The sequence below is a fragment of the Primulina eburnea genome, chromosome 13 (genome assembly GCF_022965805.1).
Source record: "Primulina eburnea isolate SZY01 chromosome 13, ASM2296580v1, whole genome shotgun sequence".
Taxonomy (NCBI): Eukaryota; Viridiplantae; Streptophyta; class Magnoliopsida; order Lamiales; family Gesneriaceae; genus Primulina; species Primulina eburnea.
This window is the reverse complement of record NC_133113.1, coordinates 3,830,167-3,902,255: the sequence shown is the minus strand read 5'-3', so window position 1 is coordinate 3,902,255 and position 72,089 is coordinate 3,830,167. Positions and strand designations below refer to the sequence as shown.

At 34.8% G+C, this 72,089-nt stretch overlaps 3 protein-coding genes across 24 annotated transcripts in view; all 3 read left to right on the top strand.

Moving 5' to 3' along the window:
- The window catches only part of LOC140808595 (F-box/LRR-repeat protein At4g14103-like), a 32,141-nt gene extending 9,464 nt beyond the window's left edge, over positions 1–22,677 (top strand). Inside the window, exons 1-5 of one of the 11 annotated variants that reach the window (XM_073165701.1) lie at positions 20,023–20,155; positions 20,483–21,191; positions 21,390–21,455; positions 21,988–22,131; positions 22,350–22,677. In XM_073165701.1, coding sequence (XP_073021802.1) covers positions 20,499–21,191; positions 21,390–21,455; positions 21,988–22,131; positions 22,350–22,673 — 1,227 coding nt within the window. In that variant the 5' untranslated portion in view covers positions 20,023–20,155; positions 20,483–20,498 and the 3' untranslated portion in view covers positions 22,674–22,677. The other 10 variants (XM_073165702.1, XM_073165695.1, XM_073165706.1 and 7 more) reach the window with 10 other exon arrangements.
- Positions 22,678–25,918: 3,241 nt separating this feature from the next.
- On the top strand, positions 25,919–46,901 carry LOC140808592 (F-box/LRR-repeat protein At4g14103-like). 10 transcript variants are annotated; one of them, XM_073165683.1, is made up of 4 exons: positions 44,363–44,423; positions 45,052–46,000; positions 46,084–46,227; positions 46,449–46,889. In XM_073165683.1, the coding sequence occupies exons 2-4, from the start codon at positions 45,068–45,070 to the stop codon at positions 46,773–46,775; spliced, it is 1,404 nt and encodes a 467-aa protein (XP_073021784.1). In that variant the 5' UTR covers positions 44,363–44,423; positions 45,052–45,067; the 3' UTR covers positions 46,776–46,889. The 10 variants fall into 10 exon arrangements, with proteins under 10 accessions (XP_073021780.1, XP_073021784.1, XP_073021782.1 ...); XM_073165681.1 differs by having other exon boundaries at positions 45,044–46,000; XM_073165684.1 differs by lacking the exon at positions 44,363–44,423 and adding an exon at positions 44,603–44,658.
- Positions 46,902–55,895: 8,994 nt separating this feature from the next.
- On the top strand, positions 55,896–70,132 carry LOC140808597 (F-box/LRR-repeat protein At4g14103-like). 3 transcript variants are annotated; one of them, XM_073165710.1, is made up of 4 exons: positions 67,466–67,523; positions 67,914–68,625; positions 69,351–69,494; positions 69,716–70,131. In XM_073165710.1, exons 2-4 carry the CDS (start codon positions 67,930–67,932, stop codon positions 70,028–70,030), a joined length of 1,155 nt encoding a protein of 384 aa, XP_073021811.1. In that variant the 5' UTR covers positions 67,466–67,523; positions 67,914–67,929; the 3' UTR covers positions 70,031–70,131. The 3 variants fall into 3 exon arrangements, with proteins under 3 accessions (XP_073021808.1, XP_073021811.1, XP_073021809.1); XM_073165708.1 differs by having other exon boundaries at positions 67,486–67,523; positions 67,906–68,625; XM_073165707.1 differs by lacking the exons at positions 67,466–67,523; positions 67,914–68,625 and adding an exon at positions 55,896–56,943 and having other exon boundaries at positions 69,716–70,132.
- Positions 70,133–72,089: the final 1,957 nt, after the last annotated feature.

Sequence of the window (72,089 nt, the reverse complement as noted above, 5' to 3'; positions counted from 1 at the left end):
TCGCACCCAAGACGCAGCGGAAGTTAAAAAATATTTTGTTCTTGGGCGTCGTGTGTTTAAAATGAGTTTCATGATCTTACGTTGCGACGTATGGTACCTATTGTATATTCAAGGGCTTTATCTATGCAGCTTGCATGAGTATGCAGATAAAGTATAATGTCATAATCGAATATAATCGTAAATATTATTAAAATAAAGATTGTTTTACATTAGATTCAATAAAGCCCGAGCCACAAGTTGGTTTGCCGGGCACCTACTTTAACAAGTAGCGACTGGACTAAAGTTCGAATGGTGTTTAGAACTTGACATGCCCAAAATTGAGTGGGAGCTTAATCATAACATGCATGCATATTGCATGTGCTCTTCTAAGACAACCATACAAGGAGGATGACAAACGGTTCCCTATTTCGTCATTGAACCATTTGTCATTGTCTGAGCCCTCACATTTTTTGCTCCATTCGGAACTCTGGACTGTGTCATGAGGTGTAATCTTGATGACGCTACTTAGCATGTATTCAATGAGCCTGTCGGAGCATATCTAGGAAAGTTGTCAAGTCCAAACTAATTGACATGTGGGCCGAGGAAAAGTTTAGTTGGTAACGTACTGATATAATAGGGCTCATAGGCATGCCGACTAAGTCGAAAATAAATGATTTGATGGTCATGAACATATTTATGTATATATAATCTCGAGAGAGTCAAACATGCTCTAAGATTTATGGATCAAAGATGCTCGGTTATGTGAAGCTACATAACTTGGGTTTGATTGATCAGAGATGCTTGATTAAGTGAAGCTACGTAACTTGGGTTACACAGCGAGTTCTTGAGTCGAGGACTTATGTTAGTTTGGTGATGACTTACTATTACTCTCCTCAAAGGTTTTTTTTGTTGCTCGGTCACATTCTTTATTCTTTGAATGAAAGAATGTGTTATAATGCTAGATAATATGTTGAAGCGAGTGGTTTCACTTACTCAATTGTGTATGAGTGAGAGATATTGGATATATATTTGAGATATTTTATGTGTTTGATATTTTAGATAAAACATAATTAAAAATATAGATTTATCTAATAGAATCCCAAAATTTCATTGAGAAATGTAGTCTTTACGTCCATCTGAAATAATTCCTAATCTAGTTGGGCGAGTATTGCCAAAATGAGGCAATATCAAGAATGTCTCTTCATAATATTTACCTTTTTATTGGGTATATCCCTTCGCCACAAGTCGAACTTCGTATTATTCAGTTGATCCATCAGCTCTACATTTGACCTTTAGAACCCACATGTTCCCATCTATCTTATGTCCTGGAGGTAGATCAACTAGCTCCCAGACATGATTCTTAGCCATTGAGCTAATTTCATCGTTCATACCAGCTATCCACTCTTACGAATTTGTTGAAGTAATTACCTCTTTATATTTGGCTGGCTCATCATCATCTATAGAAGCTCACGTGTAGTAGCCCGAATGCCGAATTGGGTAATTAACGGATTAATGGTGATTAATCATGATCGGAAGGTCCGAAGATGGTTCGGAAGCACCGAAGAGTTCGGAAGGTCCGAAGTGAGTTCGGTGGATCCGATCATTAGGTGTCAAGAGTTGATCGACACGTGGGAGTTCGGACGTTCCGAAGTGTAGGTTCGGTGGATCCGATCATGAGGTGTCAAGAGCAGCTGGACACGTGCATGATCGGACGGTCCGAAGTGTATGATCGGAGGATCCGATCATGAGCTGTCAAGAGCCGATGGACACGTAGGAGTTCGGACGTTCCGAAGAGGGTTCGGACGATCCGAACATGGCCTATAAATAGTGCTCGGATTTCCTCATTTTTACTTGCCAATTTCTTGAGTTTTCTCTCATTTTGGAGAGTTTGGAAGGTTTCTAGGAATTAATTGTTGGTCGAGCGATAGCCGGGAGCTGCCAGGAGTGGTACCATAGCGACGCCTGAGTTTCGAGGCAATCGACATCAAAGGGCTGTCGACGGACGAAGGTAAACCCTAAACCTTTGGTAGTACTAGGGAGTACTGGTTTTGCTAGCCGAGCATGGTAGTATTGTTCATTGGGTATGCTTTTGATGAATAGGCTTGGATTAGACCTGTTGTCTGGTTGTTCCAGTGGATTAGGATTGCAGTGATAGAGGTACGAAAGTACTATCCGAGATATCCTGGTTGAGTATACATTCATATATGTGTTGCATGAGTATGTGGTGCATTGATATATGTCATATGATGCATGCTATTATGTCACGTTTATTACTGCACGTTGCATTTCATGTTGAGCCGTATCTTCTTCGAGATAGCCTTTACTGTTGAGCTGTATCTCTTTCGAGATAAGCTATATCTTGGGGCCGCTCAGCCCTGTCTTGTGGACGCATGGACACCGAGAGTACACAGTGGCCGACGGGTCGGGAGGGCTTCGGTGGTCCGGGACATTTTAGGTCCACGTCTGTCTTGTAGTGGATGCAGTGACCCAGAGGTTGGACCGCGCGGCACTATCCACTTGGCGCCTCTAGACTGAGCATTGTTGAGATCCTTTTGTGACTCCTGTTTCTTGACTACCCTGGTATCATGATCATAGCATGTGCATTTCATATAGGTCTGTATACTCATACTTTTGTACTGGGCGTTCTTATCGCTCACGTCCTCGGTTTTGTTTATCTTGGACACCCCATTCCCACGGGGCAGGTCTCAGGTTGGATGGTTCCGGAGGAGCAGGAGGAGGACGTTGAGTAGCCGGTTGGTTTAGTTTCGGTATCATTTGATTCGATATGGTTGTACCAGATATTCTTTACCTTATTTTGAGTTGTTCTAGAGTTCGTTTGGGTTGTATAACTATCATTTGTTAGTTGTTTCCGCTATTATCTCTGATTAGTAATTATTAAGTTAATTGCATGCTTAGTTTTCAATTAGTAGGTGATTCTGGAACGGGTCACTACATTTATGGTATCAGAGCATGCGTATGATTTTGGGATATAGATTCTGTTTTGGGATTTCCGTTGACCATTTTCCCTATTCTATCTTGTAGCGATGGCTGACCATTTTGATGACGGGAGTAGTCAGGGGAGTGTAGGTCGATGGGGTGACCAGGATGATCATAGGCGTCACCATGAGCATCGTCATCGTCGGGATGGTCCTAGGCGTTTCGATATGCATCGTTTCATGCAGATGGGGCCTAAGCCTTTAGTTGGCGGTGAGACTCCCGATGATGCGGAGGATTGGTTAGAGCGCATGGAGAGTTGTTTCCGCGCATTCCAGTGCACCGATGAGCAGAAGATGGAGACCCTTAGTTTTCTTCTTGAGGGCCGTGCTCGCAGGTGGTGGCGATCGACTTCTGCGCCGATAGTTCAGTCTCAGGGTAGAGCGACTTGGGCCGATTTCCGTGCAGCGTTCATGCAGCTGTACTTTCCTCCAGCCCTTCGCCAGGCCAAGACGATTGAGCTCTTGAACCTGAAGCAGGGGAGTATGTCTGTTGATGAGTATCAGCAGAAATTCTTTGAGTTATTACCCTTCGCTCCTCATATCAGTGGCAGTTCTGAGGCCAAGTATGATCATTTCCTCCAGGGCCTTAATCAGGAGATCTTTGATCGAGTCACTGTCTGTGATAATCCTACTTCTTATGATGGGTTAGTGAACCGGTGTCGCCAGGCAGAGATCAGTCTCCAGCGTGGTAGGGCTATTCTTTCTTCTAGACCTCCGAGTACTTTGAGGCCTCGATCTCAGTCGTTCAAGAAATCTGGTTCGTCTTCTTCTGGATCTAGATCTCGATCTAGCGGTGTTTTCCGCTTTGGTAAGAAGAAGGAGTCTTGTGCGCATTGTGGGAAGAACCATCCATCGGAGCAATGCCGAGTAGCCGCAGGAGCTTGTTATCAGTGCGGAGAGATGGGGCATATTAAGAAGAATTGTCCTCAGTTGCGAGGTGGAGCAGGATCTGGTTCTGGATCTCAGACGACTGTTCAGCAGAGGAGGCAGGGTCAGGTAGTGGGTAGTTCGAATCTTCGACCTCGTGCCCAAGGTCAAGTTTTTGCGTTGAACCAGGATCAGGCTGCAGACGAGACCGAGAGAGTCATAGCAGGTACTTTTTGTTTATGCGGTATTCCTGCTTTTGTTCTTATAGATACCGGAGCATCTCATTCATTCATTTCTGCACGATTCGTTAAACGTCATAAGTTACCGTATGTTTCTCTAGACGTCATTCTTTCTGTTTCTACCCCGATGGGTCATTCGGTTTTAGCCAAGCGTCTAGTGATGGGTTGTCCTTTAGATTTTGAGGGTAACGAGTTGACTGCGAATCTTATGATTTTGGAGATGGAAGATTTTGATTGTATTTTGGGTATAGACATTTTGACTACCTACCGAGCTACTGTGGATTGTTACCAGAAGCTTGTTCAGTTTCGTACGACTGAGAGCTCTAGTTGGTTTTTCTATGGTGAGGGAGCGCGACCTCCGATGCCAGTAGTATCTGCTCTGAAAGCCTGTCGTGCTTTAGAGGCGGGCGGGGAAGGCTACCTCATCTATGCAATTGATACGTCCACAGGTAGTGTTGGTATAGAGGATATTCCAGTGGTTTGTGAATTTCCTGATGTATTTCCAGAAGAGATTCCTGGTTTTCCTCCGGTTAGAGAGGTAGAGTTTGGCATTGAGTTAATGCCAGGGACTGCACCGATTTCTCGTGCCCCCTATCGTCTGGCTCCGTCAGAGATGAGAGAGCTGAAGCAGCAATTGCAGGATCTTCTTGATAAGGGTTATATTCGCCCGAGTGTTTCGCCTTGGGGAGCTCCAGTCTTGTTTGTCAAGAAGAAGGATGGATCGATGCGGTTGTGCATTGATTATCGCCAGCTGAATCGGGTGACGATCAAAAACAAGTACCCATTACCCCGTATTGATGACTTGTTCGATCAGCTTCAGGGTACTTCTGTTTACTCCAAGATCGACTTGCGATCAGGTTATCATCAGATGAGAGTCAGAGATGATGATATTTCCAAGACTGCATTTCGTACTCGTTATGGGCATTACGAGTTTCTAGTTATGCCATTCGGATTGACGAATGCGCCAGCGGTGTTCATGAATCTGATGAACCGAGTCTTCCGAGATTTTCTGGATCAGTTTGTGGTGGTTTTCATTGACGATATCTTGATCTATTCTCATAGTGTGGAAGAGCATGTCCAGCACTTGAGGATTGTGTTGCAGATTCTTCGCGAGAAGCAATTGTATGCTAAGCTGAGTAAGTGCGAGTTCTGGATTGATCGTGTAGTATTCCTTGGTCATGTGATTTCCAAGGAAGGAATTTCTGTGGATCCCAGCAAGATTGAGGCAGTGCTAAATTGGTCACGACCTACGACGGTGGCTGAGATCCGTAGTTTTCTAGGTCTAGCAGGGTATTATCGTCGCTTCATCGTGAATTTCTCCCAGGTAGCTAGACCTTTGACGCAACTTACTCGGAAGGATGTTCCATTTGAGTGGTCATCTGAGTGCGAAGATAGTTTCAGAGAGCTTCGTCGACTTCTGACTTCTGCACCTGTTTTGGCGTTACCGTCAGGATCTGATGGTTTCAGTGTTTACACCGATGCCTCTTCTCAAGGCTTAGGGTGTGTGTTGACGCAAAACGGTCATGTGATTGCTTATGCTTCCAGACAGCTGAAATCTCACGAGGAGAAGTATCCTACTCATGATCTAGAGTTGGCAGCTATTGTGTTCGCGCTGAAGATTTGGCGTCATTACTTGTACGGGGTTAAGTTTGAAATCTTTACTGATCATAAGAGTCTGAAATATCTGTTCACTCAGGCTGAGTTGAACATGAGGCAACGTCGTTGGATGGATTTGCTGAAAGATTATGACTGCGAGATCAAGTACCATCCAGGATCTGCAAATCTCACAGCTGATGCTCTTAGTCGCAAAGTGAGAGTTTCTGCACTTCAGACCAGTGCTATGATTAGTACTATTCAGGATTGTTGTTCGTTGGGATTTAATTTCAAACATCGGAAAGGTATGGAGAGCATTCGTGTTGCTACCATTTTATCTGAGCCAGCCTTGTTCGCTCGGATTCGAGATGCTCAGATGTCTGATCTCAAGACTCAGAGATTAGCTCGGTTAGCGGGTGGAGATAGCGGTTTCCATTATCAGTCTAATGGTCTTCTGTGTTTGTCTAATCGAGTTGTAGTACCAGAAGATGATAATTTGAGGGAGGAGATCTTATCTCATGCTCATCGAAGTAAGTTGAGTATTCATCCAGGAAGTAATAAGATGTATAAAGACTTGAGGACACGATTTTGGTGGAAAGGGATGAAGCGCAGTGTTTATCAGTTTGTTTCCAAGTGTCTTGTTTGTCAACAGGTTAAGGCAGAGCACCGTCGACCTGGAGGATTATTGTTGAATCTACCTATTCCTGAATGGAAGTGGGAGCATATCGCGATGGATTTCATTACTCACTTGCCATTATCGTCGAGGAATAGTGACGCTAATTGGGTAGTGGTGGATCGACTCACCAAGTCTGCTCATTTTCTGTCTTATAACCGGGATTTCACTTTCGATCGTATGGCTCGATTGTACATTCAGGAGATTGTACGTTTGCATGGAGTGCCTGTCAGTATTGTCAGTGACAGAGATCCTCGTTTTACCTCACGGTTTTGGGGTAGTTTCCAGTCAGTTTTGGGTACTACACTGAGTCTGAGTACTGCTTATCATCCGGAGACTGACGGTCAGTCAGAGAGGACTATCCGTACGCTTGAGGATATGTTGCGAGCCTGTGTTATGGATTTCGGACCCGCTTGGCAGGATCATTTGCCTTTGATTGAGTTCGCGTACAACAACAGCTACCATCGTAGTATTGGTATGGCACCATTTGAGGCGTTGTATGGGCGACGTTGTCGTACTCCTTTATTCTGGGACGAAGTTGGTGAACGACATGTTGAGGGACCGGAGTTAGTCCAGCAGGCTATTGATAAAGTTGCAGTAATCAAGAAGAGGATTAAGATTGCCCAGGATCGACAGGCTAGTTATGCGAACACCAAGCGGCGACCTCTTTATTTTCAGCCAGGTGAGAAAGTGTTTCTCCGAGTTTCGCCTTTTCGCAGGATTTTGAGATTTGGTCTCAAGGGTAAGCTATCTCCGAGATTCATTGGTCCTTTTGAGATTCTAGAATGTGTGGGAGATTTAGCTTACAGGTTAGCATTACCTCCGTATTTGTCCGGTATTCATGATGTGTTCCACGTATCTTTGTTGAGACGATACGTAGCAGATGAGTCTCACATCTTGCATCCCTCTGAAGTTCAACTTGAATCAGATTTGTCTTACGTGGAGCGACCAGTTCAGATTCTCGATCGCAAAGACAAGGTGTTGCGGAATAAGATCATTCCTCTTGTCTTAGTACAGTGGCAGCGCAGAGGCACTGAAGAAGCCACTTGGGAGTTAGAGAGTCGTATGCGTTCAGAACATCCAGAGCTCTTTTGAGTTGTGCTTTGTATATGTTTGTGTTTTTCAATTGTAATCGAGATATCAGTTGTATTCAACAACAATTGAGATATAATAACGATGTTGTTATTTCGTTTTGTTCATTCTCTAAGCCTGATTTCGAGGACGAAATCTTTTAAGGGGGGGAGAATGTAGTAGCCCGAATGCCGAATTGGGTAATTAACGGATTAATGGTGATTAATCATGATCGGAAGGTCCGAAGATGGTTCGGAAGCACCGAAGAGTTCGGAAGGTCCGAAGTGAGTTCGGTGGATCCGATCATTAGGTGTCAAGAGTTGATCGACACGTGGGAGTTCGGACGTTCCGAAGAGGGTTCGGACGATCCGAACATGGCCTATAAATAGTGCTCGGATTTCCTCATTTTTACTTGCCAATTTCTTGAGTTTTCTCTCATTTTGGAGAGTTTGGAAGGTTTCTAGGAATTAATTGTTGGTCGAGCGATAGCCGGGAGCTGCCAGGAGTGGTACCATAGCGACGCCTGAGTTTCGAGGCAATCGACATCAAAGGGCTGTCGACGGACGAAGGTAAACCCTAAACCTTTGGTAGTACTAGGGAGTACTGGTTTTGCTAGCCGAGCATGGTAGTATTGTTCATTGGGTATGCTTTTGATGAATAGGCTTGGATTAGACCTGTTGTCTGGTTGTTCCAGTGGATTAGGATTGCAGTGATAGAGGTACGAAAGTACTATCCGAGATATCCTGGTTGAGTATACATTCATATATGTGTTGCATGAGTATGTGGTGCATTGATATATGTCATATGATGCATGCTATTATGTCACGTTTATTACTGCACGTTGCATTTCATGTTGAGCCGTATCTTCTTCGAGATAGCCTTTACTGTTGAGCTGTATCTCTTTCGAGATAAGCTATATCTTGGGGCCGCTCAGCCCTGTCTTGTGGACGCATGGACACCGAGAGTACACAGTGGCCGACGGGTCGGGAGGGCTTCGGTGGTCCGGGACATTTTAGGTCCACGTCTGTCTTGTAGTGGATGCAGTGACCCAGAGGTTGGACCGCGCGGCACTATCCACTTGGCGCCTCTAGACTGAGCATTGTTGAGATCCTTTTGTGACTCCTGTTTCTTGACTACCCTGGTATCATGATCATAGCATGTGCATTTCATATAGGTCTGTATACTCATACTTTTGTACTGGGCGTTCTTATCGCTCACGTCCTCGGTTTTGTTTATCTTGGACACCCCATTCCCACGGGGCAGGTCTCAGGTTGGATGGTTCCGGAGGAGCAGGAGGAGGACGTTGAGTAGCCGGTTGGTTTAGTTTCGGTATCATTTGATTCGATATGGTTGTACCAGATATTCTTTACCTTATTTTGAGTTGTTCTAGAGTTCGTTTGGGTTGTATAACTATCATTTGTTAGTTGTTTCCGCTATTATCTCTGATTAGTAATTATTAAGTTAATTGCATGCTTAGTTTTCAATTAGTAGGTGATTCTGGAACGGGTCACTACATCACGTGAAAGATTCCCCATCGATTTCAAAACTACGATAGGGTATGAGTTAATGTCTTCTACTTCAAATTTACGTATTAAAGTTATTTATCAATTTTTCCTTTGTTGATATGATTCTGAATATTTAATTATGGTTTTGTCTTTCTAGATAATGTGATAATTAATATGATAATTATGTTAAGATTTTTGTGATATAGTATCTTTTTTTAAAAAAGAGTTTTTTTCTAGTAAAACTCTTGCTTTCCATATTGTGTAGGTTTCCTTGTTGATAAAACTCTTAATTTGCACGGTATAATATCAATTATTTTATATAAATAAAAAATTTGATTTTCTAAAAATAATTTGAATCATTTTGTTATTTATCTGGCTTAATTTTTTATCATATTAAATGATTTATAATAACTTATATAACTTACTTTCAAAATTGTTTCCTAAATTAAAATTCAAGCTGTTGATTTTATGTTATATAATAAATTGTAATGAACATAATATATAGAACAAAATGAATTGAAACAATTTTTTTAAAAAAATTATATATTTAAACACCACGTATAAAGCATAATAACCTAAAAATTAACCAAATTATGGATTTTATCAATGTATAAATCATAATCTAGAAAAGTGAAGCACACTAAAGATAAATAATTATCAATTTAAAATCAATGTGACTAACTCATAAAAACAATATTAAAACAAATGAAATAGTAATTTTGATAGTAAAATATAACTAATAATATTTAAGTTAGCCTTCTAAATAATTTTTTTACGTTTTATTTTTACAATTCTATATCATGGCTAATAAATTCTATATATCGATCTTTCATAGACTAACATTGATGACTATTAATTTTCTTGTTAAATAAGTTTTAAAATAATAAATAAATTTAGCATATGTGAAGAAATACACATTCAAATAAGATTACATAGTCAATATCAAATAAACTCATATAATAATTATTAAATATAGATTTTAAACTATTGGTATGATTTTTACCATTAAAATTTGAAATATAACAAAAGAAATAAACTTTTATATATCTTTTTGTGATACTATAATTTATTACTTAATTAAAAATTACACTAAAAATATAATTACAAAATTACAATAAAATCAATGGAAAAAAATGTAGAGAGAAAATTAAAAGGATAAAACATTTAAATGTAGTATAAAGATGAGTTATTTGATAAAATTAATATAGGAGTTACATTCTAGTTTTGAAGTATATATAGAAGGTTAATTTTGTCATTGCACAATTGGAAAACAATACCATTTATCCACACTTTTATAGGTATATAGATATAGATTAACTTAACAGAATAAATTAATGGTTTTGGAATTCAAAAATTTGAACATTTAAAAATTTAAAAGTTTTAAAAGAATAATCATCGGCTGTTCAAAATGTTGATTTAATGAAAATAAATCAATCTAAGGCAAAAACTTGTGTGAGACGGTCTCACGGGTCGTATTTGTGAGACGGATCTCTTATTTGGGTCATCCATGAAAAAGTATTACTTTTATGCTAAGAGTATTACTTTTTATTGTGATATGGGTAGGGTTGACCCGTCTCACAGATTAAGATCCGTGATACGGTCTCACATGAGATCTACTCTCAATCTAATTACACTATGTAATAAGGGCTACTAGATGGAGAAATGATGAAGTTCAGAAGATATCTCATTTCAGTTGACCACTATGTTTTATCAGTGTAATAAGTAAAGCATTATAATGCAAAACTATGTTAAACACACAAACGTGATTCCCCCTAAAAACATACATACATTCCAAAAAACAATCAAGATAAATTAATTAATCCCAAAATATTTGTGAAATAGGGAAACTTTGCTTCGAATAGTAGTTTGGTGAAGATATCAACAACTTGCTGTTAAGTATACATATTCCAATTTGATATATTTCTTCGTAATATGATATATGATAAAGTGATATCTAATGTCAATATGCTTGGTTCTTGAATGCAATATTAGATTGAATGTGATCGTAATAGAAATTTTTTATCGGAGAAGATGACGTTTCAGAATCTTGGATTCCATAGTCCTGTAAGTGCTTCTGAATCCAAATAAGTTTTGAACAACAAATTTCGACAACCGAATTTTCAGTTTTTGTTGTTGATGTAGCAATGCAGGTTTGTTTCTTCCTGAACCAAGATATTAGCCGATCACCTAAAAATGGGCATGAACCGCTTGTATTTTTCATGTCTAATATCCACTCTATATAATCAGTATATGAATATCCAATTAAATTAAATTTGGAATCTTTTGGATGCCATAATTTGACATTCTGATTTTTTTTAGATATTTTAAAATATGTTTAGAAGCAAGATAATGAGATTTTTTAGTAGGGATGTAAATAAACCAAGCCACTTGTGAGATATCCGAAACTTGATTTAATATCAATAAATCAAACTCAAGCTTTACAATATTCGTTTCGTTAACTCGTGAACAAGTACGTTTGTAGGCTCACGAGTCATCACTTAAAAAATTATATTTTTGATACTTGATTTTTAGATTTTACACTTTGCTTATAAAAATATAAACAAATATATTAATTTATTTCTTAGAATAAAATTATAAATTTTAATAAAAATATTTTATTTTTCTCTAAATATATAACTTTGTTTTTAATGAATTTAAGGAATATTTAAATTTATAATTTATATTTATTAAGTCCGTCTAGGCTCAATAAACTTTCGAATAAGATCGTGAGCCATGAATAAATTCGTTAAATAAAATTTATAAACGAGTCAAACTCAAATATTCAAGATTTCAGCACGGCTCGACCAAATTGAAATCTTGCACAATGCAAACTGCACACATAATATCAGTTCTACCAACAGTTAAGTAAAGTAAAGAACTCATGAGACCTCGATGCATAGTTACCTCTATCGAAATTATCCCCTCATCTTTATGAGGGGAAATTTCGGAAACTGATGAGGAATCACAAACTGTGGTTCCAAATTTAGAAACTGACATATTCATCCCTCACAATAAATTGCTACCCTCTGTTTTGCAGGCACCCAAATTGGAATTGAAAGATTTGCCAGATCATTTGAAGTATATCTATTTGGGAGACAATGAAACTTTGCCTGTGATCATCTCGAAGAGGTTAACTGAAGAGAAAGAAGAGAGATTAACCACAATTCTCAGAGAACATAAGACCGCAATTGGCTAGACATTGGCGGACATCAAAGGCATAAACCCTTCCATCTGCATGCATAGAATTCGTTTAGAGGATGATGCCAAATCGGTAAGAGAATTACAAAGAAAACTGAATCCGGTAATGAAAGAAGTGGTAATGAAAGAGATTCTCAAGCTTTTAGATGAAGGCATAATCTATCCTATTTCGGATAGTAAATGGGTGAGTCCGATCCATGTCGTACCAAAGAAAACAGGTATCACTTTGGTAAGAAATCAAAATGATGAGTTGGTACCGACAAGAGTGCAAAATGGTTGGCGTATGGTTATTGACTTTCGAAAGCTTAATTTAGCTACTAGAAAAGATCATTTTCCTTTACCCTTTATTGATCAAACATTGGAAAGAATAGCTGGAAAACTTATTTTTGTTTTCTTGATGGATTTTCAGGTTATTACCAAATAGTCATTGCTCAGGAGGATCAGGAGAAGACAACTTTTACATGCCCCTTTGGAACATTTGCCTACAGACGTGTGCCTTTTGGACTTTGTAATGCTCCAGGTACGTTTCAAAGGTGCATGCTTAGTATTTTTTCAGAGTATATTGAAAACTGTATTGAGGTATTTATGGATGATTTCACTGTCTATGGGGATTCATTTGACAATTGTTTGAGTCACTTGTCCAAGATTTTGAAAAGGTGCATGGAAACCAATCTGGTTTTGAATTATGAAAAGTGTCATTTTATGGTAACCGAATGCATTGTGTTAGGACATGTGGTTTCCTCTAGGGGTATTGAGGTTGATAAAGCAAAGGTTGATTTAATCACAAATTTACCCTACCCCACTAACGTTAAGGGAATTCGAGGTTTCTTGGACATGCAGGTTTTTACCGCAGGTTTATTAAGGATTTCTCAAAGATTGCTCTACCGATGTCCAAGTTGCTCCAAAAAGATGTACCTTTCGAGTTTGGAGAAGATTGCAAGGAGGCTTTTAACAAGCTAAAAAACATTTTGACCATAGCGCCTATCATCCAACCACCTGACTGGAATTTGCCCTTTGAAATCATGTGTGATGCGAGCAATTACGCTGTGGGGACTGTTCTAGGACAGAAAGTTGATAAGAAGAGTCACGTCATATTTGCTAGGCTCTAAAGTAATTGTGTTTTCTGATCATGCAGCATTGAAATATCTGTTGACAACAAAAGAGTCAAAACCGAGGTTGATAAGGTGGATACTCTTACTCCAAGAATTCGACATCGAGATCAAAGATCGGAAAGGAATTGAGAATCCAGTAGCTGATCATCTGAGTAGGTTGGTGAACGAAGATAATGTTTTGCCTGTTTCCGAATTTTTTCCTGATGAGCAGCTATTTCAAGTGAAATGTATGAATCCATGGTATGCAGACATAGTTAATTACTTGGTTACCGGAATTTTACCTAATGATCTTAGTAAATCTCGTAAAATGAAAATTCGTTGTGAGACAAAGTATAATGTGTGGGATGAACCTCATTTTATGGAAATTTTGTGCTGATCAAGTTATTAGGAGTTGTGTACCTGAAATTGAACATAAGCCGATCTTGACTTTCTGTCATAATTATGCATGTGGTGGCCATTTTGGACCGAAACGGACTGCTAGGAAAATTTTGGATTGTGGTTTATATTGGGAGACACTTTTTAAGGATGCTTATTTGTTTTGTAAAAGATGTGAATAATGTCAAAGAACGGGATCTTTGTCCCATAGAAATGAAATGCCCCAAAACCCAATTCTTGTATGTGATATTTTTTATAATTGGGGCATGGATTTCATGGGACCATTCCCTTCATCAAGATGTTATCTTTACATATTGTTGGCAGTAGATTATGTTTCGAAGTGGGTGGAAGCAAAACCCACTAGGACTAATGATTCCAAGGTTGTTGCAGATTTTATCAAATCTAACATTTTCAGTAGGTTTGGTTTTCCAAGGGCGCTAATCAGTGATCAAGGAACCCATTTTTGCAATCGCACAATTGAAGCTTTGTTGAAAAAATATGGGGTACATCATAGAGTGGCCACTGCCTATCATCCACAAACGAACGGCCAGGCCGAAGTTTCCAATCGGGAGATCATGTCTATCCTAGCAAAGACCGTCAATCCGGGAAGAAAAGATTGGAGCCTTCGTCTAGATGATGCACTCTGGGCCTATCGGACGGCATACAAAACTCCCATAGGGATGTCTCCTTACAGGTTAGTCTTGGAAAAACGTGTCACTTGCCTGTGGAAATTGAACATAAAGCCTATTGGGCATTCAAACAATGTAATATGAATTTGGAAGAAGCGGGCGAGTTGAGAAAGTTGCAACTACAAGAGTTGGAGGAGATAAGATTGGAAGCATATGAGAATTCACGAATTTACAAAGAGAAAACGAAGTTGTTTCACGACAATTCGATTCTGCGAAAACACTTTTTTGTCGGCCAACGAGTGCTGCTGTACAATTCTCGGCTAAAGCTCATGCCAGGTAAGCTTCGTTCCCAATGGCTTGGACCGTGTGTTGTTACTCATGTATTCCCTTTTGGTGCAGTGGAAATCAAGAGTTTGGATACTGATAAAATTTTCAAGGTGAATGGACATAGATTGAAAGTGTTTCACGAGGATGAAAGTGTGGCAAACATACTCGAACTTGAGTTGGAAAAACCACACTATTCGGGAATTTAAAGGGACGAAAAATGTCGAGCATAACAACGTAAAAAAATTGCGCTTTTGGGAGGCAACCCAATTTTTTTTTGTTTCTTTTCATATTTATAAGTTTGGTTTATTTTTGTGCAGAAGAGGTCTTTTTATAGGGCGTGATCACGCCTTATAAAAAAACCACAAAAATATATATATATATATATAGAAGATGTCTTTCGACAAGGCGTGATCACGCCCTGTTTGAACACATCTTCTGCCCTTTTTATTATTATTATCATTTTTTAAGGTGCAAAATACAGAAGATGTATTTCGACAAGGCGTGATCACGCCCTGTTTGAACACATCCTCTGCCCTTTTTTATTATTATCAATTTTTTTATTAAAAAAATAATATAAAAATAAAAAAACAAAAAAAAAAGAGAAAATTTTTTTTGGTGCAAAACACAGAGGAGGTATTCGGCTAAGGCGTGAGCACGCCCTACCCAAACACCTCTTCTAATATCACACAATACAAAAGGGGGTTTGATTTGGTAAATTCATTAAATCAGGTTGCAATCGTGTTTCCCCTCTCCTTTCCCTATTCTCGTATATCTTTCCCAAACTTCTTACAGGTGCTTCTTTGGTCGTCTCCTCACCTCCTTCGATCTCCACCGCCGTTCGACCGGCAACACCGCCGCTCACCACCACTCTGCAATTCCAGCGACATCAGCGCCTCTTTCTCCAGCGTCCTTCGCACCTCAATCTCTCGCCCCAACCAGTCTGCAGCACCGCTTGCCCACAGCCGCTCGCGCACGGCGCGCCACTGCCGCTCGTCCACCGCACGCGCACTGTCGCCGACCTCCATCTCAGTTTCGCACAGCCACCACGCAATTTAGGTCATATCTCTCCGACACCTCTCTTATTTCGATTATATGTGTTTAGATGGTGATTTGTTAACTTATTCGTTTCGTTGTCAATTGGGTATCATTGTGTGCACCTATTATACTGGTTTAATTTGTGATTGTTCACGTGTTTGTCGTTGGTTGTGGTATAATTGTGTGGAGTCTATAAATTGTTGATAGAATGCAACCGGATTCTCAAGCATCGAATAAGAAAGTAGGCACCCCGAGTTCTTCGTCAGGGCGAAAGAGGGCTAGAATGGGAAAGGGGATGAACGTCCTACCACCTGCCGATTCGGATTTACACGGACATTTAACCTTTACTAGAAAAACTAAAAATGATAGGTATAAGGCTCTACGTCAAAAACAAGTCATCCCCTGCAAGTATATTCATCACCCGACCTTGGAAGTTTTAAATATTCGAAATGAGGTGTTTGAGTTAATCAACAATATTGGGTGGGCGCCTTACTTTGCAATCACTTGCCCTGCCTATATTGAACTTGTGCGTGAGTTTTATGCAACGTTCGAATTCACAAAACCTGACAATTTCACGCTTTCCAGCCCAGGGATAGTCCTCTTTCGATTGATGGGTCGCACTTTTCACTTTTCGATTACTGAACTTAATCTTGCTTTCGGTTTTATCACCGAAGACTTTGCACACACTGATGAATATTTGACTAGTGCATGTGATTTTCACGATCAATTTAATCCCATTGTTTTCTATCGGGCTTGTTCCACACAAAACGACTACGACCCAAGTAAATCCAAAGATTATCATCTACATAATCCGGCATGGAAATATATTCATAGATTCTTGGCTTTTACTTTTTCGGGTCGTAAGTTTTCTGCGGGTGTGTTGACGAAAGCTGAGTTTTTTTTCCTGTGTTGTATGCAAAACCGAATTAAAGTGAACCTCGGCTACTGGTTAGTTTCACAATTTGTTAGTGTGGTTGCGCACAAACGTCATCTGATTCTTGGGTCTTTGATCACTGCCCTTGCTGTTAATTTGAATTTGATTGATCTCAATAATAATAACCTTCATGTAGATTGTTCTATGGAGCCTTTGGATCTGCGTTGTTTAGAAAATATGGGACTAATAGCACAATTCCATGGAGCTTTCACTTTTTGTCCACCAGGTACTGCAGAGGCACGTTCCAGCCACACCCACTATGAATCAGATGACTCGCCGGAGCCTTTGGATTCACGTGAGCCTCCACCCATTTCGTCCGCACCTCCCCGCCGACGATTTGACGTGGAGCTTGATGAGATCACCCATCGTTTGCACTGTATGGAACAAAACCAGCTTGCATTTTGCAAACACATGGGATTCGACCCACCATTCCCTCCACCATAGCAATAGGACGCCTTGCTTTACGTTGCCAACAATTTTCAGGGGAGTTCTCTAACTGCCCTTGCTTGCTTTTACTGTCTATGTTGTGCATCTAATTTTTTTGTCATTGAGGACATTGCCACATATAGGTGTGGGAGGGTATATAGTTTTATTTCTATTTTCACTTTCTATTTTTCTCATTTTTTTTGGGCATGTTTAATTAAAAAAAAAAGAGAAAATAAAAAATATGGTAGAGTGAACTTGTTTGATCCATAAAGGATTTAGTGTTTATTCGTTATCTCTCTCATTTGATTGAATGCCTCTGATGCAAGTCTATGGGGAAAAAAACGATTTTTCTTTGTGTGCAACTAATTTTGCATTCTTACTGCTACATTTATGCGTAGTTGCTCTGGATGATGTGTTGAAATGATAAGTGTATGGGGTCTACCACACATACCATTTTTTTGTGAGCTTTGGGCCTATGAGCAATCATCATATCATGCTCCGTTTTTTTTCTTGATTGTGTGTTAGTCATACATTGTTGATTTTTCTAGAACTTGCATTGTTATACATGTCTTTGTTGATACCTTGTGATGGATTAGTGCATAAACAAAGTAAAGGGCATTAGGTTCAAACCGTTTTCTTTCGCATCATCAGTGCCGTTCTTTTGAGCCTACCTTGATTCAATTACCCCTAGTGAGCCAAGTTCGAGCATGAGCCTATTTGTTGGAAAATAGCCGCATTACAAGCCATGATAAATCCCTTTTTGTTGGTTATCCTTCTATTTGAACCCTGAATTGGAGAATTATACAAATTTTTCGCATTTAGCATCGCTTTGAGCCAAGAAAGTGCAAATTGTTGTGATCGAGTGATTAATGCTCGGAGTCGTTGTCAAAAGGAAAAAAAAATAAAGGTAAAAGAAAGAAAAAATGAAAAGGCGGAATGAAAAAAAGAAAAAAGAAAAAAAAATAAAACAAAGAGCAAAGGAGAAGAAAAAAAATAATAATGATAAATGCTCTTGGATTTTATAATGAGATTGAAGATGTTATGATTTGGATGCAATTGTCTTTGTGAAAAGTACGTATGATTTCTTCAATTCCGTATACCCATTGTGCTTTTTTTCCTACCTGACCTCTAGCCACGGTACAACCCATTTACAGCCCTTGTTTGTGCATTTTAATCCATTCATTTGGTAGAGGATGTGATATATTTGCAAGCTCATGGTAAAATTTTCAGTGTTTTGACATGAGAGCTCCTTGATACATACCTAGACACTTACGAGTGAAATGAGCGAATCCTGTGAGGAGTGTTTGGACTCAATGCATTTTTTATTTCTACACATTCAGATGGAAGTAATTGCTCATGATGTTGGTAGTTAGATGCTCAAAAACTAAATTGCTTTAGTGCATGAAAAAAAAATATTTTGCGGACAAGTGAATGAAGCAGAAAGATGATAATGAGTTGAGATAATGAATTGAACTCTTTTATGCTTGAGGACAAGCATGGTTTAGGTGTGGGAGATTTGATAGGTTCATAATAGTTGCATTTTTTGTTGTCATATCTCTCGTTGTTATCACTTCCAACGTGCTTAATTGACACATTTTCGTGTGATATTATTGTAGGAGGAAGTTTTCTCCTCTCGCGATAAATCTGGGCTAAAAAGAGTGATTTTACATCACAATTAAAGTTGCCGATATGATCTTAGTGGAAGAAGTGGAGCAGAAAAAAAAATTCAGAACATTTTTTGGACAAGGCGTGATCACGCCTAGGGACGATTCCTTGGCTGTCTAGTGAGATGAGAAATTTTCATATCAAAGAAGAAATAAAAGATAGAGTTTTTTGGAAAAAACTCTATATTTTTAGTGGATATTTCCTAATATCTTTAACTTTTAGGGATTAGATTTTAGTGTTAGGTTATTATTTTTTTAATGTCTTGGGGGCCCATTTTTTCTTTCTCTGGAGCACAGTACTCACGCAAGATCAAGAAAGAGGCGGCATCAATTATCTATCCACCAATCTCACGAGAAGAGGAGGCGGCAACAAAGAGAATTCTCTCCAATTTCTTCCTCCACAACTCACGCACAAGAGAAGAGAAAAAGGGCGGCAAGACTAAGTTTTATTTCTGATTTAAGGGATATTTTTTACTGTTTAATTTATCACTGTGAGGCATTTGTTCTTAGAGTTAATATTCTTTTTATTCCAAGTATTTGTTGATTTATGATTTAATAATATGAATATTGTATATCGTTTAATCTGATAATTTAATTCGATGTATGATTTTCTACTGCTAACCATAAATTTATTGATCCGTAATTGTCATAAATGATTGGTACATGAGTAGCATAGATTAGTTGTATTGTGCTATCATAATATATTTAATCTAAATAAATCGACGGAACTAAATCTTCCCATTGCAGCTATCTCGGTTGTTAGATTTTAGAATTAACTGTTTTCACGAAACGAAAATGCTATTTTTAATTAATATGGAACGCTATCGTGCCCAGTTGATAAGTTTTGACTGGATGCTGGGTTTGGTCAATTAAATTAGGAAAACACAAGGATTTTAGCGGCTATCACTAGAATTCTAAGGTTAATTGCTTGGAACAATTTGAATAAATTATTTGTTTGCCGATGAACAGTGAGATAATTAAATAGTAGAATTCCCTTAAATCAGATCTTTCTCATATTAAATTTTTTACTTTAATCTAGTTGATTAATTGTCATTTAAATTTATTGTTTTCTTTTCGTTGATAAATTTAGTTAATTAGTTTATTTAATTCATAAACAAATCCAACCTCTTTTTATTTTTATTATCAAAAGAAATAAATCTACCGTTCCCTGTGGATTCGACCCTACTCACAATTACACTCGTTTTTAATTAAAAGAGTAGGAATTAATTTGGTGGTTAACGACAGCACACCACTAATATTAACTTGTTATTACATTCATTTTTGTAGAATTAAAACCATCATCTCACTTCAACTAACGTAAAATACGAGTTTAAGAAATATATAAAACTAATTTTTTTTTAATAAAAAAAATCATTAATAATTATTTTTAATAATCGCAAAACTTCAGCAAATTCGATTATGAGGTCCATTAATTCTATTCGGAAAACAAAAATCCAATTGGAAGCCAAAAGCCACAACTTCCAGCAGCAAACCTTTGATGCGCATTGCAGAGGGCACTTCTAGTTCATCAGGTAAAAGCTAAAACAATCACGTTTATATGCCATTTTAGGGTTTTCCTCCGTAGATTTTTGTTTTCACGTTCTTGTGTTTGGACTCGATAGTTTAATTTTACAATTTTTTTTTTTTGCTTCCTGACGTTTCAAAATATATTACTATCTGATGTCGAAGTACCTCTATTTGAAGGAAAAAAATATAGATTTTACAAGCATTTTTTGTTGAAATGCGAATTTGTCCAAGATGCCGCCGCCATCTCTTGTGCCATTTTACTAGATTCTTGGGATGCATGATAGGATTAGCCATTTTTCCCTCCTCTTTACACGTTTTCGTTAGTATTTCAGGTTGAATGTTGAAATTATGGGTACACAATTTCTGATTGACAGCAATCAAAGTAAGAAACGAAGAATCACTTATGATGAAAACAATGGCGAGGATATCATCAGTTATTTGCCTGAATGTATTACTAGTCGAATTCTGTCCCGCCTGCCCACCAAAGATGCTCTACGAACTTGTGTTTTGTCCAAGGATTGGGAACACAAGTGGACTGGAATTTACAATATAGACATCGATGATGATATGCGGTTCGTGCTTAAGAAAACTAGGAAGACGAGCTTTATTAATTTTGTGGACAGGATCTTCTTTCTTTCTCGGAATTCAACCTTAAAAAGATTTAGTCTTCGGTGTCATCTTGAGTACAAAGCACATCGAATGATATCATGGATATCTGCTGCATTAATGAGAAACGTTGCGGATTTGGAAATAGTTTATCATGATGACGATGTTGTTTTACCCGCTCGCCTTTTTAGTTGCACGTCATTGACTACAATGAAACTAAAATGGCCTTGTTTTTTCAGAGTTTCATACCAGAATTTGTTTTCCAGTCTTAAAAGTTTGTATCTTGACAGAACTAAATTTCTAGGTGAGTGTGTTCCCGGTACCAGAAAATTGGTGTTTGATTTTCCAGTGCTGGAAACGCTTGAACTACAAAACTGCGAATGGTTAAAAGTGAATCTTGTGGAAATCAATGCCCCAGCCTTGAGTATGTTCAAGGTGATATGTTACTCATATCTTCTTGAAGTAGATAAATGCCAGATCAAGTTTTCTAAAGCCAAGCTTGTGAAGTGTGAATTTGTTGGTCGATTTGTTGAGGATTTTGATTTTAGTGCGACATCAGTTTTTTCTGCAACCATTGATTTTCGAAGTTATTACAATGATGATATTCACTTAATTAGAAAGATAGGATTACAGGCTGGGCTCTTATTTAAAGGATTCTGTGGTCTAAATCATTTGAAAATATCCGGGAAGGTTGTTGAGGTTAGTTTCTCTAACCACGTTTCTTTCGTTATTTGAGATGGTACGTTGTTAGTCATCACCTAATTGTTACTCTCACCCAAGAATAAAGGAAAATTAATCTATGTGCTTCCTGATTAACGCATTGGAGACATCTTGATCCCAATCCAAAAGATTACTGATGAAAAGGTAACTTCACAATATCGAGATTGTAAAATATGATAAATGCAAAGAAATATAATATTGAAGTATTTTTGCATCTGAAACATTGATTACATTTCTGATGTTACTGAAGACTTGTTATGAACAAGACTAATACATATGGTTAAGTGAATGTCTTGTGATTAGTATTCTTTAAAAGTAAAAAGCCAGGGTCATGTGGAGCAATTGAGGCGGTTTTTGTTTACAATTCACATAGCTTGAGTCTGACTCTTATTTTTGTAGCATTCCTCTTTGCTCTTTGGTTTATTCGGTGACTAACACTCTTTTCATGGCTCGATGAAATTCACAAGAGGACCCTTATTTTCATTAATTAACGTTTTTTTATCTGTATTAGGCTGTCGTCCAATCTAATCAAAGGCCTCTACTTCCTAAATTTAATATGCTGAAACGACTAGAAGTTTTTACAAAATGCAACAGTGGAGCACTTCTAGAGTTGCTTCATCCTATGCCATTTCTTAAATCGATCGTCTTAGAGATGGTAAGTTTTTTGCCACCCTCCTAATATTCGTCATTTTGAGAAAATGTCTGTTTCCTCTTTAGGTAAATTGTATCTAGCACAGACAATCATTTCTTGTTCCCTTAATTAAATTTTACAAGTGTTTCTCAAAACTAACTTAAAAAATTTATTTTGTACCCAACTGGTCTGGATCCTTGTATGTCAAAAATTATTGTATTAATGGTTATCTCTTTTTACAGTGGTGCTGGGATGATTATGATTATGATGAGGTGGAATCTTTGCCATCCTGTATTGTATCTCATCTTAAAGAAGTCCGGTTTAGGTCATTCAGTGAGAGCTTACCAGATTATCGTATGGCACAGTTTCTCTGGACAAATGCTTTACGGCTGAAGAAAATAGTGGGGTTGCGCAGGGAGAGTTCTGAAGAAAGGCAAAGGAAGAAAATATTTGGGCAGGTCAGGGAGGAATCTGAAGAAAAGGAAATTGAGAATTTTTGGGCAAAATTGAAGACTGTGTTTAAACATAAAGAACATGGCATATTTGTCAAAAGGAAAAAAAGATAATGCTAACTTGAGTTTGGTTGAAAGAACTATGAATATCTGTTTTTGGAAGACAAAATATTGCAGCAAATGTGAAAAGTTGGGCTTCATTTTTAACTTTATATGTTCTCATTTCATATAATTTTCTTTGGATTCATTTCCTTTTACCCTCCACTCTCAAATATGAATGATTTTTATTCCAAAAAAAAAAAGAATTATATATCATATCATTTCTAAAATTTTATTTTTAACTTACAGAAGTATAACGTATTTCTGTCAAATTTGGCATAAATAGATATAATTAGAGCTAATAAAGTCCAAACTACAAGTTGGTTCGACGGTTCTCTGTTATGACAAAATGTATATGATAGAACATTCCAGCATGCCTCGAGAATAAAATCAATCTCCAAATTCAACCACGACCTAAATGGTAACAACTCAGGACAGAAGAAGATAGTAATCTGTTTTAGGTTGGAAAGTGATACACGAAGCATTTCACTGTTAAAGTTGCAAATTTTTATAGCATTTTATTCTGTGGCTGTCTGGTGATATCCTGTGGATGACCCATTCACCACTTATTATCGATCAATATTCCATGTATCTTAAATATCATGTTGATTGTGTATAGAATCTTCATTTATCATATTCAAATCACGCCATCAACGAGAAATTCATGTTTGAAGGAAGTAGTGGAAAATATGTTTGCACAATTTTGTTGCGAGGCACCGGTACATGCTAGAAAGTTAAAAAGCTGCAGAAAAATCCAACTTCTAAGGAAATCTTCTAAGCTGCAGAAAAATCCAACTTCTAAGGAAATCTTCTCGATTAGACGTCGAAAACAAAGGATTCTAGTATAAGAAAATGAAATAATGATTGTTGGAGATAGTTATTTCTTCATTATTCCTCCCTTTTCAATCTCGATTCCTCGAGCTGGTTCCTTGACCAGCATGCTCCATGCTCCACATGGGAGTGGAAGTTTTCCTCCACTGCCTTGCAGCTATTTTGACATTTTCTTTGCAAATAACCAGCAAAATCCATCACTCAATCTCAACATTTTCGAATACAATTAATTAATAAAAAGGCATCCAAAATTAATTGTTTTTTAGGCCAAACGCTTTGTTTTTTTTTCCAACTCAATCATTTGATATAATCCATATTGATAATATCTCTCAACTATTATTTTTCTAAAGTAATATAATAAATCTAAAATAAATGTCATGAAACTAAATCAACAATTTAGAAAATTATTTGAATCTAACTAATTAGTTGAGTACATATAAATTTAAAGATGTCAAAACAGGACGGCCTGACCTACGTTAGCCCGCCATCAAATGGGTCGGGAAGGGGTGTTCTACTAATTTAAAGGGCTAGAAAAACCTTGCGCTAACTCAACTCACCACATGATGTGTGTTAGAATAGTCAACCTGCCAAAATTAAACATTTTAAAAAAATAAAATTAACAATCACTTAAAATCTAATCTTAATATTCTTACTAAAAAAATCTCAAATATTTGATGAAATTAACAATTCATGTCACTAAAAATTGAGCATATATGATATATTTGAGCTACAAAATGATACATTAAGCAGAATTATCAAAAGATACTCAACACACACACATCTATTTTTTAAAAAAAACATGAGGGAGGATAATTGCTCAATTTTTTTAAAAGGTTATATTTTTTTTTCTATTTTTTATTATATTATTTGTTTATCAAATAATCTACTACTTTAATTAGATTTTTTGACACCCCTACTTCAATTTTGGAAATATTGAAACATATCTCTACTTAGCTTAATCACACTTATAAATATAAATATCACTATACATACATACATAATAAACTATTACGAATTTCGCACAACCACATAACAATTAAATCAAAGGAGATAAATATATGTTTAATAATTAATGTAAAAAAAATAAATGATGGGCCAACCCAACCCGTCCTAAACCATAACCGAAACGACTAACCCTTTATTCTGCCTTCAAACAGGTTCAACCAGTCTTTTTCTTAAGGTAGTTTGGGTCGACATGATTGTACGAATCCAAATTGACATCTCAACAAAAATCAATCTAATGAACCTAGAAAAATTTGGAAAGATACGAAGTTTTAGAAAATATAATAATTGCTAGATTTGCTTCGGGCGATACAATTTCTTGAATCTATCTTAATAAATTCAACAAGGTTTTTACCACCCTAATATTATCCACCATTCGTCGAAAAAGATTGCATGTGTTCATTTTTTGTAAGTATCTAGCACATGCAAGCATTGTTTTTACTTTCTTTGATTTTTACATGTATTTTTTAAACACGAGTTATCGTGGATTAAATCGAATATGGCGGACGTTGCAAAATTTTTTTTTAATATAAAATATAAAAATTACCTTACTGCATGGCCTGCCATTAAAATTGGATAACCCTGCATGGGAAAGTCGACCCTAATATAAATATAGCGAGCTAATGCCAGATCTGATTATCCCGATTCACATGAGACAGTGGAGTTCATATAATCTGACATGAACCCCATAACCATAACTCCAAACCTTGATATGACATATGCTAGGTTCGAAAAAGTGCACAACCCTTTGACATTATGCTTACAATTTTATTTACTTTTCAATTGTTTTTGGAAAAAGAAACCTTACATTTTCTTAAAAAAAGAACACCTATATATATACCAGTAGCAACGGCACACACATTGCCATTTGCCCAGCCCATTACATCAACAAAGATTCAGACAAGTTTCTTTGTTTTGTTTTGTTTCGTTTTGCCTTTGAGCAGACACAAATTTCTCCTGATAGGGTCGGACGCATACAGATTACTCATCTGACTAAGAGAGCAATCAGGGCTGTAACCATTCTGAAATCACATCAGTTCACCGGGTAAAAGTTAAAACCATCACTTTTATTTGTGAGTTTTGGGTTTTTTATTCTCGTAGATTTTGTTTCGATTTTTGGTTTTATCAGTGATTTTTGGTTTTAGACCGATTTGTTAAATTTTAACTTCTCTTTTCTTGCTTTCCGCATTTTCTTTGTGGTAAAATTTAGTAGATGTATGGTATACAATGATGCTCCCGAAATAGAATTTGCAGAAATGGGCGTGCGCTGGAGTATAACTCTATTTGAGAAAATATATATATATATATATATATATATATATATATATATATATATATATATATATATATATTTATAAATTTTATAAGCGTTTTTGCTAGAAATGAGGATTTCTCCAAGATTTTAGTGTGCTGCCATCCTCCCTTGTACCATTTTATTAGATTCCTTTGGAATTTTCCCTCTGATTTCATTGGTAACTAAAGTTCTTCAATTTTCTTTAGTATTCCAGGTGGACTTTTAAAGTTATGGGGGAAAACATTCAGATTGACAGCAATGCTGGTAAGAAACCAAGAATAACGTATGATGACAGCGAAAACATCATCACTAATTTACCTGAATGTATTATTAGTCGGATTCTGTCCCTCTTGCCTACTAAGGACGCTGTGCGAACTTGTGTTCTGTCCAAAGAGTGGGAATACAAATGGACTTCCATTTACAATATACACATAAGTGATGGAGAACGATTTTTGCTTAAGCAAACTAGGAAGACGAGCTTTGTTAATTTTGTTGACAGGGTCTTCTTTCTTTCTCGGCATTCGACCTTAAAGAGATTTTATCTTTGTTGTCGTCATAAGTACGATTCACATCGCATAATATTATGGATATCTGCCGCACTAATGAGAAACGTCGAGGATATGCATATAGTTTATAATGACGAAGGAGTTGTTTTACCCCGTTGCCTTTTCGATTGCAAGTCATTGACTAGTTTGGAACTGCAATTGCCTTGTATTTTCAGAGTTTCAGCCCATAATCTTTTTTCCAGTCTTAAGATTTTGTATCTTAATAAAACTAAAATTCTAAGTGACCATGTCCCCAGTACCGACCGATTGATATTTGATTTTCCGGTCCTGGAAACTCTTGAACTGCAGAACTGCGAATGGTTGAAAGTAAATTTTGTAGAAATCAATTCTCTAGCCTTGACTAAACTCTGTGTCATACAGTACTTGAGTCTTCCTGAAGCAGATAAATACCGGATCAAGATTTCTAGAGCCAAGATTGCGAAGTTCGAATATAAAGGTTATTTTCTTGAATATTTTGATCTCTGTACATCATCAGTCTTTTCTGTGGCTGTTTATTTTCACTGTTTTCCAAAAGATATCCAAGTAGTTAGAAAGAATGGATTACAAGCTCGGTCCTTATTGAAAGGATTATTCTCTGGTCTAAATCATTTGAAATTATCCGGGGAGGTTGTTGAGGTTAGTTTCCCTAATCATTCTACTTTCATTATGGTAACATCTCTGCTCCAATACGAAAATTAATGGTAAAAAAGGGGACTTCATGACTTCAGAATTGTGAGATTGTAAAATATGGTAAATGTGGAGAAACAGAATAGTGAATTAATTTTCTGTCTGAAACATTGATTAACATTTTCAAAGTTGCTGAAAAATGAGTTGGCAGAGAACAAATTTACTTGTTATGAACAAGATTAAAGTGTTTATATGACTGAATTATCAGTATTCTTTCCGTGTAAAGAGCAAAGCTCATGTGGAGACTTGAATCTTACTCGTATTTCCGAAGCATCACTCTTTGATTTTTTAAGTTGCTATCCTGGTTTCTTGGTTCGATGAAATTTAAAAATCATTGGACCCTTATTTCCATTAGTTGTAACTTTTGTTTTATTTGTGTTAGGCCATCTCCAAATCTAAACAAGGGCATCCGCTTCCTCAATTTAATATGCTGAAACAATTAGAAGTTTTCACAAAATGCGACAGTGGAGAACTTCTAGAGTTTCTTCACGCGACCCCCTTTCTTGAATCCATCGTCTTACATATGGTAAGTTTTTCGCCACCCTCCTGATATACATCCTCTAGAGAAAATGGTCGTAGCCATTGCCTCCATAGGTAAATATCTAGCACATGCAAACATTTTTTATTTATATTTACATGTATTTTTCAAAACTAACTTATCCTCAAAAATTTATTTAGTGCCCGATCCCTCTAATCCTTAGATGTCAAAAATTATTGTATCCATGGCTTTGCTTTTCCACAGGACAACTGGGATGACTATGATTATGACGCGGTGCAATATGTGCCATCATGTATCATGTCCCATCTTACTGAAGTTCGGTTTTGTCGGTTCAGTAAGAGACTGCAAGATTATCGTATGGCAGATTTTTTGTTGTCGAATGCTACACAGCTAAAGAAAATGACGGGGCTGTGCAGGGACAGTCGGAAAGAAATGCAAAAGAAGAAAATGTCAGGGGAGGAATCTGAAGAAAAGGAAATTGAGGATTTCTGGGCAAAACTGAGAAGTGTATTTAAACATAAAAAACATGGTAGATTTTGAACTTTGAGTTTGGTCGAAAACGTTAACGGATAACTTTTGTTGGTGTTTTTGGCAATCACATTTTCGTGTGACTTTTCTTGGTTAATTGACTTGTTGGGTTTTAAATGATATTAGCAATATTGTGGATTGTTTGGACTATTTGGCTATCCATGGGATCGTCTTCCCTAGTTTTTGGTGTTATATTCTTTGTACTTCCCAGGATTTTTCATTATGTACTGTACTAAAAAGTATTTTTATTATTGTATCGTGAGATTTTGTATTCTATATATCGTTAAATTTTGTAGCGTGCGGCGCCTGGCGTGTGCGCCTACCGTGCGGCGCTTGCGCGTGCGCCATGCAGCGCCGTGCGGCTCCTGCCCGCGCGTCTGCCCGGAACAGACCCAAATTTAATTTTTTTTTTCAAAAACAGATTTTTAAAAAATAATTTTTAGGGGCGTTTTTCATAAAAATTCTTACGCGGTTAGAAATAATAAACTCAACATAATTTAATTAAAACACACGATTGAGAATAACCGGCTCTGATACCACTGTGGGACATCGAATTCTCCCACCCAAGACGTAGCGGAAGTTTAAAAATATTTTGTTCTTGGGCGTCGTGTGTTTAAAACATTCATAGGGCGTTTAAAGTTATACATTTGCGTTTATTACGATGGACTCCAAACTATTCCGATTTTTACGCGGAGATAGCCCTTCTTGTAAATCCCTACGAACGGCTCTTCAAATTTGATCGCCTAATCAGGTCCACGATCAGAAACTCTGTTCCTCGCTTGGATTGCACTAGAAATTGCAAGCGATTTGTGCGTTGAGACTGTATCCTCCGAATTTCCAAAATCCGGAGACGAAGTGGCACGGCGGTGGAAGAAAATCACTTGGCCTAAATTCTCCCAACCCTTTTTGTGTAGGCCGAGAGTTTTTATTAATTTTTCCCTTTATGATTCTCAATCAATAATTAGCCAAATAATTATTGATTCTTAATCAATAATTAGCAAATCTAATTTGCTTAATTGGACAAATCTTTCTTCCCATATTTTCTGATAGACGTGGGTTTTCTTTAAGGAAAAGAGAGTTTTTCTTTTATTTTGTGTGCAATAACTTCATCATCCAACAATGGGCCCTTAGTATATTTATAGAGTAAGACTCCTAATCTAAGTAGGAGTTCATCTCCCACAAGGACTCTAATAATTTCATTATATTTAAACTCCCATATAATTAATAAATAATGTATTTATTAACCTTTAATAATACATGATATAATAATATCATATACACATATTTTATATCACCATATAAAATATATACATGTATTGTTTATTAAATTAAATAACTATTATTTAATTTTTAAACTTAACTCATTGGTTAATTTAAATTCTAGACTCCTCTAGAATATTTATGGGAATTTGTGCATTTTAGTAGTCACCACCAATAGTACAATCATTTAATTAGTAAATTTCAAATTCACTAAAAAAATGATTCTGAACTCATTATAACTTCGATCGACGATCCGAGAGCACCGATGTACCAAGGATACTACAAATCTTGTTTATACAATGAAAATCGAAAATTTCGAAGATCAAAATTTTCACTTACCAAATTTAGAACTTACCATATATGGCAGTTACCCAGCTGCCAGTTTTAGTGAACTCCTTCACAAAACAAGCAGTTCCACTCTCCTTCCTTATTTAGCAATCATGTCAACTTCCATTTCTTACATCCTATGGAATCAGCTCATAAACTCCTTTATAAGCTTCTTGTTTGATCTCCAACATACTATAGTCGCCAAATTACAACTCCTTGTAATTTGACTATCTCAACGGGAACATAGAATCCGATACTTGTGTGACCCTCAATGGTTCAGGGATACAGCTAGCCGTGGGTTCACATCTCCATGTGATTCAGAAAAAAATTTATTTTTATTCGGGCTTACCCTAGTTAGCTCCATTATTTTCATCAACAACTTGATCAAGAGTGTCAGAACTCATTTCTGATTGCACCCATCGAATCATGGTAAGAGCGTCTAATAGCATCGCCCCATGATCCCCTAGGTATCACTGTTAGTGCCTGCAAGAACCTTTAGTCATGGTTAGCATACAGTACGGTCCTTTCAACACATATATGCCGATCGAATCTGCAACCATTGGTATATCGAGAGTTCAATATGAATTCGATAACGATGCGATTTATCTTTGAGTACTAATAGTGACATGGTATGTGCAACTAGGAAAACACATTTCCCTAAAGCACATTTCTTGCTCTGGGCAGAGACTCCTTGCACTATTAACTCATCAGATCATATAGGATATCTTCACCCGTAGGCGAAAGATGAATCCCCGACTACAATATATTTGCTCCTACGTATTTCAAAACTACACCCAACCTCGCCACCTGATGACCCTCGATGGAGTCGGTAAATGGATCAAAGTGCATGCTAGTACGTATAGCCCCTACATTGTCCCGGGTCAAAAGACTAATGGTGTAAAACCATAACTGCGGACTATTCCACTCGATAAGTGGAAACCACTTGGATAGTCCGAGGGAGGGTTTTTCAGTGCATCATCATATGATCACCCATCTGTGTGAATGGACATCTCCATGCCCTTGCCAATGAAACATGGCGTTTACACCACAGATGCTAGTCTCGAGCTCGAGCGACCTTTATCCTCGTTTTAGGCGGCTGAATCGACTAGGAACCTGTTTATAATATACGGTACACTTCCTATGAGTTTCATGATCTTACGTTGCGACGCAGACCTCATGGTACCTATTTTATATTCAAGGACTTTATCTATGCAGCTTGCATGGGGATGCAGATAAAGTATAATGCCATAATCGAACAAAATCATAAAATATTAAAATAAAGATTGTTTTACATTAGAGTCAATAAAGCCCGAGCCATAAGTTGGCTTGCCGGGCACCTACTCTAACAAGTAGCAACTGGACTAAAGTTCGAATGATGTTTAGAACTTGACATGCCCAAAATTGAGTGGGAGCTTAATCATAACATGCATGCATAATTCATGTGCTCCTCTAAGACAACCATACAAGGAGAATGACAAACGGTTCCCTATCTCGTCATTGAACCATTTGTCATTGTCTGAGCCCTCACATTTTTTGCTCCATTTGGAACTCTGGACTTTCTCATGAGGTGTACTCTTGATGATGCTACTTAGCATGTATTCAATGAGCCTGTCGGAGCATATCTAGGAAAGTTGTCAAGTCCAAACTAATTGATGTCACGCCCCGGGACGGGGGTTGGTTGACACCGGCGTTGCTCTCAAATTTACATTCAAAAACAACAAGCCTCGGAAGTACAGAATTCATAAACCAGTCTTTTATTCATAATAATCATTGTCTGATACAAACTCAATGACAATTGTTTTACAGCGGAAATGTAAAACCAGAAATACCATGTCTAAACAGATGCAGCGGAATAAACATAAACTGAGAACGACAGTCTTCTTCACCAGCCCCAGAACTGGATCTGCTCTTCTTCTTCTAATATTTCTTCCTCGTTCTTATCTGAGATGGGTTTGGTGGGTGAGTGATATGGTTGTCACTCAGTAAGCAGGGGCGGGAATAACTCCCAGTTTTCAAATACCATTTTACAGAAACAGTAATATACAGAATCTCTTATTTCATAACAGAAATCAGTATTCAGGAATCAGAAATCGGTATTCAGTATTCAGTAATCAGTAATCAGAATTTATCAAGTAAGCACTGAGCACGTTCGTGAATTTCATGGCTAAACTGATATCAGTCCCCTATATGTTCTCTCCTCTAAGGGGTGAGGCCAGTAATCAGTAATCAGAATTCAGTAATGTTCAGAATATATATTCCTACCATTAGTTCACTAGGTTTCAGTGCTTCAAAATCAGATATCAGAAATCAGGAATATAGTTTGCTTTAAAACAGAAATCATCAAATAGTTTTCAAGATATTTATACATAAGCCCACTTACCGTAATCTGCTAAATATTTCGGTTGAAGTCTGGAAATCTGCTTGTTCTTGCTACTGGTTTCTACTGTTCCGAAAATGCACTCTCTTTACTCTAATTTCAAGTGATCTCAAGATTTGGGTAACACCAATTCAGAGATTGAGGGTGCTATTTATAGGCAAATAATTCAGACTGTTAGCCTCCCAATTAATGGCCATAATCTGCCATTATGTGCCATTATAGCCTTTAATTCCGTGATATATGCTTCAGTTACAAGTCACTGAATTAGTAACTGTCTGCTGGAATATCATTCTTCTGCTGCTGGATTTTGCCTGTTGTCTGCTGCTGGATTTTATCTGCTGAAATTCTGTCTGCTGGAAATATACCATCTTCTGAAATATGAGCTGCTGCTGGAAAATGCTAGCTGCTGGAATTCTGTCTGCTGGATTTTATCTTCTGTCTGCTGGAAATGCGGTTTCTCACATCCCTCCCTCCTTATGAAAAGTTTCGTCCTCGAAACTTGGTTGAACATGCTCCTCAAAGAGGTAAGGGTATTGATCTCGCATCTTTTCTTCTAACTCCCAAGTGGCTTCTCTTTCGGTGTGGTTGGACCATTGTACTTTTACATATGGAATAGTTCGTCTCCTCAGTACTTGGTCTTTGTTATCCACAATTCGAATCGGAATCTCTTCATATTTCAGCTCTTCATTTAGATTGCTCTCAACCAGAAGTGGTCCAGCTTCCAGAATATGACTTGGATCAGGAATATATCTCCTTAGCTGCGAAACGTGGAATACATTGTGAATTCTTGACATTTCGGGTGGAAGTGCTAATCTATAAGCAAGTGTTCCCACTTTCTCAAGAATTTCAAATGGCCCGACGTATCTGGGATTCAGTTTCCCAGCCTTATTGAATCGGATTACACCCTTCATGGGTGACACTTTTACATATGCCTTTTCTCCAACTTCAAATTCCACGGGTCGTCTCTTCAAGTCAGCCCAACTTTTCTGTCGATCTTGTGCAGCTTTTAATCTTTCTTTGATCAAAGCAACTTTATCCACTGTTTCTTGGATCAGTTCGGGTCCCACGATGGCTTTTTCCCCGACTTCATCCCAATATAGTGGTGATCGACATTTTCGTCCATACAAAGCTTCGTATGGTGCCATCCCAATACTACTGTGGTAACTATTATTGTATGCGAATTCGATCAAGGGCAGATGTTCGCTCCAATTACCACTGAAGTCTAGAGCACAAGCTCTCAGCATATCCTCAAGAGTTTGAATTGTTCTCTCTGTTTGGCCATCGGTCTGAGGATGATAGGCCGTACTAAGAGTAACCTTTGTCCCCATAGCTTGTTGAAAGCTCTTCCAAAATCGAGATGTAAACCTAGGGTCTCTGTCTGATAGTATGCTAGCCGGTACTCCATGTAATCGCACGATCTCATTCATGTACAAGGTGGCTAGCTTGTCCAAATTATAATTCATGCGGACAGGTAAGAAATGCGCCGATTTCGTGAGTCTATCTACGATTACCCAGATGCCGTCATGACTTTGTCTCGACTTGGGTAAACCTACTACAAATCCATGGAAATATGTTGCCATTTCCATTCCGGGATTTCTAATGGTTGAAGAAGTCCACCAGGTCTTTGGTGCTCTGCCTTGACTTGCTGGCACACGTGACACTTGGAAACATACATTGCCACGTCTTTCTTCATTCCACTCCACCAAAAATCTCTCTTCAAATCTCTGTACATCTTGGTACTGCCAGGATGTACTGAAAATTTTGACTTATGTGCTTCAGACATTACTTCTTGTCGAAGGTCATCAATGTCTGGTACGCACAATCGTCCTTTTATCCACAAGATTCCTTTGTTGTCTATCTCGAAATCTTGTGATTTCCCTTCCTTGGCTTGCTCTTTCAGCTTCACTAGGGTGGAATCTCTATCTTGACTCATCTTGATTGTCTCTCGAAGAAATGGTTGAGCTGAGATTGATGTCAAGATCACCTTACTCATATTCTTTCGACTTAAAGCGTCTGCTACTTTGTTGGCTTTGCCTGGATGGTAGCTTATTGTCAAGTCGTAATCCTTCATGAGTTCGATCCATCGTCTTTGTCTCATATTTAGTTCCTTTTGTGTGAACAAATATTTGAGACTTTGGTGATCAGTGAAAATCTCACACTTGGCTCCATAAAGATAATGTCTCCAAATCTTTAGTGCGAATACCACTGCAGCTAGCTCGAGGTCATGCGTTGGGTAATTTTGTTCATACGGCTTCAACTGCCTTGATGCGTATGCAATCACCCTTCCCTCCTGCATGAGTACACATCCTAAACCTTCTTTGGATGCATCACTGTAGACGGTGTAGTCCTTACCCTCCATAGGTAATACTAGCACTGGTGTGGATGTAAGCTTCTTCTTCAAAGTCTCGAAGCTTTGCTCACATTTTTCACTCCATTGAAACTTAGAGTTCTTCTGTGTGAGCTTGGTGAGAGGTATGGCTATTGAGGAAAATCCTTCAACAAATTTTCGGTAGTAGCCTGCTAGTCCCAAGAAGCTTCGTACCTCTGTCACATTCTTTGGTGTAGGCCAATCCGAGATTGCCTCCACTTTCTTAGGGTCCACAGATACTCCTGCTGCTGATATTATGTGTCCCAAGAATGCGACGCTCTCTAGCCAGAATTCGCATTTCTTGAACTTGGCGTATAGTTCCTTTTCTCTCAACTTCTGGAGGGTGAGACGAAGATGTTCTTTGTGGTCTTCTTCATTTGACGAATATACTAGAATGTCGTCGATGAATACCACAACAAATTTGTCAAGAAATGGTTTAAACACTCTGTTCATGAGATCCATGAATACTGCCGGAGCGTTTGTTAATCCGAACGGCATCACTGTGAACTCATAGTGTCCATACCTTGTCCTGAAGGCTGTCTTGGGAATATCGTCTGATTTGACCTTCAATTGATGGTAGCCTGACCTTAAGTCGAGCTTGGAAAAGACTGAAGCTCCTTTGAGTTGGTCAAACAAATCATCTATCCTTGGAAGCGGATACTTGTTTTTGATCGTGATCTTGTTCAGCTCTCGGTAGTCGATACACATCCTCATGCTTCCGTCCTTCTTCTTTACAAATAAGACAGGAGCTCCCCACGGAGATGCGCTTGGTCGGATTTGCTTCTTGTCCAACAACTCTTGAAGTTGCTCTTTGAGTTCTTTCAACTCTGCTGGAGCCATTCGATACGGTGCTTTTGAGATTGGTGTAGCATTGGGCACTAAGTTAATCTCAAATTCCACTTCGCAGTCGGGAAGTTCGCCAGGGAGTTCTTCAGGAAAAACATCCGGGAATTCTTGTACTACTGGAATCTCTTCAAGCGTGAGTGTGGTTTCTTTCTTTACCTCGCTTAGCATAGCTAGGTAAACTTCTTCTCCACTTTTCATGGCCGTCCAAGTTTGAGAAGCAGAAAGAAGAGTCTTTCGTTCTTTGGTCTTGCCATGAAATAAAAGTTTCTCTTGGTGTGGAGTTTGGATGGTTACCGTCTTTCCATGACAGTCTACTAAGGCATGATTCTTGGCTAACCAATCCATTCCAAGAATTACATCGAATTCCACCATGTTTAGTTGAATCAGGTTTGCCTTGAAATTCTGATCTTCTATAAGAACACTAATATCCCGATATAGAGTGCGAGTTTCTAAAATTCGATTTGCAGGGGTGGCTACTCTATATGGTTCTTCTAAGTTATCAGGCTTAGCTCCTAACTTCTTGGCAAATCTCTTAGACATGAATGAATGCGTAGCACCACAATCAAATAACACATAAGCAGGTATATTGTTGATTAGAATGGTACCGGCTACGACATCATTTGAGTTGTCCGCCTCTTCTTGAGTTATAGCATAGACTCGAGCATTGGGCTTGTTCTCCTTAGGCTTGTTTGGAGTTGTTCCTCCTGCTGGTCCGTTCCTTGGATCTGGAAAAGGGCATTGAGCAATGCGATGACCCATCTTTCCACAACGGAAACAAGCTCCCGAATTCTTACGACATTCACCCGTGTGAGTGAATCCACAATTTTGGCACTTGACTCCCTCTTTGCTTGATGGGGAAGAAGTGGTTCCTTTGGCTGGATCACTGGTGAATTGGTTACTTGAAAACCTAGGCCTTTTGAATTGTTGGCCTTGTTGGTACTGGCTTGACTGAGGACGTTTAAGTTTGTTCTCACCTTCACGCCTCTTAATGTCATTCTCGGCCCTGATGGCGGCTCCCATCAACTCATCAAAACTGTTAGGCTCGATAACGGCAAGGACAGATTGAATACGACTGTTCAATCCCTTCTTGAAGCGATGCATCTTCAAAGCTTCGTCTCCCATGATGGTTGGGGAGTAAGTTCCCAATGAGTGGAACTTGGATGAGTACTCCACCACTGTCATATTTGGTTCTTGTACCAAGCTTTCGAATTCTGACAGCTTCTGTACTCGAACTGCTGTCGGAAAGTACTGCCTCAGAAATGCCTCTCGGAACCTTTGCCAAGTGATAGGTCCCGCCTCTATCATAGCTGGTGAGACTCCTTCCCACCATTTGGCAGCTTTATCGACAAGAAAAGGTGTAATCACCTCTACTCTGATCCTTTGGGGAACCTCAAGTAGTCGAAGATGATTTTCCACCTCTTTCATCCAATTCTGTCCGACCTCTGGATCGGTGCTTCCATCAAAATTAGGGACTCTTGCTCTTCGGAGAGCCTCATAATGTTGCTTAGTCCCATTCTGAGCTGGAGGTGGTGGTGGTGGTGGTGGTGGTGGCTGGTTAGCATTAGGGTTCACTAATCCTTGTAACGTGGTTGCCACAATCGTGGCTATCGCCATCAAATCCACTTGACTGAGGCCAACTGCTGGTGGTTGTTGTTGGGGTTGTTGCTGTTGTTGCTGAGCATCCTCATCGTTACGGTCGTTGTTGCGGTTATTGTAACGAGGGTTGCGGTTGTTTCTCACCGGTCTTCTGTCCATTTCCTACAAGTACGAAAGTTCTAAGATTGATGGCAGGATAGAGACTAAATAATTGAAGTACAATGATAGAGTAATTGCTCAAATTTTAAATATGAAACCAATGGATTGAAATAAATTTTATTGATTCCTCAAGAAGTGCAATTACAACGAAACATCGAAATTGAGAACATGAATGCAATGGGACACATGGTAATACAAAGGAGTACTACTGAATATCTAATCTATCACTTCTCCTAATCCTAACTCCATAGGATCCTCTTCCATTTCTTCTTCCTCTTCTGGTTCCTCTTCAGGTTCATCTTGGTTGGCTATTTCTGCTTGTAGATGTTCAATATGGCCATGCAGAACTGCATTCTGGTCGCTAAGAACTTCGACAGTGTCTTGCAACTCATGAATCTGAGCATCCGTCTGCTCACAAAACTGGTTATGCTGATGCACAAGTTGGTGATTCTGATCCTTAAGCACTTGGATCTTCTCAACCAAGGTATCACGTAACATGATGAATTCTGCGACAGTCTCTTGGGATGTTTCAAACTCTTCTTGAGCTTTTCTACTCCTCTCTTCTGCTTCATGCAGATAATGAGCATAACGTTGAACATCACCCTCTAAGTGCTCTGCTCGACGCTCTAACTAATCTTTGTCCAACTCTAGACAATAGTTATGTTGCTTGAGTTTCTCTAGCTTCCTTTCTAGGCTCTTAATGTAGCTACTCTGGTCAGCCATATCCTACATCCAAAAACATGAGATTCAAGGTTCAGAAATGATCTCAAGAATATAGGTCGAGTTATAGACAAATACTGGAATGAACAGAATCAGTACTGCCTATACAATTAACAGAAGAAATAGCTCAAAAATTTTCGGTCTCAGAATGGTGTGAAAATTTTACTAAAAATCCTTCACATCAAGAACATGAATGGTACCAAGTTTGGTGCAAAAATACTAAGCCAATTGAAAATGAAAATTCCTCAAAGTTCAAAAATGTGGGAAAATTTTACAGAAATGATGATATCACTATCTAAACGGAGGATTTTGGGGTTCGTCGGTGGTGCTAGAACGATGAATCGTTCTAGGTTAGGTTCTCCTCGTCGAGAGCTTTCCAACGCCTACTTTTAATGGTAAAAATTCCTCCTGGATCAAAAGTTATGGCCGTTTGAAGTTTGCGCGAAAAACACCTCAACTTCTATGCCATTTTGCGAGGTCTACTGCATTTGCTTGCTGGAATACACTGTCTACTGCAATTCTGATGCTACTGCAATCAGTCTGCTGCTTTTCCAGCATTGTCTGCTGCATTCCGAGTCTACTGACCCAGTCTTCTGCATTCAGATCTACTGGTTTCCTTCTACTGGTTCTGGTTTCAGACTACAGGTCTTATCCTACTGTTTTTCGTCTACTGGTTTTGGCCTACTGAATTTTTTTTTTTTTTTTTTTTTTTTCAAAAACTCGTTTCAGTAGTCTATTACAGTAGCTTATTTTCAGTAGTCTATTTCAGTAACCTTCTGAACTTATTCTCAGAAGTCTATAAGAACTTATTATTTCTAGTTCCTCCTCCCCAGATTATGAAACCCGGTTCTGCTCTGATACCACTTCAATGTCACGCCCCGGGACGGGGGTTGGTTGACACCGGCGTTGCTCTCAAATTTACATTCAAAAACAACAAGCCTCGGAAGTACAGAATTCATAAACCAGTCTTTTATTCATAATAATCATTGTCTGATACAAACTCAATGACAATTGTTTTACAGCGGAAATGTAAAACCAGAAATACCATGTCTAAACAGATGCAGCGGAATAAACATAAACATAAACATAAACTGAGAACGACAGTCTTCTTCACCAGCCCCAGAACTGGATCTGCTCTTCTTCTTCTAATATTTCTTCCTCGTTCTTATCTGAGATGGGTTTGGTGGGTGAGTGATATGGTTGTCACTCAGTAAGCAGGGACGGGAATAACTCCCAGTTTTCAAATACCATTTTACAGAAACAGTAATATACAAAATCTCTTATTTCATAACAGAAATCAGTATTCAGGAATCAGAAATCGGTATTCAGTATTCAGTAATCAGTAATCAGAATTTATCAAGTAAGCACTGAGCACGTTCGTGAATTTCATGGCTAAACTGATATCAGTCCCCTATATGTTCTCTCCTCTAAGGGGTGAGGCCAGTAATCAGTAATCAGAATTCAGTAATGTTCAGAATATATATTCCTACCATTAGTTCACTAGGTTTCAGTGCTTCAAAATCAGATATCAGAAATCAGGAATATAGTTTGCTTTAAAACAGAAATCATCAAACAGTTTTCAAGATATTTATACATAAGCCCACTTACCGTAATCTGCTAAATATTTCGGTTGAAGTCTGGAAATCTGCTTGTTCTTGCTACTGGTTTCTATTGTTCCGAAAATGCACTCTCTTTACTCTAATTTCAAGTGATCTCAAGATTTGGGTAACACCAATTCAGAGATTGAGGGTGCTATTTATAGGCAAATAATTCAGACTGTTAGCCTCCCAATTAATGGCCATAATATGCCATTATGTGCCATTATAGCCTTTAATTCCGTGATATATGCTTCAGTTACAAGTCACTGAATTAGTAACTGTCTGCTGGAATATCATTCTTCTGCTGCTGGATTTTGCCTGTTGTCTGCTGCTGGATTTTATCTGCTGAAATTCTGTCTGCTGGAAATATACCATCTTCTGAAATATGAGCTGCTGCTGGAAAATGCTAGCTGCTGGAATTCTGTCTGCTGGATTTTATCTTCTGTCTGCTGGAAATGCGGTTTCTCACAATTGACATGTGGGCCAAGGAAAAGTTTAGTTGGTAACGTACTGATAAAATAGGGCTCATAGGCATTCCGACTAAGTCGAAAATAAATGATTTGATGGTCATGAACATATTTATGTATATATAATCTCGAGAGAGTCAAACATGCTCTAAGATTGATGGATCAAAGATGCTCGATTATGTGAAGCTACATAACTTGGGTTTGATTGATCAGAGTGGCTTGATTAAGTGAAGCTACGTAACTTGGGTTACACAGCGAGTTCTTGAGTCGAGGACTTATGTTAGTTTGGTGATGAATTACTATTACTCTCCTCAAAGGTTTTTTTTGTTGCTCGGTCACATGCTTTATTTTTTGAATGAAAGAATGTGTCATAATGCTAGATAATATGTTGAAGCGATTGGTTTCACTTACTCAATTGTGTATGAGTGAGAGATATTGGATATATATTTGAGATATTTTATGTGTTTGATATTTTAGATATAACATAATTAAAATATAGATTTATCTAATGGAATCCCAAAATTTCATTGAGAAATGTAGTCTTTACGCCCATCTGAAATAATTCCTAATCTAGTTGGGCGAGTATTGCCAAAATGAGGCAATATCAAGAATGTCTCTTCATAATATTTACCTTTTAATTGGGTATATCCCTTCGCCACAAGTCGATCTTTGTATTATTCAGTTGATCCATCAGCTCTACATTTGACCTTTAGAACCCACATGTTCCCAACTATCTTATGTCCTGGAGGTAGATCAACTAGCTCCCAGACATGATTCTTAGCCATTGAGCTAATTTCATCATTCATACCAGCTATCCAATCTTACGAATTTGTTGAAGTAATTACCTCTTTATATTTGGCTGGCTCATCATCATCTATAGAAGCTTACGTGAAAGATTCCCCATCGATTTCAAAACTAAGATAAGGTATGGGTTGATGTCTTCTACTTCAAATTTCCGTATTAAATTTATTTATCGATTTTTCCTTGTTGATATGATGCTGAATATTTAATTATGGTTTTTCCTTTCTAGATAATATGACAATTAATATGATAATTATGTTAAGATTTTTGTGATATAGTATCTTTGTTTAAAAAAGTGTTTGTTTCTAGTAAACTCTTACTTTCCATATTGTGTGGGTTTCCTTCTTGATAAAACTCTTACTTTGCACGCTATAATATCAATTATATTACAAAAATAAAAAAAATTGATTTTCTAAAAAAAAATTTGAATCATTTTGTTAATTATCTGGCTTAATTTTTTTATCATATTAAATTATTTATAAGAACTTATATAACTTACTTTCAAAATTGTTTCCTAAATTAAAATTCAAGCTGTTGATTTTATGTTATATAATAAATTGTAATGAACATAATATATAGAACAAAATGAATTGAAACAATTTTTTTTAAAAAAAAATTATATATTTAAACACCACGTATAAAGCATAATAACCTAAAAATCAACCAAATTATGGATTTTATCAATGTATAAATCATAATCTACAAAAGTGAAGCATACTAAAGACAAATAATTATCAATTTAAAATCAATGTAACTAACTCATAAAATTAATATTAAACCAAATGAAATAGTAATATTGATAGTAAAATATAACTAATAATATTTAATTTAACCTTCTAAATAATTTTTTTACGTTTTATTTTTACAATTCTATATCATGGATAATAAATTCTATATATCGATATTTCATAGACTAACATTGATGACTATTAATTTCTTGTTAAATAAGTTTTATAATAATAAATAAAGCTAACATATGTGAAGAAATGCACATTCAAATAAGATTATATGGTAAATATCAAATAAACTCATATAATAATTATTAAATATAGATTTTAAACTATTGTTATGATTTTTACCATTAAAATTTGAAATATTACAAAAGAAATAAACTTTTATATATTTTTTGTAATATTATATTACTTAATTAAAAATTACACTAAAAATATAATTACAAAATTACAATAAAATCAATGAAAAAAAATGTAGAGAGAAAATTAAAAGGATAAAACATTTAAATGTAGTATAAAGATGAGTTATTTGATAAAATTAATATAGGAGTTACATTCTAGTCTTGAAGTATGTATAGAAGGTTACTTTTGTCATTCCATAATTGGAAAACAATACCCTTTATCAACACTTTTATAGGTATATATAGATATAGATATAGATATAGATATATATTAACTTAACAGAATAAATAAATGGTTTTGAAATTCAAAAATTTGAACATTTAAAAATTTAAAAGTTTTAAAAGAATAATCATCGGCTGTTCAAAATGTTGATTTAATGAAAACAAATCAATCTAATTACACTATGTAATAAGGGCTACTAGATGGAGAATTGATGAAGTTCAGAAGATATCTCATTTCAGTGGACCACTATGTTTTATCAGTGTAATAAGTAAAGCATTATTATGCAAACTATGTTAAACACATAAACGTGATTCCCCCTAAAAACATACATACATTCCATAAAACAATCAAGATAAATTAAGTAATCCCAAAATATTTGTGAAATAAGAAAACTTTGCCTCGGGTAGTAATTTGGTGAAGATATCAATAACTTGCTGATAAGTAGACACATTCCAATTTGATATATTTCTTCATAATATGATATACGATAAAGTGATATCTAATGTCAATATGCTTGGTTCTTGAATGCAATATTAGATTGAATGTGATCGTAATAGAAATTTTTTATCAGAGAAGATGACGATTCAGAATCTTGGATTCCATAGTCCTGTAAGTGCCTCTGAATCCAAATAAGTTTTGAACAACAAATTTCGACAACCGAATATTCAGCTTTTGTCGTTGATGTAGCAATGCATGTTTCTTTCTTCCTGAACCACGATATTAGCCGATCACCTAAAAATTGGCTTGAACCGCTTGTATTTTTCCTGTCTAATATCCACTCTATATAATCAGTATATGAATATCCAATTAAATTAAATTTGGAATCTTTTGGATGCCATAATCTGACATTCTGATTTTTTTTAGATATTTTAAAATATGTTTAGAAGCAAGATAATGAGATTTTTTTAGTAGGGATGTAAATAAACCAAGCCGTTTGTGAGATATCCGAAACTTGATTTGATAAAAGCTCATTTGAATAGTTTAATGATGCTCGTTAACATCAATAAATCAAACTCAAGCTTTACAATATCCGTTTCGTTAACTCGTGAACAAGTACGTTGGTAGGCTCACGAGTCATCACTTAAAAAATTATATTTTTGATACTTGATTTTTAGATTTTACACTTTGCTTATAAAAATATAAACAAATATATTAATTTATTTCTTAGAATAAAATTATAAATTTTAATAAAAATATTATATTTTTCTCTAAATATATAACTTTGTTTTTAATGAATTTAAGGAATATTTAAATTTATATTTATTAAGTTCGTCTAGGCTCAATAAACTTTCGAATAAGATCGTGAGCCATGAATATATTTGTTAAATAAAACTTATAAACGAGTCAAACTCAAATATTCAAGATTTCAGCACGGCTCGACTTGATTACATCCCTATTGTTTAGGATCAAATCGAAATCTTGCACAATGCAAACTGCACACATAATATCAGTTCTACCAACAGTTAAGTTGAGTAAAAAACTCATGAGGCCTCGATGCATAGTTACCTCTACCGAAATTATCCCTTCATCTTTATCAACTTTGGTTGATAAACTCATCGAGATTGCTGTTGCTGAACATGTTTCCATGACAAAAATTCCAGAAATTCCTTGATGTACCTCCTATTGCAACAATCTATTTAGGAATTTATATCCATCTGAAATACATTGTTTGTGTATACACATATGATTGAGTGAATGTCTTGCTATTGATTTTCTTTTATTGTAAAGAGCAAATGTCGTGTGGCGAAATTGAGGCGGTTTTTGGCTACACATCACATAGCTTGAATCGGGCTCATAAATGTGTAGCATCCCTCTTTACTCTTTGATTTATTTGGTCCTTAACACTGGGATCTTGGCTCCATGAAATTTGAAAGTAAGAGGACCTCATTTTGATTAGTTGTAACATTTGTTTTATTTATTTTAGATCATTGCCCAATCTAAACAAAGGGTTCCACTTCCTAAATTTGATTTGCGGAAACGATTAGATTCTAAAATATGCAACAGAGTTGCACTTCTAGAGTTGCTCCATGTGATCCATTTCTTGAATCAATCGTCTTAGTTATGGTAAGTTTTTCGCCATGCTACCATATGGGTCCTACTATAAAAAAAAAAACATGGCAAACGAGAAGTGTGTAGTGTGTGAAAACAAAAGTGAAAAATTGAAAACGAGAAGATGATATTATTTGATAAATAATTGATTCTAATATTAAATTATTATTACATTCATTTTTGTAGAATTAAAATCATCATCTCACTTCAACTAACGTAAAATACGAGTTTAAGAAATATATAAAACTAACTTTTTTTTTAAAAAAAGTCAACAATAATTTTTTTTAATAATCGCAAAACGTCAGCAAATTCGATTTTTCTAATATTGATTCCATTCGGAAAACAAAAATCCAATTGGAAGCCAAAAGTCCACTCCATTAATTAATTAACAAAAAGCCAAAACTTCCAGCAGCAAACCTTTGATGCGCATTGCAGAGGGCACTTCTAGTTCATCAGGTAAAAGCCCCTGTCAATGTGAACACGTGTTTTATACGCGTAAAAGCCCTTGTCAATGTGAAAACGTGTTTTATACGCGTGAACACGTGTTTTATACGCGTAAAACACGTCTTCCTTCTTCAGAAATTTCCAAGAAATTTCTGAGAAATAGCCAACAATTAAAACATGTCTTCTCATTTAATGCCTGCCACTTTCTTTGACTTTATGAGTCTGTCGGGCACTTCTAGTTCATCAGGTAAAAGCTAAAACAATCACGTTTATATGCCATTTTAGGGTTTTCCTCCGTAGATTTTTGTTTTTATCTCTTCACGTTCTTGTGTTTGGACTCGATTGTTTAATTTTACATGTTTTTTTTTTTTTGCTTCCTGACGTTTCAAAATATATTTCTATCGGAATCCAACGACGCCCTAGTAGCAAAATTGCAGAAATGGGGCTTCTCAAAGTACCTCTATTTGAAGGAAAAAAATATAAATTTTACAAGCATTTTTTCTTGAAATGCGAATTTGTCCAAGATGCCGCCAACATCTCTTGTGCCATTTTACTAGATTCTTGGGATGCATGATAGGATTAGCCAGTTTTCCTCCTCTTTGATTGGTAACTGAGTTCGACGTTTTCTTTAGTATTTCAGGTTGAATGTTGAAATTATGAGTACACAATTTCTGATTGACAGCGATCAAAGTAAGAAACGAAGAATCACTTATGATGAAAACAATGGCGAGGACATCATCAGTTATTTGCCTGAATTTATTACTAGTCGAATTCTGTCCCTCCTGCCCACCAAAGATGCTCTACGAACTTGTGTTTTGTCCAAGGATTGGGAACACAAGTGGACTGGAATTTACAATATAGACATCGATGATGATATGCGGTTCGTGCTTAAGAAAACTAGGAAGACGAGCTTTATTAATTTTGTGGACAGGATCTTCTTTTTTTCTCGGAATTCAACCTTAAAAAGATTTAGTCTTCAGTGTCGTCTTGAGTACAAAGCACATCGAATGATATCATGGATATCTGCTGCATTAATGAGAAACGTTGAGGATTTGGAAATAGTTTATAATGATGAAGTTGTTGTTTCACCCGGTCGCCTTTTTAATTGCACGTCATTGACTACAATGAAACTAAAATGGCCTTGTATTTTCAGAGTTTCATCCCAGAATTTGTTTTCCAGTCTTAAAAGTTTGTATCTTGACAGAACTAAATTTCAAGGTGAGTGTGTTCCCAGCACCAGCAAATCGGTGTTTGATTTTCCAGTGCTGGAAACGCTTGAACTAGAAAACTGCAAATGGTTAAAAGTGAATCTTGTGGAAATCAATGCCCCAGCCTTGAGTATGTTCAAGGTGGTATGCTACTCATATCTTCCTGAAGTCGATAAATGCCAGATCAAGTTTTCTAAAGCCAAGCTTGGAAAGTGTGAATTTGCTGGTCGATTTGTTGAGGATTTTGATTTTAGTGCGACATCAGTTTTTTCTGCAACCATTGATATTCGCTCAATTAGAAAGATAGGATCACAAGCTGGGCTCTTATTACAAGGATTCTGTGGTCTAAATCATTTGAAAATGTCCGGGGATGTTGTTGAGGTTAGTTTCTCTAACCATGTTTCTTTCGTTATATGAGATGGTACGTTGCTAGATGAGTTAACGTTTTTTTTTATCTGTATTAGGCTGTCGTCGAATCTAATCAAGGGCCTCTACTTCCTAAATTTAATATGCTGAAACGACTAGAAGTTCTTACAAAATGCAACAGTGGAGCACTTCTAGAGTTGCTTCATGCTATGCCATTTCTTGAATCGATCGTCTTACAGATGGTATGTTTTTTGCCACCCTCCTAATATCCATCATCTGGAGAAAATGTTTGTATATGTTTCCTCTTTAGGTAAATATCTAGCACAGACAATCATTTCTTGTTACCTTAATTAAATTTTACGAGTGTTTCTCAAAACTAACCTAAAAAATTTATTTTGTACCCAACTGGTCTGGATCCTTGTATGTCAAAAATTATTGTATTCATGGTTATCTTTTTTTACAGTGGTGCTGGGAAGATTATGATTATGATGAGGTGGAATCTTTGCCATCCTGTATTGTATCTCATCTTAAAGAAATCCGGTTTAGCTCGTTCTGTAAGAGCTTACCAGAATATCGTATGGTAGAGTTTTTGTGGACAAATGCTTTACGGCTGAAGAAAATAGTGGGGTTGCGCGGGGAGAGTTCTGAAGAAAGGCAAAGGAAGAAAATGTTTGGGCAGGTCGGGGAGGAATCTGAAGAAAAGGAAATCGAGAATTTTTGGGCAAAATTGAAGACTGTGTTTGAACAAAAAGAACATGGCATATTTGTCAAAAAGAAAATGCTAACTTGAGTTTGGTTGGAAAAACTATGGATATCTGTTTTTGGAAGACAAAATATTGCAGCAAATGTGAAAAGTTGGGCTTCATTTTTAACTTTATATGTTCTCATTTCAAATAATTTTCTTTGGATTCATTTCCTTTTACCCTGCACTCTCAAATATGAATGATTTTTATTCAAAAAAAAAAAAAGAAGAAGAATTATATATCAAACCACAAGTTGGTTCGTTGGACATCTATTTTAACAAAATATATATGATAGAACATTCGAACATGCCTCGAGAATAAAATCAATCTCCAAATTCAACTACGACATAAATGGTAACAACTCAGGACAGAAGAAGATAGTAATTTGTTTTAGCTTGGAAAGTGATACACGAAACATTTCACTGTTAAAGTCGCACATTCTTATAGCATTTTATCATGTGGCTGGATGGTGATATCCTGTGGATGATCATGGACCACTTAGTATCAATCAATATTCCATGTATCTCAAATATCATGTTAATTGTGTATATAATCTTCATTTATCATATTCAGATCACGCCATCAACGAGAGAAATTCGTGTTTCAAGGAATTAGTGGAAAATATGTTTGCACAATTTTGTTGCGAGGCACCGGTACATGCTAGAAAGTTTAAAAGCTGCAGAAAAATCCAACTTCTAAGGAAATCTTTTCGATTAGACGTCGAAAACGAAGGAATCTAGTATAAGAAAATGAAACAATGATGGTTGAAGATAGTTTTCTTCTTTATTTCCTCCCTTTTAAATCTCGATTCCTCGAGCTGGTTCCTTGACCAGCATGCTCCACATGGGAATGGAAGTTTTCCTCCACTGCCCTGCAGCTATTTTGACATTTTCTTTGCAAATAAGCATCAAAATCCATCACTCAATCTCAACATTTTCGAATACAATTAATCTATAATCTATATAAATATACCAATTGAAATGTGAATTTCCTCTATTATCCTCATTAAAGTTGTACTCCAATGATACTTTGTCTTCCTTTTATGTAATTAGTTAATTATTATTAATCAATTATTATTAATCCATTGACTAATTATTATTTATTACTCTTTCACTCACTTTCATGGCATGATTACAAATAATAATGAATTGGTTTTGTGAAAATACCTTACAAATAATAGTAATAGTGTTATACATTCTTTTATTAAAATAAATAATACAAAATATTATGCTAATAGAGGTTTCGAACTTATTTTTACAATTTATGTATTAATTATATTTTTCATAACTTAGTTTTTTACAAAAAAATACAAAAAAATTTATAGGTTTCGAACTTATTTTTACAATTTATGTATTACTTATATTTTTCATAATCTTAGTTTTTACAAATAATACAAAAAAAATTTATATTTAACAAAACATAAAATAAGAAATTATAAATTTATATGTCGAGGTTTGATCTATATCTATATATATATATACAAATCTATATATATGAATGTGAATTGTAAATTTACATAAATATCCTTATCTTCATTTAATAATAATAATAATTTACATAAATATTCTTACCTTCATTTAATAATAATCATGAATAAATGTTTTTTTCCCATATATTCTTTTAAAAATAATCATTTCATTAATACATTTTTATTTTTAAATTTAAAATTAATTACTTTGATATTTACGTTGACATCAAATTCACAGAAAATCACTATCATAAATACATGTTTATTTTTTGTTTGTTTTTCATCTATTCATTTAATAATAATCATTAATATATTTTTATTTTTAAATTTAAAATTAATTACTTTAATATTTACATTGACATCAAATTCACATAAAAGCACTATCATAAATACATATTTATTTTTTTTGTTTTTTTCATCTATTAATTTAATAATAATCATTAATATATTTTTATTTTTAAATTTAAAATTATTTACTTTAATATTTACATTGACATCAAATTCACAGAAAATCACTATGATAATGTTATAAATTTGAATAAATTGTTAATATTACGAACATTAAGGTAATGATGGGAAAACAAATAGAGATGAGTGCGATTGAATAAAATTAAATTATTAATAAATATTAACGTCATATAAAACATTTTTTTCCTATTTAGAAGGTAGATATATATATAGATTACTTATATATCAACAAAAATATGTGATTGAGAGAAAATGTTTGTATGTAAGTGATTTCATTGCAAACATTTAAGTTATTTAATCAATTTTCAATATATGATTCTAAATACATATTACTAAATAATATATTATCTATTAATTAATCTATTAAATATTGACTTTCATTTGTGAGCTTACTATTATATTATTTTTTTGTTTTACAATTTGTCATGTTAGTGTTATTTAAATCATTTTTTATCTTAGTTTAATAAGATCATTAATAGTGTATTTAACTCAATCAAACTAATTATTATTTTAATTTAATTTTAAATTTAATTTTTATTAGGTAAATTTATATATTGCCGTCAAATAATAATAGGAAGACAAAGGGAGATGAGCCGGACTGAATAAAAATAAATTATTAATAAATATTAATGTCATACAAAATTTCTTTTTGTCGTTTAAAATAAAAATATTTTCAAACTCTTTATGTGTCAATAGAGATATGTGATTGAGAGAAATGTTTGTCTGTAAGTGATTTTAAACACTGTTTTTAAGTTATTTAGTCAATTTTTTATAAATGCTGCTAAATAAATATTACTAAATAATATGCTCCATTTGATTTTTTTGTGTTCTTGCAATGAGAGGAGTTTTTTTACCCTAGCGTTACATGTTTGATTGTTATATGTCATTTGTATTGATCATATAATTGTGTTTGAATTGTTTATGTGATTTGTTTGTTTGCACAAAGAAAAGAGAAACAAAATCAAATATCCAATAAAAATGTTTATTTTTTAATTTTTTATTGTTGAGATATTTTTTTAATTTTTAAACACATAATGCATGTTTTCTGTTTGCTTAGATTACTTAGTTTGAAGTGACTTACAAAATACTAAAAAAATTGAAATATTTCTTCGTTTTTACCTTATGTATCAGAATATCAAGAGATAATATTTTTTATTTATTGGGACAAATATATTTCAAACTTCTGTCTAATCAATTTTTATAAATCAATATTTAATTTTTTTACGATATTATTATATTCTCTAATCAATTTTTTTAACTTAGATTGATAGAAGGCATTTTAATTTGAGTTTTTATGTTCTTGCTTATATTATTTTTGTAATATTATTTATTATGAAAATAATAGGTGAACTACAAAATTTGGTCGGTCTAAGAGTCCTCTGATGAACGACAAATATGGATAAATTATTAAAATATATAATATCCAATAGATTTTTGGAATGCGATTTTGTTCTAATTCAATGATTATGCATTATTCTAAATTTTAATTATATCACAAGTTAACGCATGTTTTGTTGTTGCTAGATATATTTTGTCAATAGTATAATATTTTTCTATGGTTTAAGAAAAATTGTGTGACTTTGTATTATATTTTTACGGCTGCTTTTCTAAATGGTTTTATTATGATTTCAAGTCACCATTTTTCATTTGTGTTTTTTTTAAAGAATTGGAATGGATATCTATAAAACGATGACATTAATAAGGCGTCTTCTCTTTATTTGAAAAAAATATTGGAAAATATATACAAATTGTGAATAATATGAGTTAATATTTAATTGGAGAGTGATTTATGCTTTTTATTGCTGGTATATACTTCAATTTCTTTGTTATTGTACTAAATAAATTATTTTTAAACTTTGACTTATCATTTTTTTTTTCTTATCGAGGTTCTTTGCGTTATGATTTTTTTATACGTTTTGGTTAGTATTGTTGGCGACAATTGGTTAGTTTATATAAAAATAAGTATGAGAGTATACCAATCAAAGCCACATATTCTGGGTCTTCTGTTGTACGAAGAGAATAATAAATGATTTATGTGAATTATATAATTTCTTGGTTTTTCATACATATAGTCTACGAAATGCGTCGAATTTCGAACAAAAAAGTTACGACAAACATAGTGGATGAAAAAAAAGAGACATGTTGCACCATAGTGGTCGAACCATGGTGCTTGAGCTACTATGCGGTTTAAAAGATTTGAGTTGCACCATTACTACTAGCTATAACTTTTGGTAAAGCGGCAAGCGCTCGGTCCGACAATTGGTATCAGAGCCGAGATCACGGGTTCGATTCTCATTAATTGCAAGGAATTAAATTCTTGGGAGGAAGATTGTTGGGTGCAATAATTGTCCCTGCTTAGTAAAGCGGCCGAACCGTGGTGTTTGAGCAGATGTGAGGTTTAAAAGATTTGATTTGCACCATTACTACTAGCTATAGCTTTTGGTAAAACGGCAAGCGCTCGGTCCTACATATTATGTCCTAATTTATGTATGATATAATTCAAGCACATTTTTTTTTATAGATATTTGAAATTAGGCTAAGTAACATGAAACATATACATATATATTAAATCATATTTAAAGCAAAATGTTAAGATCAAGAATGATTCAGATTTAAATTTCAACGAAGCACAATGAAGAAGAAATTTAAGAATTGTATGTGTACGTTAACTGTTATGTAATGATTATGTTGCTACTTCATGGTTGTGCGACATATGTATGTCATATAAAATGTTAATATTTTTCAATAAATAGTTTTTCAAAAAGAAAAAATTCTTCATTCAGAAAAAGAAATACATGAAAAACAAATTGTGCATAATTCTCATTCTATTTATAATGGTATGAGAACAATTCTAAAACTTTATTGACACAATATAATAGATCAATTCTGTGCATTTATTGAGACATTAACCCAGTTTCACTTTATTTCCTCCAATATTATCTCGATATATTTCGAGGTGACTACGAGATTGTTTTTGTCTCTTTTTTAGTCAAAGTGTCTAACCAGCTAATCCATAACATATATGATGGTAGCATAGAAAACTCCTCGTCAAATAAATTCACTTAGCCAAATATTGAAATTCAAATAAAATTCTACAATATTTCATCAAATTAATTTTGACTATCATAAAATGCTCATGAAATCTAAGTGGTTATATTATTAGATGAGATATTGAATAAGACAAATACTTTGACATATATTTGAATGATATCTCATATGCATATCTTAATTACATTATTCGTATCTCTTCTCAATATTTTTAAAATACAATAATTAATTTTGTATATCGTTCCACAAGATATAAAATATTATAGAACAAAATATAAACTCGATATAAGAAAATTTGTTTTGTTTCAATGAATAATATAATATCATGTTCTAAACGCAACAAATGATATTGAAACTATATCATCCTCATGACATGATGCACGCAATCATTATTTCAATGCTTCCAAAAAATGACGATCAAGATGACTTTCTTGAATTACGTCAAATTAAATGAGAACACAATTCTAGGATATAGCCATTTGAAGAGATTTCAAGTATTTTTCTCACGGTGATTGAAAAATAGTTGTTAAAAATTTGTTAACCTTATAGCTATATGTTGTAATATCGATACTAAATATATAAAAATGATATCACAAATATCACAATATTTGAAGAAGGTGCAACACTATTCATTGGTTATGTTGTTGAAAAATATATATGTTATACATACTTTTAGTCATAAGTGAAAACTTATCACGAGTAAAAGCATTTTTTCTTAGGAGTTATAGTTGATGATTTTCAAAAACTGAAAAATCATTTAACAACAAAAAAATATTCGGAAAAATAAGATTATCAGATAGAAACAATGTAGAAAATCGAAAAAATGTCGTGATAAAGAAGCAAATTATGAGCATGTCAGATCCCGGATAAAGATTGTAAATAACATAAAATATGTTAAAGACGATCAGATACTTGCTGAGCATACCAAAATAGTTATATGCATATTATAACAAACTACGACAAAGAGTTGTTGAGTTATCAAAATCAACCAAGAAGCATATTGGAAAGTGTGTCGAGTGGATAAGATAATTTCTCTGATTCATATATCGTCTATGGTCATTATTTTTTTATTTTATATGGCTTGGTTTGTTTCAGTTGATAAATATTATTAGCCATGTTTTAATTCAAATAAATATTATCAAAATTTCGTACATATATTTTCAGTATTTTAGGTTTTTACGTGCAACGCACGTGCATTTTTCTAGTTAATAAAAAGGCATCCAAAATTAATTAATTTTTAGGCCAAACGCTTTGTTTTTGTTTTGTTTTTTTTCAACTCAATCATTTGTTATAATGCATATTGATAATATCTCTCAACTATTTTTTCTAAAGTAATATAATAAATCTTAAATAAATGTCATGAAACTAAATCAAAAATTAGAAAATTATTTGAATCTAACTAATAAGTTGAGTGCATATAAATCTAAAGATGTCAAAACGGGACGGCATGACCTACCTTAGCCTGCCATCAAATGGGGCAGGAAGGGGTGTTCTACTAATTTAAAGGGTTAGAAAAACATCGACCTAACTCAACTCACCACGTGATGTGTGTTAGAATAGTCAACCTGCCAAAATTAAACATTTTTTAAAAAAAATTAACAATCACTTAAAATCTAATCTTAATATTCTTACTAAAAAATCTCAAATATTTGATGAAATTAACAATTCATGTCACTAAAAATTGAGCATATATTTGAGCTACCAAATGATACATTAAGCAGTATTATCAGATACTCAACACACACACATCTACTTTTTTAAAAAAAACATGAGGGAGGATAATTGCTCAATTTTATTATTTTAAAAAAATAGTTTATATATTTTTATTTTTTATTATATTATTTGTTTATCAAATAATCTACTACTTTAATTAGATTTTTTAACACCCCTACTTCAATTTTGGAAACATTGAAACATATCTCTACTTAGCTTAATCACACGTATAAATATAAATATCACTATACATGCATAATACACTATTACAAATTTCACACAACCACATAACAATTAAATCAAAGGAGATAAATATATGTTTAATAATTAATGTAAAATTTATTTTTTAAAAAATAAATGGTGGGCCAGCCCAACCCGTCCTAAACCATAACCGGAACGACTATCCATTATTCTGCCTTCAAACAGGTTGTTAAAAACATAACTCAACCAATCTTTTTCTTAAGGTAGTTTGGGTCGACATGATTGTACGAATCCAAATTGACATCTCAACATAAATCAATCTAATGAACCTAGAAAAATTTGGAAAGACGCGAACTTTTAAAAAATTTGATAACTGCTAGATTTGCTTCAGGCGATGCAATTTCTTGAATCGATCGTAATAAATACAACAAGGTTTTCACTCCTAATATTATCCACCATTCGTCGAAAATTATTGCATGTGTTCATTTTTCAGGTAAGTATCTAGCACATGCAAGCATTGTTGTTTTTTTACTTTCTTTGAATTTTACATGTATTTTTTAAACACGAGTTATCCTGTATTAAAATCGAAAATGACGGATGTTGCAAAATTGTTTATATAAAATTTAAAAATTACTTTACTACTTGGTCTGCCATTAAAACTCAATAACCCTTCAAGGAAAGCCGACTCTAATATAAATATAGCGACCTAATGCCAGTTCCAATTATCTCGATTCACATGAGAATGTGGAGTTCATATAATCAGACATGAACCCCCATGATTCCAAACCTTGATACGACATATGATGGGTTCGAAAAAGTGCAAAACCCTTTGACATTCATACACTATACATAATACATTCTTACAAATTTCACACAACCAGATAACAATTAAATCAAAGGAGATAAATATGTGTTTAATAATTAATGTAAAATTCATTTTAAAAAAATAAATGGTGGGCCAACCCAACGAACTCAACCCAACCCATAACCGAAATGATTAACCCGTTTTAATATGCTTCCAAACAGGTTGTTAAAAACATAATTCAACCAATTTTTTTTCTTAAAGTAGTTTGGATCGACGTGATTGTACGAATCCAAATTGACATCTCAGCATTAATCAATCTAATGAACCTAGAAAAATTTGGAAAGACACGAACTTTTAGAAAAAACGATAACTGCTAGATTTGCTTCAGGCGATGGAATTTCTTGAATCAATCGTAGTAAATACAACAAGGTATTCACCCCTAATATTATCCACCATTCGTCGAAAATTATTGCATGTGTTCATTTTTCAGGTAAGTATCTAGCACATGCAAGCAATGTTGTTTTTACTTTAATTTCTTTGATTTTTACATGTATTTTTTAAACACGAGTTATCCAGGATAAAATCAAATATGACGGACGTTGCAAATTTTTTTATATAAAATATAAAAATTACCTTACTGCATGGTCTGCCATTAAAATTGGATAACCCTGCATGGGGAAAGTCGATCCTAATATAAATATAGCGACCTAATGCCAGATCCGATTATCCCGATGCACATGAGACCGTGGAGTTCATATAATCAGACATGAACCCCATAACCATAACTCCAAACCTTGATATGACATATGCTAGGTTCGAAAAAGTGCAAAACCCTTTGACATTATGTTTACAATTTTATTTACTTTTCAATTGTTTTTTAAAAAAGAAACCTTCCATTTTTTTAAATAAAAGAACACCTATATATATATACAGGTGGCAACGGCGCACACACTGCCATTTGCCCAGCCCATTACATCAACAAAGATTCAGACAAGTTTATTTGTTTTGTTTTGTTTCCTTTTGCCTTTGAGCAGACACAAATTTCTCCTGATAGGGTCGGAAGCATACAGATTAATAATCATCGGACTGAGAGAGCAATCCTTCGCTGTAACCATCCTTAAATCACATCAGTTCACCGGGTAAAAGTTAAAACCATCACTTTTATATGTGATTTTTGGGTTTTTTAATTCTCGTAGATTTTGTTTCGAATTTTTGTTTTTATCAGTGATTTTTGGTTTTAGACTGATTTGTTAAATTTTACCTTCTCTTTTCTTGCTTTCCGCATTTTCTTTGTGGAAAAATTTAGTAGATGTATGGTATACAACGATGCTCCCGAAACAGAATTTGCAGATATATATATATATATATATATATATATATATATTTATATATATATATATATAAGTGTTTTTGCTAGAAATGTGGATTTCTCCAAGATTTTAGTATGCTGCCATCCTCCCTTGTACCATTTTATTAGATTCCTTTGGAATTTTCCCTCTGATTTCATTGGTAACTAAAGTTCTTCAATTTTCTTTAGTATTCCAGGTGGACTTTTAAAGTTATGGGGGAAAACATTCAGATTGACAGCAATGCTGGTAAGAAACCAAGAATAACGTATGATGACAGCGAAAACATCATCACTAATTTACCTGAATGTATTATTAGTCGGATTCTGTCCCTCTTGCCTACTAAGGACGCTGTGCGAACTTGTGTTCTGTCCAAAGAGTGGGAATACAAATGGACTTCCATTTACAATATACACATAAGTGATGGAGAACGATTTTTGCTTAAGCAAACTAGGAAGACGAGCTTTGTTAATTTTGTTGACAGGGTCTTCTTTCTTTCTCGGCATTCGACCTTAAAGAGATTTTATCTTTGTTGTCGTCAAAAGTACGATTCACATCGCATAATAGTATGGATATCTGCCGCACTGATGAGAAACGTGGAGGATATGCATATAGTTTATAATGACGAAGGAGTTGTTTTACCCCGTTGCCTTTTCGATTGCAAGTCATTGACTAGTTTGAAACTGCAATTGCCTTGTATTTTCAGAGTTTCAGCCCATAATCTTTTTTTCAGTCTTAAGATTTTGTATCTTACTAAAACTAAAATTCTAAATGACCATGTCCCCAGTACCGACCGATTGATATTTGATTTTCCGGTCCTGGAAACTCTTGAACTACAGAACTGTGAGTGGTTGAAAGTAAATTTTGTGGAAATCAATTCTCCAGCCTTGACTAAGCTCCGTGTGATACATTACTTGAGTCTTCCTGAAGCAGATAAATACCGGATCAAGATTTCTGGAGCCAAGATTGCGCAGTTCGAATATAATGGTTATTTTCTTGAATATTTTGATCTCGGTACATCATCAGTCTTTTCTGCGGCTGTTGATTTTCACTGTTTTCCAAAAGATATCCAAGTGGTTCGAAAGAATGGATTACAAGCTCGGTCCTTATTGAAAGGATTATTCTCTGGTCTAAATCATTTGAAATTATCCGGGGAGGTTGTTGAGGTTAGTTTCCCTAATCATTCTACTTTCATTATGTTAACATCTCTGCTCCCATACAAAAGATTAAAGGTAAAAAGGGGGACTTCATGACTTCAGAACTGTGAGATTGTAAAATATGGTAATGTGGAGAAATATTACAGTGAATTAATTTTCTGTCTGAAACATTGATTAACATTTTCAAAGTTGCTGAAAAATGAGTTGGCAGAGAACAAGTTTACTTGTTATGAACAAGATTAATGTGTTTATATGATTGACTTGATGTTTTTTTTACCTGTATTTTTTCAATGTATGGCGCAAACCTCATGTGGAGACTTGAATCTGACTCGTATTTCCGAAGCATTACTCTTTGACTTTTTCGGTCTCTAGCCCGCCCTGGTTTCTTGGTTCGATGAAATTTAAAAATCATTTGACCCTTATTTCCATTAGTTGTAACATTTGTTTTATTTGTGTTAGGCCATCGCCAAATCTAAACAAGGGCATCCGCTTCCTCAATTTAATATGCTGAAACGATTAGAAGTTTTCACAAATTGCGACAGTGGAGAACTTCTAGAGTTTCTTCACGCGACCCCATTTCTTGAATCCATCGTCTTACATATGGTAAGTTTTTCGCCACCCTCCTGATATACATATTCTAGAGAAAATGGTCGTAGCCGTTGCCTCCATAGGTAAATATCTAGCACAAGCAAACATTTTTTGGTCCCTTGTTTAAATTTACATGTATTTTTCAAAACTAACTTATCCTCAAAAATTTATTTAGTGCCCGATCCCTCTAATCCTTAAATGTCAAATATTATTGTATCCATGGCTTTGCTTTTCCACAGGACAACTGGGATGACTATGATTATGACGCGGTGCAAAATGTGCCATCATGTATCGTGTCCCATCTTAATGAAGTTCGGTTTAGTCGGTTCAGTAAGAGACTGCAAGATTATCGTATGGCAGATTTTTTGTTGTCGAATGCTACACAGCTGAAGAAAATGACGGGGCTGCGCAGGGACAGTCGGGTAGAAAGGCAAAAGAAGAAAATGTCAGGGCAGGAATCTGAAGAAAAGGAAATTGAGGATTTCTGGGCAAAACTGAGAAGTGTATTTAAATATAAAAAACATGGTAGATTTTGAACTTTGAGTTTGGTCGAAAACGTTAACGAATAACTTTTGTTGCTGTTTTTGGTGATCACATTTTCGTGTGACTTTTCTTGGTTAATTAACTTGTTGGGTTTTAAATGATATTAGCAATATTGTGGATTTTTTGGACTATTTGGCTATTCATGGATCGTCTTCCCTAGTTTCTAGTGTTATAATCTTGGTACTTCCAGGTTTTTTCGTTATGTACCGTACTGAAAAGTATTTTCACTATTGTATCGTGAGATTTTGTATTCTATATATAGTGAAATTTTGTACCGTGCGGCGCCTGGCGCGCCTGCCGTGCGGCGCCTGTGCGTGCGCCGTGCTGCAGCGCGCGCGCTGTGCGCACGCCGCGCGGCTACCCGGAACAGTTCCGGGCAGACCCAAAATTTAATTTTGTTTTTCAAAAACAGATTTTTCAAAAATAATTTTTAGGGGCGTTTTTCTTAAAAATTCTTACGCGGTTAGAACAATAAACTCAACAATTTTATTAAAACACACGATTGAGAATAACCGGCTCTGATATCGCTGTGGGACATCGAATTCTCGCACCCAAGACGCAACGGAAGTTCAAAAATATTTTGTTCTTGGGCGTCGTGTGTTTAAAACATTCATAGGGCGTTTAAAGTTATACCTTTTCGTTTATTACGATGGACTCCAAACTATTCCGGTTTTTACGTGGAGATAGTATTTCTTGTAAATCTCTACGAATGACTCTTCAAATGTGATCACCTAATTAGGTCCACGATTAGAAACTCTATTCCTCACTTGGATTGCACTAGAAATCGCAAGCGATTTGTGTGTTGAGACTGTATCCTCCGAATTTTCAAAATCCGGAGACGAAGTGCCTTTTCAAAATCCGGAGACGAAGTGGCACGTCGGTGGAAGAAAATCACATGGCCTAAATTCTTCCAACCCTCTTTGTATAGGCCGAGAGTTTTTCTTAATTTTTCCCTTTTTGATTCTCAATCAATAATTAGCCAAATAATTATTGATTCTTAATCAATAATTAGCAAATCTAATTTGCTTAATTGGACCAATCTTTCTTCCCATATTTTCTGATAGCCGTGGGTTTTCTTTAAGGAAAGGAGAGTTCTTCTTTTATTTTGTGTGCCATAACTTCATCATCCAACAATGAGCCCTCATGGTGTATTTATAGAGTGAGATTCCTAATCTAATTAGGAGTCCATCTCTCACAAGGACTCTAATAATTTCATTATATTTAAACTCACACATAATTCACATATTTTATATCACCATATAAAATATATACATGTATATGTTTATTAAATTAAATAACTATTATTTAATTTATAAACTTAAATCATTGGTTAATTTAAATTCTAGACTCCTCTAGAATATTTATGGGAATTTGTGCATTTTAGTAGTCACAACTACTAGCACAATCATTTAATTAGTAAATTCCAAATTCACTAAAAAAAATGATTCCGAACTCATTATAACTTCGATCGACGATCCGAGAGCACCGATGTACCAAGGATACAAATCTTGTTCATATAATAAAAATCGAAAATTTCGAAGATCAAAATTTTGACTTACCAAATTTAGAACTTACTATATATGGCAGTCACCATATTTAGCAGCTGCCAGTTTTAGTGAAATCCTTCATAAAACAGGCAGTTCCACTCTCCTTCCTTATTTAGTAATCATGCCAACTTTAATTTCTTTCATCCTATGGAATCAGCTCATAAACTCCTTTATAAGCTTCTTCTTTGATCTCCATCAAACTATAGTCGTCAAATTCTAACTCCTTGAAATTTGATTATCTCAACGGGAACACAGAATCCGATACATGTGTGACCCTCAATGGTTCAGGGATACAGCTAGCCGTGGGTTCACATCTCCATGTGATTCAGAACAACATTTATTCTTATTCGGGCTTACCCTAGTTAGCCTCATTCTTTTCATCAACACCTTGATCAAGGATGTCAAAACTCATTTCTGATTACACCCATCGGATCATGGTAAAAGCGTCTAGTAGCATCGCCCCATGATCCCCCCTAGGTATCACTGATAGTGCCTGCAAGAACCTTTAATCATGGTTAGCATACAGTACGGTCCCTTCAACACACATATCCCGATCGAATCTGCAACCATTGGTATATCAGAGTTGCATATGAATTCGATAACGATGTGATTTATCTTTGAGTACTAATAGTGACATGGTATGTGCAACCAGGAAAACACATTTCCCTAAAGCACATTTCAGAGACTCCTTGCACTATTAACTCATCAGATCACATAGGATATCTTCACTCGTAGGCGAACGATGATTCCCCGACTACAATGTATTTGCTCCTACATATTTCGAAACTACACCCAACCTCGCCACCTGATGACCCTCGATGGAGTCGATAAACGCATCAAAGTGCATGCTAATACGTATAGCCCCTATATTGTCTCGGGTCAAAGGACTAATGGTGTACAACCATAACTGCGGACTATTCCACTCAATAAGTGGGAACCACTTGGATAGTTCGAGGGAGGGTTGTTCAGTGCATCATCATATGATCACCCATCTGTGTGAATGGACATCTCCATGCCCTTGCCAATGAAACATGGCGTTTACACCACAGATGCTACTCTCGAGGTCGAGCGACCTTTATCCTCGTTTTAGGCGGCTGAATCGACTAGGAACTTGTTTAGAATATACAGTACACTTCCTAATGAGTTTCATGATCTTACGTTGCGACGCAGACCTCATGGTACCTATTGTATATTCAAAGACTTTATCTATGGAGCTTGCATGAGTATGCAGATAAAGTATAATGACATAATCGAATAAAATCGTAAAATATTATTAAAATAAAGATTGTTTTACATTAGAGTCAATAAAGCCCGAACTACAAGTTGGCTTGCCGGACATATACTTTAACAAGTAGCGACTGGACTAAAGTTGGATTGATGTTTAGAACTAGACATGCCCAAAATTGAGTGGGAGCTTAATCATAACATGCATGCATACTGCATGTGCTCTTCTAAGACAACCATACAAGGAGAATGACAAATGGTTACCTATTTCGTCATTGAACCATTTGTCATTGTCTGAGCCCTCACATTTTTTGCTCCATTCGGAACTCTGGACTGTGTCATGAGGTGTAATCTTGATGACGCTACTTAGCATGTATTCAATGAGCCTGTCGGAGCATATCTAGGAAAGTTGTCAAGTCCAAACTAATTGACATGTGGGCCGAGGAAAAGTTTAGTTGGTAACGTACTGATATAATAGGGCTCATAGGCATGCTGACTAAGTCGAAAATAAATGATTTGATGGTCATGAACATATTTATGTATATATAATCTCGAGAGAGTCAAACATGCTGTAAGGCCCGAGATTTTATCATTTTAATCCGAGATTATTTAATTTACGAATTTTGGAGTGATGATTAGATTCCACGGTTTTTGTAATTAATTAGGATTGAAATTGAATTAAAAAGAGTTGTTAGGACCAAATTGCAAATAGTGAAGAATTCAGGGGCTAAAGTGCAATATTGGATTTGAGTGGACACTTGTCTTTGCCATGTGTTTTGGATGTATATAATTTCATCTCCTTCAGCAATTCCAGGGAAGAAAATCGAGAATCCCATAGAAATTTCCTCAAGGTTCTTAATAGCTTAGATTTTGATTGTGCGAGATCCGGTTATCAGAATTTCAATCCGAGCACAGTTCTGAGATCCTCTCGTCAATAGCTTCAAAAGGACGTAAGTTTTATTGAGTTCTGTTATCATTTGAAATTATGATATTGGAGGAATTATTATTTGATCATTATATGGTGTTCTGGATATGCTAGACATCGTAGAATCGAAGTCAGATCGAAGAACAGATTGATTATGGAATTGTTATGATTTTCTGATTATATTAATTGGAAATTGAACAGATTTGGATTATTGACTGATTCTGGATTGTACCGGATATTGGTTATGATTTGTAATTGATATCTGTTGACATTGTATTGACGAGGATATCGGGATTGTGCCGTTATGCCGTTGATTTTGAATTAGATTCAGATTGATCAGATTTAGTATTGAATTGGGAATGGAATGTCGATATTACTATTCTCGATATGTCATTTCAGATTGACAGAGACAGTCTTGAATTCAGAACTTCCAATTCTTCAGACCGAGACTATGAACGAAAGGTATAAGTCGATGTTAACCGGGTGATTAACTTGAATCAGATTGGACTCTAGTTTCCCTAAAACCACATACTTTATTTTATTGCAATTGTTTGACATTGATATGATTAATCTATTGATTTATAGAAAGTAGAGAATAACCTATAGCTATTAAGCGAGAGTCATTGACAGAAGGGCCATACAGTGACAGAGTGGTCATTAGCCCATTGCACATTGTCATAGGATAGCTTTGGCGGATATGCCAAGTCTGTGGCGGATATGCCAAGACACTGGATTATTGACTTATATCGATATTTCCTAGGGACGGATCGACTCCTATCGCTGAGATTCAATATATGTGTTAATGTCCAGAAACCGGGATCCCTAGATTAGAGATGAGTCGAGTCGGAGATGATAAGTCAGAGAGTTTTATCTGTATTCACTAATGTGTCATAAATTTATTATTCATGTTCTTAATTCATGATTTATGCTTTTGTATTTGATCTTATGCATCGCATGTATACATTGCTTATATTGGGATTATATTCTCACCGGAGTTATCCGGCTGTTGTCGTGTTTGTATGTGTGCATGGCAACAGGTGGGACATGTTCAGGGTCGAGGAGATGAAGAGAGAGATCGTGATTAGAGTGGAGACTACGGACTTGGATGATAGATAGGGTTTGAACACTTGATATGTAGTTGTCGAACTTTAGTTTTAAATGATTGTAATGTATCTCGTATAGGATTTGTACTTTTATACTGATATGTATATTAGATTGATTCCATTACGTTCCGCATTTTAAAAAAAAAAATTAGACCCTGTTTATTATAATGAATTAAATTGTCCCAATGATGATTAAGAATATGATTAGCGTCCGGGTCCCCACACATGCTCTAAGATTGATGGATCAAAGATGCTCGATTATGTGAAGCTACATAACTTGGGTTTGATTGATCAGAGACGCTTGATGAAGCGAAGCTACGTAACTTGGGTTACACAACGAGTTCTTGAGTAGAGGACTTATGTTAGTTTGGTGATGACGTACTATTACTCTCCTCAAAGGTTTTTAATTGTTGCTGGGTCACATGCTTTATTCTTTGAATGAAAGAATGTGTCATAATGCTAGATAATATGTTGAAGCGAGTGGTTTCACTTACTCAATTGTGTATGAGTGAGAGATATTGGATATATATTTGAGATATTTTATGTGTTTGATATTTTAGATATAACATAATTAAAATATAGATTTATCTAATAGAATCCCAAAATTTCATTGAGAAATGTAGTCTTTACGTCCATCTGAAATAATTCCTAATCTAGTTTGGCAAGTATTGCCAAAATGAGGCAATATCAAGAATGTCTCTTCATCATATTTACCTTTTTATTGGGTATATCCCTTCGCCACAAGTCGATCTTTGTATTATTCAGTTGATCCATCATCTCTACATTTGACCTTTAGAACCCATATGTTCCCAACTATCTTATGTCCTGGAGGTAGATCAACTAGCTCCCAGACATGATTCTTAGCCATTGAGCTAATTTCATCGTTCATACCAGGTATCCATTCTTACGAATTTGTTGAAGCAATTACCTCTTTATATTTGGCTGGCTCATCATCATCTATAGAAGCTCACGTGAAAGATTCCCCATCGATTTCAAAACTACGATAGGGTATGGGTTAATGTCTTCTACTTCAAATTTCCGTATTAAATTTATTTATCAATTTTTCCTTGTTGATATGATTCTGAATATTTAATTATGGTTGTCTTTCTAGATAATATGATAATTAATATGATAATTATGTTAAGATTTTTGTGATATAGTATCTTTGTTAAAAAAAGAGTTTATTTCTAGTAAAACTCTTACTTTCCACATTGTTTAGGTTTCCTTGTTGATAAAACTCTTACTTTGCACGCTATAATATCAAAATATTATAAAAATAAAAAAATTGATTTTCTAAAAAACAATTTGAATCATTTTGTTATTTATCTGGCTTAATTTTTTATCATATTAAATGATTTATAAGAACTTATATAACTTACTTTCAAAATTGTTTCCTAAATTAAAATTTAATCTGTTGATTTTATGTTATATAATAAATTGTAATGAACATGATATATAGAACAAAATGAATTGAAACAATTTTTTAAAAAAATTTATATATTTAAACACCACGTATAAAGCATAATAACCTAAAAATCAACCAAATTATGGATTTTATCAATGTATAAATCATAATCTACAAAAGTGAAGCATACTAAAGACAAATAATTATCAATTTAAAATAAATGTGACTAACTCATAAAAACAATATTAAAACAAATGAAATAGTAACATTGATAGTAAAATATAACTAATAATATTTAATTTAACCTTCTAAATAATTTTTTTACATTTTATTTTTACAATTCTATATCATGGCTAATAAATTCTATATATCGATCTTTCATAGACTAACATTGATGACTATTAATTTTTTGTTAAATAAGTTTTAAAATAATAAATAAATCTAACATATGTGAAGAAATGCACATTCAAATAAGATTATATGGTAAATATCAAATAAACTCATATAATAATTATTAAATATAGATTTTAAACTATTGGTATGATTTTTACCATTAAAATTTGAAATATATAAAAAGAAATAAACTTTTATATATCTTTTTGTGATACTATAATTTATTACTTAATTAAAAATTATACTAAAAATATAATTGCAAAATTACAATAAAATCAATGGAAAAAAATGTGAGAGAAAATTAAAAAAGATAAACATTTAAACGTAGTATAAAGATGCGTTATTTGATAAAATTAATATAGGAGTTACATTCTATTCTTGAAGAAGTGTGTATAGAAAGTTAATTTTGTCATTGCACAATTGGAAAACAATGCTTTTTATCCACACTTTTTTAGGTATATAGATATAGATTAACTTAACAGAATAAATAAATGGTTTTGAAATTCAAAAATTTGAACATTTAAAAATTTAAAAGTTTTAAAAGAATAATCATCGACTTAATGAAAACAAATCACTCTAATTACACTATGTAATAAGGGCTACTAGATGGAGAATTGATGAAGTTCAGAAGATATCTCATTTCAGTGGACCACTATGTTTTATCAGTGTAATAAGTAAAGCATTATTATGCAAAACTATGTTAAACACACAAACGTGATTCCCCCTAAAAACATACATACATTCCAGAAAAAAATCAAGATAAATTAAGTAATCCCAAAATATTTGTGAAATAAAAAAACTTTGCCTCGGGTAGTAGTTTGGTGAAGATATCAATAACTTGATGATAAGTAGACACATTCCAATTTGATATATTTCTTCATAATATGATATATGATAAAGTGATATCTAATGTCAATATGCTTGGTTCTTGAATGCAATATTAGATTGAATGTGATCGTAATAGAAAAACTTAATAAGAGAAGATGATGATTTAGAATCTTGGATTCCATAGTCCTGTAAGTGCTTCTGAATCCAAAGAAGTTTTGAACAACAAATTTCGACAACCGAATATTCAGCTTTTGTTGTTGATGTAGCAATGCATGTTTGTTTCTTCCTGAACCAAGATATTAGCCGATCACCTAAAAATTGGCATGAACCGCTTGTATTTTTCTTGTCTAATATCCACTCTATATAATCAGTATATGAATATCCAATTAAATTAAATTTGGAATCTTTTGGATGCCATAATCTGACATTCTGATTTTTTTTTTTAGATATTTTAAAATATGTTTAGAAGCAAGATAATGAGATTTTTTAGTAGGGATGTAAATAAACCAAGCCACTTGTGAGATATCCGAATTTTGATTTGATAAAAGCTCATTTGAAGTAGTTTAATGATGCTCGTTAACATCAATAAATCAAACTCAAGTTTTACAATATTCGTTTCGTTAACTCGTGAACAAGTACGTTGGTAGGCTCACGACTTGATTTTTAGATTTTACACTTTGCTTATAAAAATATAAACAAATATATTAATTTATTTCTTAGAATAAAATTATAAATTTTAATAAAAATATTATATTTTTCTCTAAATATATAACTTTGTTTTTAATGAATTTAAGGAATTTTTAAATTTATAATTTATATTTATAAAGTCCGTCTAGGCTTCGAATAATATCGTGAGCCATGAATAAATTCGTCAAATAAAACTTATAAACGAGTCAAACTCAAATATTCAAGATTTCAGCACGGCTCGACTTGATTACATCCCTATTGTTTAGGATCAAATCGAAATCTTGCACAATGCAAACTGCACACATAATATCAGTTCTACCAACAGTTAAGTAAAGTAAAGAACTCATGAGACCTCGATAGGGGTGATCGAGCAAGATTTCGGTTAAACAGAATTAACCGACCGAACCGAGTCAATTCGGAAATTCGGTTCGATTATTTCGGAAATTCGGTTTTCATATTAAAAAAATTCGGTTATATCGGTTAATTCGGTTCGGTTATGATTTTCAAAATTTTGAAATCGGTTAATCGAATTAACCGATATAATAAATATTATTATTTAATAACTTTTTTTATTTATCAATTTTTATAGATATTTTAATTTTTAATTTTAAAATCGATATAATATGTATTAATTGTGTTCAAATAAAACTTATACATTTGTGATGTGTGTGATTTTATGTTTTTATGCATTTATGTAAATTGTAAGTGTTAAAAAAAATTACATATATAATTAAAATTAAATCACATTTTTTTAAAAAATAATCAGTTAATTCGGTCACGATTTTAATTCGGTTCGGTTTTACATTGGTTATGAAAATTAATTCGGTCGGTTCGGTTATGGCTATATATTTCGGTTCGGTTCGGTTATGGCTAATTCGGTTCAGTCAGTAACCGAATTAACCGAATGCTCACCCCTAGATCTCGATGCATAGTTACCTCTACCGAAATTATCCCCTCATCTTTATAAACTTTGGTTGATTAACTCACCGAGAAGTGTGTAGTGTTTGAAAACAAAAGTGAAAAGTTGAAAACGAGAAGATGATATTATTTGATAAATAATTGATTCTAATATTAACTTGTTATTACATTCATTTTTGTCGAATTAAAATCATCATCTCACTTCAACTAACGTAAAATACGAGTTTAAGAAATATATAAAACTAACTTTTTTTAAAAAAAAATCAATAATAATTTTTTTTAATAATCGCAAAACTTCAGCAAATTCGATTTTGAGGTCTATTATTATTAATTCCATTCGGAAAACAATAATTTTTGAGGTCTATTATTATTAACTTCCAGCAGCAAACCTTCGATGCGCATTGCAGAGGGCCCTTCTAGTTCATCAGGTAAGAGCTAAAACCATCACGTTTATATGCCATTTTAGGGTTTTCCTCCGTAGATTTTTGTTTTTATCTCTTCACGTTCTTGTGTTTGGACTCGACTGTTTAATTTTACATGTTTTTTTTTTCTTCCTGACGTTTCAAAATATATTTCTATCTGAATTCAACGACGCCCTAGTAGCAAAATTGCAGAAATGGGGCTTCTCAAAGTACCTCTATTTGAAGGAAAAAAAATATAAATTTTACAAGCATTTTTTCTTGAAATGCGAATTTGTCCAAGATGCCGCCAACATCTCTTGTGCCATTTTACTAGATTCTTGAGATGCATGATAGGATTAGCCATTTTTCCTCCTCTTTGATTGGTAACTGAGTTCAACGTTTTCTTTAGTATTTCAGGTTGAATGTTGAAATTATGGGTACACAATTTCTGATTGACAGCAATCAAAGTAAGAAACGAAGAATCACTTATGATGAAAACAATGGCGAGGACATCATCAGTTATTTGCCTGAATGTATTACTTGTCGAATTCTGTCCCTCCTGCCTACCAAAGATGCTCTACGAACTTGTGTTTTGTCCAAGGATTGGGAACACAAGTGGACTGGCATTTACAATATAGACATCGATGATGATATACGGTTCGTGCTGAAGAAAACTAGGAAGACGAGCTTTATTAATTTTGTGGACAGGATCTTCTTTCTTTCTCGGAATTCTACCTTAAAAAGATTTCGTCTTCGGTGTCGTCTTGAGTACAAAGCACATCGAATGATATCATGGATATCTGCTGCATTAATGAGAAACGTTGAGGATTTGGAAATAGTTTATAATGATGATGATGTTGTTTTACCCGGTCGCCTTTTTAATTGCACGTCATTGACTACAATGAAACTAAAATGGCCTTGTTTTTTCAGAGTTTCAGCGCAGAATTTGTTTTCCAGTCTTAAAAGTTTGTATCTTGACAGAACGAAATTTCTAGGTGAGTGTGTTCCCAGTACCAGCAAATTGGTGTTTGATTTTCCAGCGCTGGAAACGCTTGAACTACAAAACTGCAAATGGTTAAAAGTGAATCTTGTGGAAATCAATGCCCCAGTCTTGAGTATGTTCAAGGCGGTATGCTGCTCAGATCTTCTTGAAGTAGATAAATGCCAGATCAAGTTTTCTAAAGCCAAGCTTGTAAAGTGTGAATTTGTTGGTCAATTTATTGAGGATTTTGATTTTAGTGCGACATCAGTTTTTTCTGCAACCATTAATATTTACTTAATTAGAAAGATAGGATTACAAGCTGTCCGGGAAGATTGTTGAGGTTAGTTTCTCTAACCATGTTTCTTTCGTTATATGAGATGGTACATTGTTAGTCATCACCTAATTGTATCTCACCCAAGAATAAAGGAAAACTAATTGATGTACTTCCTGATTAACACATTGGAGACATCTTGATCCCAATCCAAAAGATTACTGATGAAAAGGTAACTTCACAATATCGAGATTGTAAAATATGATAAATGCAAAGAAATATAATATTGAAGTATTTTTGCATCTGAAACATTGATTACGTTTCTGATGTTACTGGAGACTCGTTATGAACAAGACTAATACATATGGTTAAGTGAATGTCTTGTAATTAGTATTCTTTTGAAGTAAAAAGCCAGGGTCATGTGGAGCAATTGAGGCGGTTTTTGTTTACAGTTCACATAGCTTGAGTCTGACTCTTATTTTTATAGAATTCCTCTTTGCTCTTTGGTTTATTTGGTGACTAACTCTCTTTTCATGGCTAGATGAAATTCACAAGAGGACCCTTATTTTCATTAGTTAACGTTTTTTTTTATCTGTATTAGGCTGCCGTCCAATCTAATCAAAGGCCTCTGCTTCCTAAATTTAATATGCTGAAACGACTAGAAGTTTTTACAAAATGCAACAGTGGAGCACTTCTAGAGTTGCTTCATGCTATGCCATTTCTTGAATCGATCGTCTTAAAGATGGTATGTTTTTTGCCACCCTCCTAATATCCATCATCTGGAGAAAATGTTTGTATATGTTTCTTCTTTAGGTAAACATCTAGCACAGACAATCATTTCTTGTTCCCTTAATTAAATTTTACGAGTGTTTCTCAAAACTAACCTAAAAAATTTATTTTGTACCCAACTGGTCTGGATCCTTGTATGTCAAAAATTATTGTATTCATGGTTATCTTTTTTCACAGTGGTACTGGGATGATTATGATTATGATGAGGTGGAATCTTTGCCATGCTGTATTGTATCTCATCTTAAAGAAGTCCGGTTTAGCTTGTTCAGTAAGAGGTTACCAGATTATCGTATGGCACAATTTTTGTGGACAAATGCTTTACGGCTGAAGAAAATAGTGGGGTTGCACAGGGAGACTTCTGAAGAAAGGCAAAGGAAGAAAATGTTTGGGCAGGTCAGGGAGGAATCTGAAGAAAAGGAAATTGAGAATTTTTGGGCAAAATTGAAGACTGTGTTTAAACATAAAGAACATGGCATATTTGTCAAAAGATAATGCTAACTTGAGTTTCATTGAAAAAACTATGGATATCTGTTTTTGGAAGACAAAATATTGCAGCAAATGTGAAAAGTTGGGCTTCATTTTTAACTTTATATGTTCTCATTTCACATAATTTTCTTTAGATTCATTTCCTTTTACCCTGCACTCTCAAATATGAATGATTTTTATTCCAAAAAAAAAGAAGAATTATATATCAAACCACAAGTTGGTTCGTTGGACATCTATTTTAACAAAATATATATGATAGAACATTCCAGCATGCCTCGAGAATAAAATCAATCTCCAAATTCAACCACGACATAAATGGTAACAACTCGGGACAGATGAAGATGGTAATTTGTTTTAGCTTGGAAAGCGATACACGAAACATTTCATTGTTAAAGTTGCATATTTTTATAGCATTTTCTTGTGGCTGTATAGTGATATCCTGTGGATGACCATTGACCACTTAGTATCAATCAATATTCCATGTATCTCAAATATCAAGTTAATTGTGTATATAATCTTCATTTATCATATTCAGATCACACCATCAACGAGAGAAATTCGTGTTTCAAGGAAGTAGTGGAAAATATGTTTGCACAATTTTGTTGCGAGGCACCGGTACATGCTAGAAAGTTAAAAAGCTGCAGAAAAATCCAACTTCTAAGGAAATCTTCTCGATTAGACGTCGAAAACGAAGGAATCTAGTATTAGAAAATGAAACAATGATTGTTGGAGATAGTTTTCTTCTTTATTTCCTCTCTTTTAAATCTCGATTCCTCGAGCTGGTTCCTTGACCAGCATGCTCCACATGGGAATGGAAGTTTTCCTCCACTGCCCTGCAGCTATTTTGACATTTTCTTTGCAAATAAGCATCAAAATCCATCACTCAATCTCAACATTTTCGAATACAATTAATTAATAAAAAGGCATCCAAAATTAATCAATTTTTAGGCCAAACGCTTTGTTTTTGTTTTGTTTTTTTTTCAACTCAATCATTTGTTATAATGCATATTGATAATATCTCTCAACTATTTTTTTTTCTAAAGTAATATAATAAATCTTAAATAAATGTCATGAAACTAAATCAACAATTTAGAAAATTATTTGAATATAACTAATTAGTTGAGTGCATATAAATTTAAAGATGTCAAAACGGGACGGCCTGACCTACCTTAGCCTGCCATCAAATGGGGCGGGAAGGGGTGTTCTACTAATTTAAAGGGTCAGAAAAACCTCGACCTAACTCAACCCACCACATGATGTGTATTAGAATAGTCAACCTGTCAAAATTAAACATTTAAAAAAAAATTAACAATCACTTAAAATATAATCTTAATATTCTTATTAAAAAATCTCAACTATTTGATGAAATAACAATTCATATCACTAAAAATTGAGCATATATTTGAGCTACCAAATGATACATTAAGCAGTATTATCAAAAGATACTCAACACACACACATCTATTTTTTAAAAAAAACATGATTCGATTTTTTTAAAAGGTTATATTTTTTTTCTATTTTTTATTATATTATTTGTTTATCAAATAATATACTACTTTAATTCGATTTTTTAACACCCCTACTTCAATTTTGGAAACATTGAAACATATCTCTACTTAGCTTAATCACACATATAATATAAATATCACTATACATACATAATACACTATTACAAATTTCACACAACCACATAACAATTAAATCAAAGGAGATAAATATATGTTTAATAATTAATGTAAATTTTTTTTTAAATAAATGGTGGGCCAACCCAACTCGTCCTAAACCATAACCGAAACAACTAACCCGTTATTCTGCCTTCAAACTGGTTGTTAAAAACATAACTCAACCAGTCTTTTTCTTAAGGTAGTTTGGGTCGACATGATTGTACGAATCCAAATTGACATCTCAACATAAATCAATCTAATGAACCTAGAAAAATTTGGAAAGATACGAAGTTTTAGAAAATATAATAATTGCTAGATTTGCGTCAGGCGATGCAATTTTTGAATCGATCTTAATAAATACAACAAGGTTTTTACCACCCTAATATTATCCACCATTCGTC

Bases quoted from the DNA above. Each gene is read 5' to 3' on its own strand.
- LOC140808592 (XM_073165677.1), top strand. From the start codon at position 44,768: ATGTTTTTTTTTTTTTGCTTCCTGACGTTTCAAAATATATTTCTATCG. The intron at 46,001-46,083 runs GTTAGTTTCTCT...TATCTGTATTAG, and splicing joins TGTCCGGGGATGTTGTTGAG to GCTGTCGTCGAATCTAATCA. The intron at 46,228-46,448 runs GTATGTTTTTTG...CTTTTTTTACAG, and splicing joins AATCGATCGTCTTACAGATG to TGGTGCTGGGAAGATTATGA.
- LOC140808597 (XM_073165707.1), top strand. From the start codon at position 55,993: ATGGGGGAAAACATTCAGATTGACAGCAATGCTGGTAAGAAACCAAGA. The intron at 56,944-69,350 runs GTTAGTTTCCCT...TATCTGTATTAG, and splicing joins TATCCGGGGAGGTTGTTGAG to GCTGCCGTCCAATCTAATCA. The intron at 69,495-69,715 runs GTATGTTTTTTG...CTTTTTTCACAG, and splicing joins AATCGATCGTCTTAAAGATG to TGGTACTGGGATGATTATGA.